The sequence below is a fragment of the Peromyscus maniculatus genome, chromosome 1 (assembly GCF_049852395.1).
Source record: "Peromyscus maniculatus bairdii isolate BWxNUB_F1_BW_parent chromosome 1, HU_Pman_BW_mat_3.1, whole genome shotgun sequence".
In the NCBI taxonomy this organism is placed as follows: Eukaryota; Metazoa; Chordata; class Mammalia; order Rodentia; family Cricetidae; genus Peromyscus; species Peromyscus maniculatus.
The window spans coordinates 94669042-94741130 of record NC_134852.1 but is presented as its reverse complement, the minus strand read 5'-3'; the positions used below and the strand labels follow the sequence as shown (position 1 = coordinate 94741130).

The following is a 72089-nucleotide window of genomic DNA, read 5'->3' as shown; positions in this document are numbered from 1 at the left end:
AAGGCCACCAAGGGAAGCAGTGACAGAAAAGCTAAATTTTCATCTCTACTATTTCCAGGATGAAATGGGGTCATAATAGGATGGCTGGGTTTTGCATTGCATGCTGGGTACTCGTTATAATTAGGTATTAGTAGCTTTCTTCAAAATTAAACGAAGTAGTGTTGTCAAGGGAGACCTGGAAACCGTACATTTTGTCCTATTTGTCTCTATTATACTAATGACTAGTCGTTCTACATAATCCAATGAAAGTACTGTTGGCAAATGAGGACCTAGTACATCACCAGTTTAAAATGTGGCTTTCTTTTCATTAAAACAAAATGTGCATGCTGCCAGCTTTAGGAAAGAAGATGTTCTGAATTAAAACAGTTCAAATTCCATCACAAAAGGATTCACTACGTACACAAGAAGGAGGTCAATTCTCATACCCTCTCTATTGAATTAGTCTTGATCAAGTTGATGAATAATTTGTGGAGTTTCAAAAAGCATATGGCCACTTGGCCAATTATCAAGCCCTAATTAAGATACTTTCATACAGGTCCACACCATCTATTTTTATCTATTAGTTTAGGCTGGGAAAAGACACCCATTAAGAAATACATCCTTATAAAAAAAGATAAAGCAAAAGTCTAATTTACCAAGGTAGTGTTTAGCTCTCTTGCCTTGCCTGGGCATATATGTGAACAAGTGATCCTGGCTTTCGAAATGATAAAAGAAGTCATGGTTTGGATCGAAAGGTCAGCGGCCTCACTGTCATTCTCCTGCAGTAGCATGAAACAGTCTCCAAAGGACAGAGATTTGTTTGAGGTGCTTTGAGAGTGTCTGAGTCCTTCACTAGGGTGACAGTCACCTGCGATCCTGCGGGATTCATCTCCCACCCTCCAGCACGTATGTATGTTGTTAGGGCATCTGACACACTGTCTTATTACAGTTTATCAGGGACAGTTCAAGTGATACCATCAAAAGGGTGAGCCAGTGGGGTGCCTGTTGAAACACAAGACAATTAAGTTCTTGGAAAGCCATTTTGTGGCAGATATAGGCCATCATCTGACTTGAGGCAAGACTGTGAATTCATGCTGTTGTCCCCACCGTGTGAAAGCAACATTCTTTTAGAAGACTTTACAAATTGGTACTGGAGGTAAAGACATAACAATAACACTCACAAACAAGGGCCCTATCTTTGAAGGTCTGTCTCCTGGGTCACTATGACATTAGAATTGCATAGGGTTTAGTCATGAAAATATAAATCATGACTGAGGCCATTAAATATCAGTAATAGAGCTACATAGGAGTTGGAGTATTGGAATATATGAAACCCAGCAAATGCAGAAGCACACGTACATACACAATAAGAAGCAGTTCCCACCCCATAGGACTGGGGACAGGAAGGCCCCTAGAGCCATCAGCATGGGGAACATAGAGGCTGGACTCTAGTGTCCTGGAAGAAGCTGGTGAGAACTAAGTGCTGCCATGGAGGATGAGAGCTCCGATTGTGATAAGAGCAGCAAGAAAAACTCACAGAAAAGGAAAAGCTTCTCTTTGTCCTCTTGCCTCCCAGGAATTCCTCCTGGAAGAACCCAACTTGAAGTCATCTGCAGAGAAGTGAGAAGACAGGATTGGAGTGAAGGGCCACAGTTCAATAACTGCTGGTGTGTTTGTTACCGTCCTCCTATGACAGACTCCCCGAGGGAAGCTACTTAAAGAAGGCAGAGGTTTGGGCTCACGGTTTAAGGGGGTATCTGCCTATTGTGGCAGAGAAAGCATGTCTGTCGAGGGAGCAGAATCCATGGAGCTTGGGGCAAGACTTCCTTCCTTCCAGGTGGCTCAGACAGCTCTGGCCGAAGTGAGGCAGGGCTATAACCTGTACTACCTGCCCCTATAAACCTCCCATCTCCCGCTGCTAGAATCCACCTCCCAGAGGTTAACTCATTCCCCCCCAAAACAGCACCAGCAGTCAAGACCAAGTGGAAGAATATGAGCCCATGGGAGAGGGGGGGTGTTTCATATTCAGACTAATTCATGGCAAAGTTACTGTTTGAAAATCTTGGATAATTTAGTTTTTACATCCAAGAAGGAAGAGCAAAATTTTGAATCAGCTTACTATAATGAATTAACATTTCGGTTTTTCTGAATCAGAATCTGAGTGAGGGTTGCGGTTCGAAGGTAGCCTTGACTAGGTGCAATTTATTAGCCTGAATGATTTGTGATCTGAGCTTACAGCCCTGCTGTGAAAACTTGCAGGGTTAGATGGAGATTTTCATTGACCAGGAGACAGGAAGAGCATGTGTGCACAGAGCCTGGAGAACAACAACATGGGCTGCAGATTAACCAACAGAAATTCACATTAACTTGAAAACCAGAGTTCCCCCCATATTCATTTCACTCAAGACTCTCCAATTTCCAAATTCACTTTAGAATTATGAGGCTGTCCAGTCATATTTATACTTTTGTTATGTCCTTCCTGGTTCTCAGCCCCTAAAAATGTAGTAATTTGGCCCGTTCTGCTTAGATAAACACCTGGAAGCTCTCCTGGGAAAGATCCCAAGTCTAGACATAGTTTTTTTTTTTTTTTAAAAAAAAAAAAAAACTCCACACATGTGTTTCTTGTTATGAGGCGCTTTAACTCTGCAGACAAGAGAAAATTCCCATGCCTTCAAGGAGTTACCAATTATGTCACATTCTGTGAAGAAGCACTCGTGACTAATATATAAATAATTGTCTCCAAAAAAAACATAATAAAAGGGAAGATAGAGAAGAACAATGGTTGTACTTGAGCGGCCGAGAGTCTTTTTGAACGCAGGTCTTAGGTAACAGGAAGGGGGAGTGTGACTTATGTACCTGGTAAGCTGCGTTGTTCCATTTATAACTTGGGCAAGACGACTGATAATACATCTGATGATAGCACTTTGGGTTTAGGGCAGCGATCTGAGCACATCCTTTGAGCTGTTATTGCTTAAAATTTTTCTTTGCCCTATTCTTTCTCCTCCTCCCCCTTCTTTTCTTCACTTTCTTCTTCTCCTTCATCTATGAACAAAATAATAGGTAAGCATCTACTCTGTCCTAGTAAACATATAATTCACTAAAAGCAAGAAGTGTCTTCAGAATGCAGTGTGATTAAGAGAGGACTCAAGGAGTACTATCTGCGGCATTTACAACTGCAGCCATGGGCGGGGGGTGCTAAGAGGTGGCAGTTCCTGGTAGGTGTGTGCCATCACCCCTTCTTAGAACATCCAGAATTGACTGAAGCAATAACTTCTGAACAGGCAAAGAGAATGTATATGCATGATACATGGTGAGAAAGGCCACTCAAATAGGGATAGTGGTCACTTTTGTATAGAAAACACACTAAGCAAAGTGAAGCTCAAAAAATAGAGGAATGGGTCAGGTGATTGGCTTCTGTGTTAAAAACATTAAAATAAAAAACTCAGCAAACAAAAGCAACTTCTCTGGTTCTAGTTGTAAGTGCTTTTTTTTTTTTAATGATGCCAGTTATTGGATCCTTAATTCTACAAATCTTACATCTAACTGGACTATCCCTACCATTTCTGTCACTCATGTCTAAAAGATCAAAATAATAACAGATACATATTGGGGCTGAGATGGATCAACAGTTAAGAGCACATACTGCTACTGTGGAGGACCTGAGTTGAGTTTCCAGCACCCATGTGTGGTGGCTGGCCACTGCCTTTAATTCCAGCTCCAGGGGACCTGACGCCCTCTTCTGGCCACTGTGGGCATATGCACACACACATGAACATACCCACACACAGATGCACACAATTAAAAATCAAATACATCTTTAAAAAAATAAGAACATGTGTGTATAATCTGTCAGGGGTCTATATGAACACTGCCATAGGGGAATTACTGATTTTTAAGTCGATTACACTGACAACTATGAAGAGTATCCACGACAGACACTTCAAATGATTCAATAATGAGAGAAAAATAATGGACTATCTTGGAGAAATATTTTTGAAGAGAATAAGCTATAAGAAAATGTCCCAAAAGCTTTCATTTCATTTACGAACATTCAGTTACAAAATTGCAGCATAGAATCATAGAAAATGAAGAGCATAGGATCATTATTGTCTACATACAGAAATAAAAGGAAAGTACCACATAACAGCTGGATGCAACAAGCAGCATGGCATAATGGATGCGATAATCAGTGTTCTTGGCTTCATTGGAAAGAACAGAGACACCTGAAGAATTTACTGGCTCCTGTAGCAGGGCATTTCTGAGGAATGAATTTAGCTTCAGGCATGGCTTGATTCTGGAGCTTAAATGATGCCATCAGCTTTATTGATTCTGAGACTTCATTTATATTTGCTTTGGCTTTGATCTTTCTCAGCTTACACAGACTTTCAAAGGACCCAACAAAACATTCACCAGAAGCTGAGTCTCTATGATTTTTAGCTCATAACCTCCAAGGAAAAGAACTACTTCAAGTTCTCCCCAAGCCAGGGAAAACTCAATTGGTCTGAGAAAAGTCACATACCCATATCTGAAAGCATCGCTGTGTCCACTGTGATGTATCAATATAATTGTCAGATGCTTGCTTCTGCCCCTGCAGTTAGAGTGTGGTACCATGATTAACAGGCATACCAGTGCTCTGGGAATTCTGAATGAACACATTATGGTCTAATAGTTGCCTTAACTGTAATCTACTAGTGTAAACCTTTTCAAAAGACTTAAAAAAAAGATTGTTATTAATTTCTCCAAAAACTCAAGGGAAAACATGAAGAGATGATAATAGTCCAACAGGAAAAAATACACAGAAAAGAAATGAGAGGTACAGGGGTGGAAGATGTCTCAGTGAGTAGAATACTTGACATGCAGACATGACGACCTGACTGTAACCCCTAGAATTTAGATAGATATATAGAATCTAGATAGGTATACATGCAATGCCAGATGTGGTAGCACATGATTATCATCCCAGCACTGGGGAGGTAGAGGCAGGTAGACCCCTGAGGCTTGCTAGCCAATCAGCCTTGCCTACTTAGCAGTCTACAGAGCAGCAAGAGATCGTGTTTCAAAGACATGGTAGCTGGGGTGAGGGGAAAACTCAATGGTAAAGCACTCATCATGCAAACAAGAGGACCTGAGTTCGGATCCCAGAATAACGTAAAACCGAACTCCCTAACGTGGAATCCCTGGGCTCCTCCAGCAGCATGGGAGGCAGAGACAGGAGAGTTCCTGGAAGGTTGTGGGCTAGCTATCCTTACGTGAGCAGCAGTGAACAAGAGACTGCCTCAAACAGGGTGGGAAGCAAGGGCTGACACCTAGTGTGTTGTCCTCTAACCTCCCTAAACATGGCTGTGGCACACACACACACACACACACACACACACACACACACACACACACACACACACGCCTTTGATGTTTCTCTGTACCACCCTGACTCCCCACCACAGCTAAGCATAAAAGTAGACTGCTTAATTCTCTGCAACAGGGGAGAAAACAAAGGGAAACAAAGGTGCCATTCTGTTGATTTTTCTTTCAATGTGATAGGAAAGGAATGAACACGGCACCAGGAAATATACCGGATGACAGCAGCGGAGTCCCTAAAGAGCTGCTGTTTTCATAATGAAGTCTTTCAAGTAAACACTTTTTCTCTTCTTCTTCCTATGGCTCCTTTGTAAAAACTGTCCAAGACTTTTGCATAAATGATACGTCATAATTATTTAAAAACCAACTGCATAGTCTGGGCAGATGTCTCAGTGGGTAAAGTTCTTGCCACATGAGCACGGGGAGCTGAGTTTGGATCCCTATAAGCCATCTAAAGCTGGATGGATGCAGTAGCACACATCTGTGATTCCAATGCTCATACCACGAGGCTGGAGGCGGAGACAGGCGAGCTGACAGCTCGAGGCCCAGTTAGCTGGGCTGTGCACAGAAGCAAACAACAAGAGACCCTGACTCAAAGAAGGTAGAAGATGAGAACCGACACCAGAGATCGCCAAGCAACCCCCAAGATCGCCTCTACACACGCACTCACACATATGCACACACATACACGCAGTCTACACCAAAGAAACTGAGCGATAGAGAATGCTGAGATGAGATCCGGTGTTTATATACCAAGAATCCAGAAAGGGAGTCGGGGCAAAGGCACAGAGAGGCAGCAGGTATCCAGGACACTGAGTGAGCTCTGGCGGCGACACCTGGTGTGACCCTTTGGGGCTTCCTGCTGAGTGTCAGAGACAATTGAACCCTGATAGTAAACCATACAGGACTGTGCTGAGTGACTTCTTGATTTTTTTAACATTCTAAAATTTATTTTTATTTCTTAAAATGGAAACCATGCATATATATATATATATATATATATATATATATATAAAATAGATATATAAAAAGATAGACCCAGTTTGCTTTCCAAAGTCAACAATGAGGTGAGCAGTGCACTCTTGTATAGCACCTGATTGACTTTTTTAAATATTCATGTTTTAATTTTATGTATGTTTTTGCTGTTTGAGGGTATGTGTATACAAGTGCAGGTGCCCATGCCTAATATGAGGATTGGGAACAGAATTCAGGTCCTTTGAAAGGGCAGCAAATGCTCTTAACTACTGGGCCTGCTTTAACCCCAGGCTCTGCTTTCTTACAGTGTCAGTCTCCAGCCTCTTAGAAACCAGTCAGGCATGAGGCCAATCAGCTCTCCATTTGCTGGAAGGACTGCTGCTTTCAGATACAGTGTCCTTGGAGAGCTTCGACAATGGGAAATCATGAACAGATGTTCCCATTAGGAATCCTAGCCTTTTATGGTTGCAGCGGCTCCTAGCCATCTCTCTATCCCATCCCCAGCTGCACAGCCATGGATGGTCTCCTAAAAATTAGAGGTCAGAATGCTTGTAAACCAGAAAGTATAGTGTGTCCAAGCAGACGAGGGACTAATGGAAACATAGCGTGGTCTATGAACAGACTTGGAGTCCAAGTCTGAAAACAAAATTATCTTAATTATCTGTGGACCAAAGGGAAGGATGAAATCATCAAGGGGATGGTGAGAATGGGCATCAGTAAAGGGACAGGCTCTGCTTCAAGAAGCAGAGGAAGAGGCTGATCTGAAAACACACCGGCCTTCTAGAAACCAGTTGTGTGCAAAGCAAACAGACAGATTCTTGGAAACTCTGTCATTGCAAGGAAAAGGTAGAAATATGTGAAAGAGAAAATGAATGGATACCAGGACAGGTGAAAGGGAAGGAACACATGAAGATGTAATAGAGAAACTTTACTCCAAATGAAGGAAAACCAGGAAGAACCCGACATGGAAACAGTAGGAAAGATAATAGAGCAATACCCAAGGACAGCAGAAAACGAACACTCAAGTGACGTCACACAAGTCAGGTGGCCCACCACTTCAATAGTGTAGTGATAATTCTAGAAAAAAACGGAGCAGTTGTGGGTGTTTTGGAGGGGAAAGAAGAATGTAACATTTCAACCTTTCCATCCAGCGTCTTCCAGATGTCTGCTTCTTGAGAGAATGACAGATATTCCCACTATACAAAGGATGGTCACCCACTATCTGCTTCTGCAATTGAAAATATTTGTTGGAAGCAATAGGAGACCAAGAAAACACAGGAAGTAGTTAAGTGAACCAAATAGAAGAAAACATTGGCACTCTCTCATTCAGAGCACTCAGCTAAAATGGGAATCCATGAGAAGAAGCTAGAAAGTAAATTCTAAATGAGAGCTGAGAAGGGGTGGTGGAGATGGAGCACACAAAGTCGTAACAGGAGGGGAAAGTTGTCCAAGCTAAAGAAAAGAAATATAAATCCAAGGCACAGAAACAGAAAATAAATTAAGGGAAATAACTAGAGAAAGCATACAAGAAATAACCAGTACAAAAAGAGAGTTGTTGGGACCAGTGAGACGGCTTAGTGTCTAAAATTGCTTGCCATGCAGAACTGACAAGCTGAATTCAATCCCCAGGACCCCCAGTGGAAAAGAGAGTCAACCCCCATGAAGTTGTCTTCTGACCTCCCTGTGTACAAGATGGTGTGTACTAATGCATTCACGTACACATGTGCACACATACTAATAACAAATTTAAAAATTTGATATTTGCTGTCACGTGAAGAGTAATTGAAACATTAACACTGTGGCTTAGAATGGAAAATGCACAATTAGTGATTTACAAGTAAGAAGAGAGACATACAAAATATACAAGAAATTTTGGAAAGAAAAGGCATTGTGCATTTAAAAAACACATTTATTTACTGGGGTGTGCATCTACCATAGCACACATGGGAAGGTCAGGAGGCAAATAAGAGGAGTCAGCTCTCTCTTTCTGTCATGTTGGTCTTTGGGATCCAGCCCAGGTCATCAGGCTTGGCAGCAAGCATCTTTGCCATTGAGCTCTCCTGCTGCCTAACCCCCCTAAAAGATTTATTTTGCTTATTTATGTAAGGGTTACCCATACCTTTGGATGAAGAGGCTACAAGAGGGGGTCAGATCCCTCAGAGCTGGAGTTGTAGGTGCTTTGCAGGGTCCCTGGAATGTTAGGTGGGTGCTGGGATCCAAATCCCGATCCTCATGATTGAGCAGCCGGTGCTCTTAACCTGTGTGCCAATTCTCCAGCCCCTCCCTGTTTTTAGACAATCTGACGGAAGGCAGACCTCTCTTGATCCCAGGTGAGATGGCAACTTTAACGTGCAAACTATTTGAGAGTACTAGTAAAAACCCAACAAGTGTGCAAGCAGAATAATAAAACAAACTGTCACTTACACAGGCACACAAGTCAGGTTGTGTGTGTCTCTCTCCCACACCCTCACTGCCCACCCCCCCCAGCACACACACATGCCTTCTGTAATGAGTTTGTATTTAGAGGGAAAATGAGTCAGTTACAGGTGTCCTGGAGAAAAGAAAGGGCTGTGATAATTTCAACCTTTCCATCTAACATCCTTCAGGTGTTTATTTCTGGTGAGAGGAGAGAGCTACCTCGTCTGTATATAATGGTCAAAATACTGATCATACCTTCCAGCTGAGAAATATTTCAAGACATAACATTTCTAAAAGTAGGAGCAAGTCCCGGAATTGAGAATCAAACTACCATGCTATCAAAGCCGATATTCACTTGAACCATTCAGCCCAGGAGCAACTGTTGACCTTTCTCCCCCCATCAACTATAGAGACCCCCGTCAATGCTTCTCTACCACTCGTTCAGCCTTTAAACTATGCCTGTTTATCTCACATCTATCAACCATCTATCCATCCATTTATCTTCTGTCAATCCATCTCCAGGTACTGTTTTCTTCTAAGTTGTATCTTATGTTACAATGCTACCTATAAAGTCCCAATAGACAGCCAGGTGGAAGTACTGTTTCTCTAGAAGGAACAAAATGAGAACAGCCGGTGGACAGAGGGAAGCTGCCCAGGGATACGGCCTGCTTGGTAGAGTGGGTGGCAAGAGGCAGGAACCTAAAGGAACAGCGTAGGCTTGAACTGTTGCTCAAGGTTTAGGGGTGGGTGAGTGTGAGTTCATCGAGGAGGAGCAAAGCTGGGAAGAGACATTCAAAGACTTGTGCAGAGAAGATGGCAAAGAGCCAGAGCCAGGGCTGACATGGCCCATAGGGGATTACAGGAACTGAAGTGGCGGGCAGTGGAGACTATGCCAGATCTGGATGGAAATGGGAAGCAGGGCAGACACTTCAGAGCATAAGCAAGGAACAGAATGAGCCAATTGTTTGTATGGCTGCTTTGATGACCTCTGGCTGGTTCTTCCTCCTCTTTAATCATTTACGCCCTCTGCAGATTTCCAGCGGAGAGGGAAGGGTGGAGTATAGGTGCAAGATTCTCAACCTAGTTCTTGGTAGATAAGCCCAGTGCTTATCCCCAGCATTTCTACAAACAGCTTTCAAGGACTGGATGGAGAAAATATGTCTTCGTATCAGCAAAGGAAGACTGAAAACAGCTGACTAATCTGAACTTGAAGAACATCAGCAGTCCATGGGGACATGGAGCATTATGAAGGGCAGAATCAGACTGAGCAATTATGACCATCAGAAAAAGAAAAATGGTCCAAATATCAGTGAAAACAAGATTTTCTTTGGATGGAAAACTAAAGAAATTGATGGTACAAATGAGTTCACTGCCTAAGAGGAGTCCAACATAATGAGACCCGGGGAAGTTTCTGGAAGGTACATCATTTTAAGAGGAGAAGCTGGAGGTTTCTTGGAGACTGTATATGCCACTAATGACGGTATGACTCATGCATGTCTAAGAATTCTGATAAACAGTATGTTTGTAGAAAGATAAGCTCCAGAATGTAAGACAGCTTGGTGACAAGTTACAGAGGAGCACCTAGAGTTCAAACAGCAGAAGTTGGTCATCTGTGAGATTTATAACACGTTCTTGGAGACAAGAGAGGTCCTGCAGGGTTCAGGAACGCTGGAAGGTCTTAGGAAAGCGGACACAGGTTTAGCTAACTAAGAATAGAAGGACCTACGTGAAAGACAACATTTATCCTGCTATTTGGGGAAAAGTTACAAGCTTGCTATGGAATGAGCTAATGAGCCAGATGTCGAGGCATGAATGAGAGAGATACGAACAGCTCCACGTGTGTCAAGTTCATTATGCAAAGAAGATTGATTTTGTTTCCAAGGCTATACGTTGGAAAAGTGAAGGGAGGGACATAGACAATGTCATTGTGTTTCAGGAGCAGCCTGTCTCACTTGACATGTCTCATCAGAAACACTGCTGTGTGGAGAACTAAGTTTTATCTAGTCCCCGCTCACTGAATGGCATTCCAAGCATCTTTAGTTTGGAATAAAAGTAAATGTTATTGTGGTGGTCTGAATGGGAATGGCCCCCATAGACTCATGTGTTTCAATGCTTGGCCCATAGGGAGTGGCACTTTTAGGAGGTGTGGCCTTGTTGGAGTAGGTGTGGCCTTGTTGGGGGGAGGAGTGGCCTTGTTGGAGAAAGTGTGTCACTGTAGAGGCGGGCTTTGAAGTCTTATATGCTCAAGATAGGCTTCTGTGGCCTGTGGATCAAGATGTGGAACTCTCAGCTCCTTCTCCAGCACCATGTCTGCCTGTGTGCCACCATGCTTCCTGCCATGATGATAATGCACTAAACCTCTGAAACTGTAAGAGAGCCAGCCTCAATTAAATGTTTCTTTTTATAAGAGTTGCCATGATCATGGTGTTTCTTCACAGCAGCAAAGCCCTCACTGAGACAGTTATATAATGTTAGATATCCTGGAGCTGGAGCCACAGGCAGTTGTGAGTCACCTGACATGCGTGCTGGGAACCAAATGCAGATTCTCTGCAAGAGCAGGACATGCTTTTGACCACTGAGCCATCTTTCCAGCCTTAAGGAGGAAATTCACGTAGGTGCTCACACTTTCACGTGAGTGTGAAAAGAGGGTTGGGAGACTTCCTACACCTGATTGAGAGGCATGAGACAGGCAGCTACAGACGGGTTGCAGATCAGGGCACTATCTGTACAGCCAAGGCTGCCGAGGCTGCAGTGCAAACAAAGGAGGTCACGAACGGTATGAGGAGTAGAGGGACTCCTGTGTGGCACATTGCTGGGAATGAAGGCTCAAGAGAGCTGAGATGCTGGGAGCTGATGATTTAAGGAGAGGATATTGGAGTGTGAGACTTCAAAGATGGACCAGGCTTGGGGATAAATCACTGAAATGGCTGTAGGTGTGAGCTTTGGGCCCCTAAGCAAATCCCTAGGACAACCAGCTTATGAAGAGCAAACGTTTGTTTCGCCTCCTGACTTCAGAGCCTTCAGTCAATCATTGTCTGCCCTCTGTCACAGAATGGAGTGGGTGAGCATAGTAGAAAAAAAGTGCTCACCTCATGGCCAGGGTGTGACAGAGACAGGTAGAGAGCAAGTCCCACTGTCCCCTTCAAGAGAACATCCCCAGTGACTCCTTCCATGGAGGCTCAGCTTTGAGGTTTCCAGCACTTGCGCACAGTGCCCACTGGGGACTAAACCTTTATCTCATGAGTCTCTGGGGATGTAGCAGATCCAAATTACAGTGACAGCTAAATCTATTCTTAAATGTGGGGATAATTAGGAAGCTCATAAAGAAAAAAGTGGGTTTTTTTTAATGCTAATAAAAATGGGAAGAGATGTTGGACTGCTTGGTGGGAAATAAGGTTACCAGCTCAAGCAGCAGTCTACAGTATCAGGAAGTTCTGAAGGCTGTTTCTGTGACTCCCCAAGGTGGACAGTTAGGAAATGAAGAGAGAAAGGCATGCTTCAGGATGAGTTTTCCACACACCATCATTAAGGGTTGCATGACCACAGCAAAGCGCTGCGTTTCTAGAAACCCTAGGACTGGTACAGAGTTTGGAGTCTCTCTGGAGCACATATTTGTGGAACCTATTAAATGAATCACATAATTTCATATCTCTCACTAGCAGCTCATGCTGGGAATATTGATGTACATTCAACTTCATTGCCAGCCTGTGTTAGCCCTGTACTGGCCTGAGTGGATGGAGGGACAAAAAGGCAAAAAATAATAGTCCTTTCTCATGGGACAAACTTGGGAACCTCTTTTGTAAGTCTTCTGTCACTTGCAGAAAGGAACATGGAGGCATCCTGGCCTTAGTAAAGAACAGGGCTGTGAGAATTTGCATATCTTTTCTTTTCAGATAATACACTGATAGAAAAACCAGGCTCTTCATCTTTGCCTGGCTGGCTTTGGCACTGAGCAGCAGAATCATTATCAGTGGGCCCCTTTCCCTATGGCACCCGGCCCAAGGCTGAAGGCACCCATTAAACAAGGGAGCTGCTCTCCCTTCACTCTGGAGTGGCCCAGGATGGGAAGTGCAGTGACGTCCTTTGTGTGTGTGTGTGTGTGTGTGTGTGTGTGTGTGTGTGTGTGTGTGTTCATTCCATCTAGTGAATAATATTTTTTTGTTTATTTGTTTGAGTGTATCTGGCAGGCACAAAGCGCAGTTTTGCCAGAACCTCCTAACAGGTTTATAAGAGATGGATTGGGTAATTACATTGCCATTTTTGCTATTATTGTTTATTTGTTTTCTGAAACAGTCTTATTCTGTAGCCCAAGCTGACTTGGAACTCACTACGCAGCTCAAGCTGGGCTCAAATTCACGCTTCTTTTGACTCTGTGTTCTGAGTATTGGGATTACAGGTGTGAGCCACCATACCTGGCTTTTTTCCATTACAAACAGACAGACAGACAGACAGACAGACAGACAGACACACACACACACACACACACACACACACACACACACACACACACACACACTAACTAATGCTCGCACATGCAAATTGCTCATAGCAATTTTCCTGACTCAGCTTTCTTCAAGATATAATTACAGACATGAGTCACTACATCAGGCTAAGCCATTGTCTAACTGGAAAATTCACCACCTTTAGATGAAAAAGATATATATATATACATATATACATATATATACATATGTATATATGTGTATATATATCTTATATATATGTATATGTATATATATATATATATAACTAAAAATCATATTCTGAACAATGAGTTGGGTAAGAGTCAGGGAATGTTTAATTTCTGATGAGTTTGTTTAGTTTCTGAGGTAAAAAAATATGTGTGTTTATATGAGAGAGTCTATCAGCTGGCATAAAATGGCCAATGTGTTAACCACTTCTTCCATTTTTCCTTTTGGAAATTCATTAATTTATTATTAGAAATTAAATAAAGATTCTCTTTTGCCTTTGTTTAACTTATTATATTGTCCTTTCTCATAACTTCCTATTCCTATTTAACTTCCTGTTAAATTCCTAAATAATTTGTCATTTTAAACTACTTGATATTAAAATGATCCGTGCTATGAGTTTTCCTTCAAGAATAACTTGGCTTTTACCATTAGGTTCAAACTATTAACTATGATGTTTCCATTAATATCCAAATTCTGCTCATTTTTATTTCACATTATTTGGGAAACAATGTTGATTTAATCTTTGATGGGAGATTGGGAGTTGTGAACTTCACATTTAATTTTCAGGCAGTTTAATTACATACTATTATCTTGCTCACTCTTTTCATTAAATATATCACTAAACGTATTTTCTTGTCATACCATGATTGTTGACTATGACTGGTACAGTTTTTAATATTGGGGTTTTCCTTCTGCCCTAGCAAGGAATTGATCATGTACTGGGATTTTAAGACTATGCATTTAGTTCTGTGCAAGAATTAAAGGCTATATGAATGTAGTAATTGTGAAAATGTAGATGTAGCAAATGTAGAATGTTGTAGAATATTATTTTAAGATGTGTTACTTGTGTTTATGTTACATTTGCTTAACTCTGTGAAGCTGTGTTACTTTGCCTATCTAAAACACCTGATTGGTCCAATAAGGAGCTGATCGGTCAATAGAGAGGCAGGAGATAGGATAGACAGGGCTGGCAGGGTAGAGAGAAAATAAACAGAAGGTGAAATCTTGGAGAAAAAGAAGAAAGAGCAAGAGAACAAGAAGACGGTGCTAGGGGCCAGCTATCCAGCTACACAACCAGCCATAGAGTAAGAGTGAAAGTAAGATATACAGAAGTAACAAAAGGTGAAATCCCAGAGGCAAAAGGTGTATGGGTTAATTTAGGTTAAAAAAAAGCTGGCAAGAAACAAGCCAAGCTAAGGCTGGGCATTCATAAGTAAGAATAAGCCTTTGTGTATTTATTTATTTAGGAGCTGGGTCGCAGGCCCCCCAAAAGAGCAAAAACAACCAACAACAGTAGAATATAGCCTACCTGAATTGAGTAATTATATTTTGAAATATTAAGGAGATTTTTTTTTGTCAATTCTTGCTTTTCTCCTGTCACTGTGACAGAATATCCCTGCTTTAAAAAAGTTGAGTTGTAATTAATAGATGAGAAAAATATCTTGATTTTAAATATTCAGTTGGATGGATTTTGACATCTGTATATATCTGCAAACCATCTGAAAACCCAATGTCCTCAAAACTGTGCATTCAAGTCTCATACAACCACTAGAGATAAGAATGTGGTTTCACTTTGGGATTCACTGTGTCCTCCCTCTGTAACTTCCTGGAATAGAAACTCGGATCACAGTGGCTCTCATGAGAGAGGTTTACTGGGTGATTAGCACAGCTCAAGCAATATAAAGACACGGACTACGGAGCCCAGCTTTTTGCTCAGTGTTGTAAGCAAGTCCCCACCTCCACGATCACCTCCACAGTTCAAGATGATGGCCCTGTGGCTGAGGCTAACACAGTTGTGAACACATGACTGTGGAAGGACATTGGCAACTGTGTCCCTCCCAGTGGAGCCAGGCAGATGAAGACAGTCTTCCCGCAAAGTCCACCCCTGTACTCCCACTCAGAACTGGTGGACCACACTGTAAAGAAGGCTGAGAAATAGCCAAGTTTTGTTCTGTGTTGTTTGTTCAAGCTGGGCCAATGGCACATGGTTTCTACTCTTCAGAAAGAAGAAAGAAAGGCTGTTGTTTAGGCCCTCAGTTCCCCTGTCACATCTGCTTGGTCTCAATGAAACGTACAAACTCTGACCTAGACGATCAGTGTTTCCACCCCACTGGATAGAGAGAAACTTTTCAGACTGGGAGAGTCAGAACCAGTGAGTCCCAACTCCTTGAGATTTGCTTTTCAGAGAAGCCTCTCCTTGGAGCAAAGATTGGGCAGCTTGTCCAGCCTGAGACACACCAGCAGAGGCTGTCTGTAATGGAAGTTTATGTGGGGAAGAATGGCCAAGGAGTTAGGGACCAAAGTTTTGTTGATCATCTAGGCCCTGACCTCAGGCCTCACCCTGAAGCATTCCTTATATGATCCAGTATTACTCTTTGTCTTAAGCATATTTTTGGTTGTAGGGGGAGGTCTTAGGAAGTTGATTCTTCACCATGTTTTACCTGCTTGAGAGCAAGATTAACAGTTATGCTGCATTTTTTCCAAATATGATTTATTGTTTCTGTGAATTGTTACTCTATTTTTTGTCTGTTTGACTTGTAAAGCTTTGTGACATTTTACCTGTGTTTATGACTATTGTACTTTTAAAACAGAAACTCATTTTTCTGTTCTGTTTCCTTCTTTTTGTCTCAGTTGCCAGTGTTACTAATCCGGTCCTGCACGATCCATTTGGTTTAATCTGTCATCTTTCACTGTCCATCATTTCAACTCCTAGCTCTTATTGGCCACTGTATCTCTGAGATCTATAGTGATAAACACACAGATGATGCCCCAGGAGTATTTTGGAAATCACTGTGGCTAGTTTGCTTTCTGTTGCTGTGATAAACACCATGGCCAAAAGTAATTCGGGGAGGAAAGGGTTTGAAGTCCATCGATGAAAGAAGCCAGGGCTGGAACTCAAGGCGAGAACTTGGAAGCAGGAACTGACGCCGAGACCATGGGGAAATGCTGTTTACTGGCTTGCTTCCTCACGACCTGATCAACCTGCCTTCTTGCTCTTTCTGTCCAGGGGAAGCACCACCCACGGTGAGCTGGACCCTTCATATCAACCATTAATCAAGAAAATGCCCCCCCCCAAATATTTGCTTACAGGCCAATCTGATGGGACAATCCACAAGTTGAAGTTCCTTTTTCCTAAGTGACTCTCGTTTGTGTCGGACTGACAGAAACTAATCATCACATATTGCGTGTATTTTATTTGCTTGTTTTCAAAGACAAATGTGAGATAGAATAATGCTCTAACTGTAATATTCCTGAGTAGACTCAGTGTCTTTGTCTTTGCTGATTCATTTTCTGTTCCCCCTTTCTTGATATATTTTTGTATTTCTAGTCACTTATTTTGTGCCGTTATTTGGGAATGATCCTTGTAAGTAGCATTGCAAAATAAATCTTTAATTTTTCATTACTTTATTTTATTTTGTATTCTTTGACAGTTTCACACATGTGTACACTGAATTTTGATCATTTTCATGTCCTTTCTCCTTCTCACACCCTCTTCTCTTTCCCTCTGGAATGCTTCTTTTCCCCAGAAAGCCCCCTCTTACTTTAAAATCTTAAAACAAAACAAAATAAAACTCCAAAAACACTCACTGAGAGAGCTTAATTAGGGTTGCCTACATGAGTCGGGAGTTATTTATAGGAGCAGAGGTCACTGATCAGTGGCTATCTCACGGAAGAAAGTGATGCTTCTTTGCCCAGCACTGATTGACTGTTTCACAAGCTCCTCCCCATCCATGATGAAATGGCCACAAGTCTGGTCTTATACAGGGCTTACATAAGTAACCACAGCTGTAGTTAGTTCATGAGTGTGATGGACAGGTCATATTCAGTAGACTTTGTTCTACAGCATTCCTCCCCACCTCTGGCTTTTAATGTTTCTTATCCCCCTTTTCCATGGTGTTCTCTGAGCCTTGGAGGGGATTAGACAGATGTCCATCATAGGGCTGAGCACTTCCCAGTCACTTAATCTCCATATTTTGACTAGTTAGAGTTTCCGTCTTAACCATTGCCCACTTCAAGATGAAGCTTCTGTGTTGAAGGCTGAGAGCAGAACAGAGTAGGCTCTACCCCAGGGCCTTTGCTCTCCCCAGCCACCAGGTCTTGACCAGGTTTATAGTTTCAGGGAAGAGTTCCTTCCTGGGGAGTTGTCTTAGGATTTCTATTGCTACAAAGAGACATTATGAGCACAGCAACTCTTACAAAGGAAAACATTCAACTGGGGCTGGCTTATGGTTTCAGAGGTTTACTCCATTATCTTCATGGTGGCATGCAGGCAGACACGGTGTTGGAGATGGAGCTGAGAGTTCTACATCTTGACACTTGGTCAACAGGAAGTGAGCTGTCCCACTGGGCATGGCTTGATCATATATGAGACCTCAAAATACTCTTCCACAGTGACACACTTTCTCCAACAAGGCCGCCCCTACTCCAACAAAGCCACCTCTCCTGTATACCCTTCCCTATGGCTAAGCACACCTACTCAAACCACCACAGGAGTGGACCTTAAGTTTACTCAGAAAGCTGCTGACCGGAGCATACCTCACCAGGCAGGTTGCTATTGCAGACTGTAGTGTCCATAGCTTGGTGGGACCTTTGATAACTTCTCTCCGAGAATCCTGAACCTTACCCTCAGACTCCATGAAAGCTGGCCAGCAGCTTCCAGTTCAGTCCCAGATTGATTTCTCAGTGGCTTGCAGCCCAGGTGTGTGGTGTCTTCAGTGATAAGGTTTTTCTGCTCTAATTTTGGTGGGAAACCAGGGGCAGTGACAATAGTCTGCAGTGTTTTGGGGTTCCTAAGTGATCGCTCAGAGAGAGGTATCCCATGCCTGGCATTGGGATTCTCTTTTTTATAATCTTTGACTTCTATGAGAAGCTTTATCCATCATGCAGGTAGCCATCACTTCAACTTTTAAAAGTTATTCTTTTTCCTTTTATTTTATTTTACAATACCATTCAGTTCTACATATCAGCCACGGATTCCCTTGTTCTCCCCCCTCCTGCCCCTCCCCTTCCCCCCAGCCCACCCTCCATTCCCACCTCCTCCAGGGCAAAGCCTCCCCTGAGGACTGAGATCAACCTGGTAGACTCAGTCCAGGTAGGTCCAGTCCCCTCCTCCCAGACTGAGCCAAGTGTCCCTGCTTAAGCCCCAGGTTTCAGACAGCCACCTCATGTTATGAGCACAGGACCCGGTCCCACTGCCTGGATGCCTCCCAAACAGATCAAGCCAATCAACTGTCTCACCCATTCAGAGGGCCTGATCCAGTTGGGGGCCCCTCAGCCTTTGGTTCATAGTTCATGTGTTTCCATTCGTTTGGCTATTTGTCCCTGTGCTTTATCCAACCTTGGTTTCAACAATTCTCGCTCATATAAACCCTCTTCTTTCTCACTAATTAGACTCCTGGAGCTCCACCTGGGGCCTAGCCATGGATCTCTGCATCCAGATCCCTCAGTCATTGGATGGGGTTTCTAGCACCACTATTAGGGTGTTTGGCCATCCCATCACCAGAGTAGGTCAGTTCCGGCTGTCTCTCGACCATAGCCTGCAGTCTATTGTGGGGGTATCTTTGTGGATTTCTGTGGGACTCTCTAGCACTTTGTTTCTTCCTTTTCTCATGTGGTCTTCATTTACCATGGTCTCCTATTCCTTGTTCTCCCTCTCTGTTCTTGATCCAGCTGGGATCTCCCACTCCTACAGGCTCTCTTTCCCTTGACCCTTGCCCTTCATTACTCCCACTCATGTCCAGGCTGTTCATGTAGATCTCAGCCATTTCTTCATCATTGGGTGATCCCTGTGTCTTTCTCGGGGTCTTGTTTTCCAGGTAGCTTCCCTGGTGATGTGAGTAGCAGTCCACTCATCCTTGTTCCACATCTAGTATCCTCCTATGAGTGAGTAAATACCATATTTGTCTTTCTGAGTCTGGGTTACCTCACTCAGGATGATTTTTTCTAGATTCATCCATTTGCCTGCAAACCTCATGATGTCATTGTTTTTCTCTACTCTCTCTCTCTGTATTCCATTGTGTATATATGTCACATTTTATTTATCCATTCTTCAGTTGAAGGGCATCTAGCCCTCTAAAATTATGATTTTTATGGACTTTCAAAATGGAACATTTCCATGTGATTTTTTCATAAATCCCTAATTTGACTAACTCTTACCTTGACTCCTTCCTCTCTTATTCCTCCATCTCTGCTTAAGCCCTCCCACCCCGGTATTCCTCCCCTCCACTTTCAGATCACATGTGTTCTGATATCCCCCATCCCTTAAGACCTCTTTTCACCCGTCCCCTCTCTAGGGATCCTGTTATCTCTTCCTGGCCTTTATTGACACTCCTCTTTGAACACACCACCTTGAGAAGTCCAAGATAAATCTGCAATGAGCATGGACATCTCTCTGGGTCTGGGTCACACCACTCAATACAATTTTCAGTTCCATTTTCTTGCAAATGTCAGTTTTATTTACAGCGAAGTAAGATCTCATCCCGTATAAGTGGCGTGATTTCTTTATCTAGTCATCAACTGGTGCACATCTAGGCTGGCTCCTTGTCCTTACTTTGGTGACTAGAGCAACAGTGAACATGTCTGTACAAGCATCGCAGGAGGAGGCTGTGCAGTGCTCTTGGCATATGCCCAGGAGTCAGGAAGCTGGGTTGTATGGAAGATTTCCTTTGAGCTTCATAATCAATGCCACACAGACCTCCATCGTGGAGGTACCAGTCTACACTTCAAACAACAGCAAAGGACTACTCTCCTCTTCCCACATCCTCACCAGTATTTGTTGTCACTTACTTTAGCCATGCTGACTGGGATGAGAGCAAATCAAAGTAGTTTTCATTTACATTTATTTGATGGCTAAGGGTGTTGGACACCTTTATAAATATTTATTAGCCAGAGTATTTCTTCTTTGGAGGATTCTCTATTCAGTCCCATAAACCATTTTTGATTGGGCTGTTTGTTTTCTTGATGTTCAATTTTTAAAATTCTTTTTATATTCTGAATATTAATCTTCTGTTCCATTTGTTAATTTTTTGGTCTTATTTCCTAAGCAACTGGGGTACTGTTTAGAAAGTCTGAACCTACTCAAGGGCCATATTTTACTTTCTTTCTATCAACACTATAATCTATCCATTAACAGATTTTATCCACTTGTTCTCACGGCATCAAAAATATTTGGAAAAATTATACAGACTTAAAAATCTTTTCACAGAATATACTTTTAATTGTTGAAGTTTGGCATATTGCTCTAACAACTATTAATTTGACTGTATACTCTGACACTCTTGTGGGTGGGTCTTAGAGGTGGGACAATCCTGAGCGTCTATGTATATGTAGGAATTCAATTGCTTCTAAAAAGATGAAATCAGTCCTAAAGCTAATTCCAATAGAGAAATTGACGATATTAACTTTGGAAACCAAGGTGAAAATGGATTAAAATGGTGGGGCTCAAATGGAGAAAATTTATTTATTTATTTATTTATTTAATAAAGACATAGGGAGTATTTTAGGAAAATTTCAAACAGCAGTCTGCACCTGCTAGAGCCTTTTCTTTAGTTTTATTCCCCGCGAAGCAGTAGATTTTTAATTTTTTTGACATTGGGACTCAGCTTTTTGTGTTTTCCTCCCCACTTTACAGGCAGCCAATGTGCTGATTCAAGGGAATTTCATTTTTTCCCAATCAGACAAATGGAACCAAGTCTAGAATACTTACAGCAAGAATTGAAGATAAATACATAACAAAACCTACAGAGAATAAAGCTCAAAGAAAGTAAGCACATGAGTGTGGTTCTGTGCAGAGGTACTGTGTGTGGCTCCCTGAGCATCCTAAATACAGAAGATGACACTCTTTGTCTGCAAAGCCAAACACATGGATGAAGGGTGACTAATGACTGTGAATAGGTGGTCTGCTGCAACACACCTCTGTTATCCCAGCCCATCCGTGAATCTGCTGTTGTGAGAAAGGATACATATCTCCAAATGTTCAGACAGACCTCCACAAGGAGCAGTAACATGCTGTGAGGGTGGGGTATCCTTACCATCTCTCTTTCCTGGTGGTTAGGGGCCAGTGGAATGCATCCCTATGTTCTGGGATCATGATGACATTCTCACAAATCATTCAAAGTTAAAAGATAATTTTATTTGTTCTCAGAGATGATGACATATTTCTTCCAATGTATTGCAACCTCTGAAATTATCTTGTAAGTTACTTCTTTTCAAACAATTAAGATTTTGTTTTTTACTCAATAACACACAAATATTTGATCTCACCCAAAGTTTAAATAGTATGAGGTGCATGGAATATAATGGAGTTCTATAATCACTCCCCTATTTTCCTCAACAAACGAGCGTGCACTATGTAGACCCTTTTCATCACTTAGTGGTCATGTGACCCTGACTATATTACTTCTATCTCTGCTATATTTTGCTCTCCTATAAAGCAAGGATAGGGCTGCATGGAATATTCAGTGGGAAAAGCATTTGCTGCCTATCTTGAAGACTGGGGTTCAAATCCAAACATCCAATGCTAAGTATGGCTGTAAGCATAGTGCCTATAAGCATAATGCCCTGAAAGAAGAGACCAAAAGAGGGTGTTGGATGCCATGGAGCTGGAGTTACAGACAATTTTGAGCTACCTGGAATGGGTGCTGGGAACCAAATGCAATCTTCTGCAAGAGCTCTATAGTCCCTTGTTATGTCTTGAAGAGCTCTGGTCATAGGCAATAACACAATATAGGATTTAGAGATGGAATGCTGGAATCAAAACTAGACTTGCTCTAAACTTTCATGATAAGGCACAGTCAATCAACAGGTGTTCTATAATTTTTAGTTCAATAATTAGCTTCCCACAGAAGCGAATATGAGATGTGGAAGTGTGACCTGCCTAAGATAGCTAGCTCCTTTATGTTTGTACATGGGGTTAATATTCTGCCATTTCATGGGACTCTCCCCTGAAAGATTGGCTTCCTCCAACAAGCCCAAGCTGTAGCACAAACCATGTAAGTTAATGATCGTAGCTCAAGTGACATCTTTAACACATAGGGTGGGAGATGACTGTCTTCAGTGACATTAAAACTACAGTCAAATATACAACATGTTACAAAGAAACCAGAAGTGGGGGAGTCCCAAATTAGCATAATACAATCAATCAAGATGAAGAAAGTAATTGTCTTATAATAATAATACATAACGATTTGATAAAGCAAGAGTAAAAAATTCACCAAGAGCATTGCATGGGAGGAAAGCTGGGAAGGGAGATGGCGACTTTAGTTTCATAACCTTGCTGAAATGGTGCTCGAAAAAAGAGACAAAGATTTCTTCTTAGAACTGAGCATTGCTCTGCAGTGTCCCCTGATCTGTCCTCAGCCACAGAACAATGGCTGGAGTCATTCTTTCAAAAGTACACATCATAATTCTAGAGGTTAACTGACTCCCAGCATGAGAGATATGATTATCATTATGAATCTTCCCCAGACCCTCTACTCTGTTGGTCTTTTCAATATTGTTGCATTTTGTAGGTTTATATTTTTCCATTTCAATGGACTTTTTTGAAGTGTAAAATATATTGGAAGTACTGAGACAATACTATAAGGAGGGCAATCCAGGGTTTTCTTTTATGTACTTATTTTTACTGTGTGTTGCTTACACAAAATGACAGATTTCACATGGCATTCTGTTCAAGTATACTGTGAACTGTGTGACTGTAATTCAGTGTCCATCAGCCTCTTATGGCCTTCATTGCCCATTTTTCTTTATTTATGTGCATGCATAGAAAGATGTCTGGAATAACGATTTAAAAGTAGGAAATGCTTTCCTAAAATATCGTGCACAGGAGGACCATGGTTCTTGGGGGTTATTCTGGAGCCTGTGGAGTGTGTCATTTTCCTTCCCACGGTGCAAATAAGCTGTCTCCAGAGCCCCCAGAACATGGATTCTGGCTTATGTTTTCTTCTTCTCATTGACTTAAGGCCTCAAAACATTTCTAGAAAAGGGCTTTGCAACTTCAGGTCAAGTACACGAACGAGGAGCTCAGGTGAAAGTGAGGGCAGCCTCACTATGGCTGACCTGGAAGATGATTTGTTTAAAACGTTAATTACAGTACACACAGCACTTACAGCAAACCGCAGATGCCACTCCATTCAACTCGGCAAACTCCGGAGCCGCTCTCCAGTAGAATTGGCAAAGTTCCCATCCAGATGTGGTCAAGAGAATTTTTTTTTTTCTGGCTCAGACTGAGTCCCATCTTCTTAGGTTCCCTCTCTGCATAATCCGTGGAATGTTCTTTTTCTTTCTCTATGAGTTCGTTTGCCTATGGCTATTGGAATGGTTGCCACCTGGTGTTCCAAAACAAACAAATGAACAAACAAACAAACAAACAAACAAACAAACGCACGCCTCCGTTCCCCTGTGGTCAGTAGCACCAAATGTATCTTGCAAACTCCTTCTATCTTTAAGCACCCCATGTTGTTGCCAGACACTCGAAAGATCTCTGCATAGTTTCCCATAGACCATGGGCACAGTCCGTGATGATGGGCAGGAACACATTTAGCATAGACAGGGCTTCCCTACTGCAGTACCTCCTGCTTCTGCCTGCACGCTTTGCCTCCATCTGTCTTGTGCTCCGGTGACAGCAAGGATTTAATGTGGCTATGAAACCACTCCGTCTTTTGTGAGAAGACAGCAGATTTGGTTACAGTTCAATGTGAAACCCATGCTCTGAGCAGAAGCCATTTATTTAAGACATTCCCCATCCCTCCTCCTCCTTCTCCCCTCCAGCTCTGTCTCTCTTAATCATTTCTCCGGTGTTAACACATCACTATTCTACTCTGGCTTTTCTGAGTTCATCTTTCCTCTCAATCTGCCCACAAGCTTAAGGAACCTAAAACAAAGACAGTTTGAGATTTATCAGATAGCTTACTTCTGATGTTTCACAAAACTTGATTCTGCCAGGAGTTTTTACCCATAGTTTCACAGCATTGTTTATGATCCCCAAACGATGACTCCATCGCCTTCTAATCTTATCAGATATACTGGACATCCAAGTTCAATGCAGGTCTGATTCTGTGTAGGAGGAGAGAAGAGAGCATGTGCCAGGCACACATTTGAGTCTCTTAACAAAAACATGCATTAACAAAAATATGCATTTTTTCCTATAAAGAAAGAGAGGCCAGAACAGTTTACAGAACTTGTCTCAAGTCTTCATCCACTAATGGGGGAGATGGACTAAGACAGCCTGAGTGTACAGCTCATACTTTTTAACTCTTAGCCTAATGTTCTTACCAGAACTGGAGGTGTGATGGAGGCCGGGACCAGCTCCGAAAAGACTTCCAAATGTTTACAACATTCTTTATTGCAGACAGCCCAAGGTTGTTTTTCAAGGCTGGTGGAGCTGCTTTACAGCTAGGGTTAGTTAAGACAAGTTCAGCTCCAAGTACCACAAAGAAATTCTTAGGAAGATCTCTGGGGTATCCAGGACCCACGTGGTACTTATTAGGAAGGTTTGTTCTAATGAATCGCTTTGAGGATTTCAGCTGAGAAGTCAGACTCCGAGACCCTCCTGCCCATATGGGCTGCATTTCACTCAATGGGGGCTTTGTTGCAGCCCAGCTCTGAAGAGAGGTCAGCTGGTGGTCAGCAGAGGAAACCACCACTGAGAAGGCTGGCCCTGAGCTGTGTCCTTCTCCTGCTTTCCTTTGGACAAGCTACAAGAAATCTTTTATGGGCTGGTGTGGGGAAAGCCGATGGGAGCCAGCTCTGTTCTATTTTTATACTGTATTGCTGGTGGAGTTAATTCTGTGGAAAAAAATCGTCAGTGGGTTTGTGTGTTTATGTAGGCCCCTTCGTCTTGCTGCCTGGTGCCAAGTTCCCTGAGTCTGCAAGGAAGCGCAGCCAGACATGTTCAGCGTCCAGGGTCCTCACCCCGTGACCCCTTAATCTTTCCAAGTTTACCCAGCTCTCTCACACCAGCGTCTGCATGGAAACTGATCCCTCAGCCCTTGGCTCTTGGCAGGAGGATACTTCCTTCATATGGAAAAGTGTTTAATACCAATTTAATGGTCTGTCTAGCCACTGTATGCCCGGAGCCCGCCCTCCTTCCTTAATGCCCATTGGCACAGAGCACGGAAAGCTAATTTTTAATCACCCATTTCAAATGCCCCCTACTTACTTTTCAGTATGTCCACTGCTCTTCTAATGAGGGTTCCCCCCAGTTTATTTTTAATCTTGAGAGGCCCAACAGCCACCCTAAGTTACAATGGTGTTCTTAATTAATTTTCATTAAACGTAATTGAGGCAGGGAGGATGAATCTCTGTTTTCATTTTCTTGTTTGCGTCTTTTTTCTTTTATTTATTTCTGTCCCCTCTTGCATTTCTTTTTGTCAACATCCAAGAAGCAAACACGTAGAAATAATTTTGTTATTGACTCATGAAGTGGCTGCTAGTGTTTGAATTTAAAGAGCAAAACTAGGTTTGAGATGAAGCCTGATGGGAGGGGTCCTGCTCAGCCCTGCACAAGTCCCAAGTTCACGCTCATAATAAAATTAATTAATAATAAAGCCAGTAAAAGATAACAGGAGGAAGAAAGACTATGCAAGGAAACACTGTTTTGAAGTTGAATCAGTCACTAACTAAGTTAAAAACTGGAGCAAATCTTGTAGCATTATTTTATCAAAGGTCCTTAAACAATATGCATGCTGTATACATAGTGGGAAATTATTGAAAATGCCAAGAATGCAGGAAGTCCTAATATAAACACAGTACAGTCAGTCATGAAATAGGTGTGCTTTGTTGTGCATTACTCACTTGCTTTATTGAAAGATGAATTGTGAAGGTCATATGTTATTCTTGGCCAAGCTTTTCTTTTGTTGACAGTTTTGCTTTGTTTTTATTGTTAAATATTGGTATTGTTTAAACATCAAATTAATTTGTAAAACCTTATTAATACTATTATTTATTATTTATCATTTTGGTTTTTTGTGTCAGGGTTTCTCTGTGTAACAGTCCTGGCTGTCCTGGAACTCACTTTGCAGACCAGCCAGGCCTGCAACTCACAGAAATCCACCTGCCTTTACCTCTCGGGTGCAGGGATTAAAGGTATGAGCTGCCACCACCCAGCATTGTAAAAAACTTATTAGTGGAGATGGGAGTGTGTACAGGGGTCAGGAGACAACTTCATGGAGTCAGTTCTCTCTTTCCATCTTTACGTAGATTCCAGGACTTTAACTCATATCTCTCTCAGTTGACCCAGCAAACACCTTTAACCGTGGAGTCATCTTCATGATCCCTGAACTGTTCAATTATTAAATTCATTTACCTGAAGTCAAAATAGCAATGTGCCTGTGTGGACCCCTAGTGACCCACTACCTAGTCTTGAGAGGAAGAGCCACTTGTCTTCCTGGTTTTCCAGTGAGTCTTTCATTTCATATAGAACATTTATAAATCCACTATCTTTACTATGCTGCCATTAGTCTAAAAGGCCTGAAAAAGAGTGTCTTACCCCTGGTGACACGAGGCACCTTCCTGCTTGCCACTCATGTTCTTCTTTTTATATTTTAATAAACTGCACAAATACTGCTTTATAACAATAGATGACAAAGAAAAAATACTGAGAAAACTTCCTATCGATCCTGTCTCCTCCTTTGTCTTTACGTCACCTTTCTTCATGCCTGGGAATTTCTGCATCATATTTCACAAATCCACACATAACTTTTAAACAGTTGTAGTCTTAGGAATTTTGTTTTTGTTTTTAAGACAAAACCTGACCATGTAGTCTTGGCTGGCTTGGAACTTGCTATGAAGACTAGGCTGGCCTCAAACTCACACCTGTTTCTGCCTCCTGGGTGCTGGAATTTAAAGGTGTCCACCACCACCCCCCGGACCATAGGCTCAGGAAATCCTGTCTTTCACTTAATATTATATTCTTAGCATATATTCTGTTTCTGGAAAAACCACTCATTCAACAATATCCTCTTCTATGGGCTTCTATGAGCCAACTAGTATAAAACATTCAATTGTCTTTTTAGCAAGCTACATTATATCTACATAATACACCATTAAGATGATCACTTATTACAATATATACTATTCTAGGGGGTAGATTTTTTGCATTAGAAATAAAGCATATATCTGGTACCCACGTCCTATTCCATAGCAGCAGCGCCCACTCCCACATCCTCCTGGACAAGTGTCATCATCAACTCCAGCTCCTTTATCTTTAGGGTCAGCAGTCATGGATGAGGATTCCAGCTCTTGCTTGCCACTCCCATAATCTTTGAGCTTTTGGGTTGATACTAGTATCTGTAGCAGGAATCTTAAAAGTTCCTTATTAATAAAATCAAACCTGAGCCAGGTATTGGGGTGAACTGGAAGATCAGAGAACAAGAACAAACCACAGCTACCTCACCTCACCGGATCCTCAGCTGGTCTTGTTTACTCAGACTGTAGGCCTCTGAGTCCTCATCCAGAATGGGTCTCAGCTGAATTGCTGCTCAAAAGCCTGAATGCTTAATCAGGCCAAATGCTTAACCAGGTCAAATGCTTCTTGTTCCTGGTCCTCACACCTTATACATCTTTCTGCCTTCTGCCATCACTCCCTGGGATTAAAGGCTCGCTTTCTGAGATTAAAGGCGTAAGTCCCCATGCTTGGCTGTATCCTTGAACACATGGATTTCTGCCTAGCTCTGTCTCCCAAGTGCTGGGATCAAAGGCATGTGCTACCACTGCCTATCCTCTATGTTATATTGTGGCTGTTCTGTCTCTGACCCCAGATAAGTTTATTAGGGTACACAATATTTTGGGGAACACAATACCACCACAAGTATCTACATTCTATTCTGGTATCCATATGAAATATGAATGCACACAACTAAAGAATTAGATGCTGTGGAAACTGCATCTTTACTATAAAACTGAATTTCAAAAATCATGGACAGATACACTGCTGCTAGCAGTAATTGAGATTATCAATGCCACCAACATCTCACAAAGAGCGTTTATATCTCTTACATTTTGACATTTTGATATGGCTTCCACTGGTATCCAGTATTGTGAGGTTTTGCTATTGTTATTGAATTATACCTTACACACAGATGTGCAAAAATCAAAATGTAGCCCAGTGGATTTTCATGTGAATGCATCATGAAGCTCAGTAGGGTCCTTTCACACTCTCAGTACCTAAGTTGGTTCATTTCATCAGCTTGACACAAACTAATCACTTGGGAAGAGGGAACCTCAAGCATTTGTCTCCGTCTTATTGGCCTGTGATCAGGTCTGTGGTCATTTTATTGATTAATGATTGGTATTGAAGGGTTCATCTCACTGTGGGTGATGCCACCCTGAGCAGGTGGCCCTGGATTTTATAAGAAAGCAGACTGAGTAAGCCATAACAGGTAAGCCAGTGAGCAGTACCCCTCCAGGTCCTGCATCTGCTTCTGTTTGAGTTCCTGCCCTGCCCTCCCTCAATGATCAACTGTGATGGAGACATGGGAGCCAAAAGAATCATTTCCTCCCCCAGGTTGCTTTTGGTCATGATGTTTATCATAGCAACAGAAAGGCAACACTGCCTAGAGACCTCCTTGTGTCTCTCCCCATTTACTTCATGCCCCAAGGTAACTAACATTTTAATCGACAACACTGTGGATTCAATTAGACAATTTTTTTGACATTTTTATGAGTGACTTGAGCAGTAGGTTCTTCACTTAAAAAGCACCCACTATGTTTACCAAGCCACATTCCTATAGCAGAACCCATTTATCTAGCCAGCAGTGAATATATAGTCCATCTTACTTATCCATTCTGCCTCTCTTGAGCACTGACTTCTCCAGCTCTTTGCCTCCAAATAACGCAGATGTGAACATCCTCATACATGGCTTTAGGTTGATGGACAGTGGGAGTTTCTGTCGGGTTAGCTCCTAGGAGTGAGATGTCTGGGTCAGAATTGCTCAGCTTCTCTAGCCCTCGTCAAATGGCTGCAATTCATGTTCCCACTAGAGACACAAGAACTCCAGCTGGCCCCACTCATCTCCAGCACTGAGGGTTTCCACCCTGCTATGGCAGCGATAGTCCCAGCAGATGTGGGGCTCTGTCTTACAGGGATTTGCATTCAGGTTTCCCTGGTGCTTGCCTGATGGGGTGTGGTTTCTCACATGCTAGCTGCCCATTTCCCTGGGAGTGTCTGTTCAAACATTTATCCCCTGTCCTTCCGCCCCCAGATTGGCTGCTTCTCTGCTGTTCTGTTATCTATATTTCTGCCCACACCACATTTTTATGTAGTTCATACATCTTTTTTTATTTTATTTTGCTTTTTTAGAGACAGGGTTTCGCTGTGTAGCTTTGTGCCTTTCCTGGAACTCACTCTGTAGCCCAGGCTGGCCTCCAACTCACAGAGATCCACCTGCCTCTGCCTTCCTAGTGCTGGGATTAAAGGCATGTGTCACCACCACCAAGGTGGGAGGAGGTCTTAAATACAAGCTTACAGCACAATGGGAGAACCCTGGAGGGCAGAAGTTCGCTATTGATGTTTTACAATCTTGCATCTAAGCTGTTAACACCCATTGTGCAGGATACACAGACAAGGAACTTCCCTTAAGCATTCAGGAGGTTGAAACCTGGAGGGAATTAGCATAGGGAGGATATCAAGGTCACGGTCAGCAAGCAAGGCAACAGTTACCCAAAACGGGGGCCAGGACCCTACAGGTCCTCCTTTTACTAATAAATGAGCTTCTGACTTATGTTGCATGGGATGTCAGCAGGTCACCTTACCCGTCATGGAGACACATGTACAGGCCACACAGGCGCTCTGTCTTAGGTTGGTGAGCGCCCCCCAGGAATTACCCGTCTTTGAACACTCATTATCATACAGGCTTAATAGTGTGTGAGTTGCAGAGTTAACTGCTACCAAAGATATCAAAGTGGCACTGGGCTTGCAATCTGTGTGTTCGACACAGAAAAGACCAACAGAAGTCCTAACCCACCCATAGTCAGTAGGCTAAAGGCAACTGAGCCATTTCCTTCCTTAATGAGCCTTACTGCAAATTGGAGTCCTTGTAAGATGGTATCCCAAAAGCAAATGGTACTTGAGTTTATAAATTTATAATTTTCAAAGCCAATTGAAATGTATATAACTATTGAATTAAATTTATCATGCCCAATAGAATGAAAAATTGATTAAGGGTGGTAGCTACTTTTGCTGCCAAGGTCTCCACTGTGCTAGCTGTAGTAACCAATTATGAAATGGTAATCCCAGAAACAGTAGCAGCAGTGGCCGCCACTGCTATAACAGCAACAACAGCAGCAGCGATGTCAAATTCTCTTCTGGAGTGTGTGGGCATTCACTGGCATGGATACAACTCCAGGAACATGAACTGCCAAGGCCCATTTTTCTTGATCCCAGCACGACTTAAGCTGGTAGCTCTGCAAAAGAACAACTAAGAGCCATAAAGGAAAAAACAGGCAGCTCACAAGGAGCATAACTAGTGGTCTCATAATGGCTACATTAAGTCTTAATGTGTCACAGCAATGTGTATTTTCTACCTTGGTTATTCTGTTGGAACTATCATTGTCACGTACAAGTCTTTATACACCCTAATAAACCATTTTCACTTTTTTTTTTTTTTTTCGAGACAGGGCTTTTCTGTCCTGGAACTCGCTCTGGAGACCAGGCTGGCCTCAAACTCACAGAGATCTTCCTGGCTCTGCTTCCGAGTGCTGGGATTAAAGGTGTGTGCCACTACCCAGCCACTTTCACTATTTTCTATTTTTTGATTGCTGCTATCTTAAATCTAATCAACTGGTACCTTTATAATATTGACTCTTTTAATCAGTGGTACATTATAGTTTTTTAATGTATATGTTTTGTTCATTTTATATATTTGATTAGCATTTACTAACTTTTTATTGCTTGATACCATCATACATTTATATAATGAATTTTAGTCTTTTTTTCACATAAAATTCCTCACATTTACTTCCCTTTCTCTCCCACTGGGAACTTTCTTAGCAGTCAACATCCTGTTTCCTCTTCTCAAGCCTTCTTCTTGCATGTAGCTGACTGAGTGTGGGTGGGACGTCATTTACAGGAGCAAGCACAACTTCTCAGTGGTGACATCACTAAAGAAAATGACACCCCTGCCTCCATCTACAGTAGTTGGGGATGCCAAACCATTCTGTGTCTTTGGAATTATATTCATTTGATTATGATATAGTAGCTGCTCATTAAAATGTGGGTTTAATTTGCTACTATTTTTCCTATGTACATAAAATATATTGGCCAGTAATTTTGGATTACATACTGATTGTTATGACAGATTATACTAACCGTGATGAAAGCAAATCACACACACACACACACACACACACACACACACACACACTTTCGGTGCTCATATTTATTTATTAAGACTGAAGATGCTAAAATATCATATGTATATGAAAGCCATAATTTAAATCCATAATGGCAAGAAAAGTCCTAGCAAATAAAAAATGGAAAGGAAATTCCTTTACATGATAAAGAGTGTATATCAGAAGATTCCCCCAATATTCTACTTAAGGGTCAAATATGAAATTGAGAAAAAAAGAGGAATGCCCCCAGGTCAACCTTTACTCAATACTCTACCAGTGCAAGAAAAAAGACAGCATGGATATGTTGAAGAAAATCCACAATAAAGGCCGCTAGAATTAATAACTTAATTTAAGTTTGCTGGTAACGAGGTCAAAATAAAATCACTCATACCTCTGGATGGCCCCTTATTAGTGCTTAAAAGGATTATTGGCTTAACTACAGTTTATTTGAATTTAATTATTGGGAAGGAAAGCAGGGTCAAGTTTCAATATAAATAATTGGAAAATTAAATGCGGAGTGATGCATTTTGCAATCATATAAAACACCCAAAATTTATAACACAACAGGCAGGCTTCCTCAAGGGAATTCAGATGTTCGGCAAGGAAAGAATAAACACTGTAAATGCTAGGCACTTCTTCCTTAGATTTCTTTTTATTTATGTGTGAATACATCACATGTGTTCAGGTACCCCTGGGTGACAAAAGAGTTGTTTGGATTCCCTGGAGCCGGAGTTATAAGAAGTTGTGTGCCACAGGACTCCTGTGCTGGAACTGGGTCCTCTGCAAGAGCAGCCAGTGATCTAAACCACTGAGCCACCTCCTCAACCTCTGTTTTCCCTTTCTTAAACCCCTTGAAATTGGTTGTTCAAATAAAAACTAACTTGTGGATATTTTTTTGAGTTCTTTAATGAACACTTAATGGCCATGTCAGTTTATGTCATTTATAGTTTAATGCAATTAACTCTTAGAATGGTCAAAATGAAATAGTACAAGGTCCTGCCCACTTTGATCCCACAAACTCTGCAGGATTTGGTTGTTTTCTGATGCCTTTGATGAGCTATCTAGTTTGTTTTGAATTTCTGAAATTTTATTCCTTTTCCAGTAAGGGATGAGGTGGGATCTTAATGTCCATCAAACTGTGAGTTCTGTAGTTAACTTCTTTCAGAAAAATGACACTATTCATGCCTGGAGAATGAGGTAAGGGGGAGATAACTAACTTATCCCAAGGTCACACTGCCTCTAAGCCGAGTGTTGGGAGCAGCACTCGGCTGGTCTTTTGCTGATCTTGTGGTTGTGCTGATTATGTTGGGGAGCAGGCTGCAGGTCTGATGGATAAACTTGGACAGGGACTGTGCATTTCTAGATGTTTTCTTTGCTGTGTGGATTACAGCAGGGGAGGAAGTCAGGGTTTTCCGAAGGTAAGACCATTTCTGCTGCTGCTGTGCCTGAAGAATGTTCTGTTCTGCAGTGGCCTTACAGTGTTCTTTAGGAAAGGGGTGTCCAGGAACAGCCACTGTCTTCTGCTTGAAGCTAATTGAAACCCTATTCCAAGCCAAGTGGAATTATGGAGAAAAATCTGCTGCCCCAAATGGAAAATACATTCCAGATAAAAGATACTGGGGTTATCTGAGAAGAGATAATCGAGTGCTGAGTGTATTATGTCATTTTGTTCTAAAATTTGATTCAGTTTTGTGAACTTAACCTTAAAAATAACTGCCAGACGCTTTCCTATTGCTTAAAGAATGCTACAGTTAAACAAGAAGCTGGAATGCCCTCTACCAGGAAGCTTTTCCCTCTTCGTTCTGGAGCATGAGACAATCCCCTACCCTGGCCTGAGTCTTCAGTGAACTGTTAGGTTTATTTTCTGTACTGAATGTAGCTCCTGAAGGTTATGTCGGGAAAATTCTGTGCTTGCCAGAGTAATAGACTATCTACCATAAAAGTATACCAGAAGACCCTGTAGCACAGACCAAGGACATTCCCATCTAAGGCTGAGAGCGATCAGCTCCATTTCCTGGACTGTTGACATTGTATGCTAATATGGTGCACCTGTGATCAAATGAACTGGTTAGTTAGCCAGACTAAGGTCCATGTTTCCGACACCCTCCATTTTTCATCTAAATTTTGTCTCTCCATGTTACAACCAGTCACTGAGTCTCTGTAGAGTCCTTAGGGAAATGGCAGCCTCCTCACTTCCTTGTTTGGGAGTGACCTTCCTGATTTGAAGGAGCAGCACTCTGAAGTTTTAAGTTCCTCCTGTTAGACTGCAGTTGTGAATTATTTGGAGAAAGCCTGTAGAGATAATTGCCATTCCCACCTCAGGTCAGTGGTAGCTGCTCTCAACAGAACTTCCCAAGGATGCTGTTGACCTTGGGCTCCTGGCTGGGCTACTGATTGTTCATTATCTCCTGCTACACTGCTCCTTTATCCTCTTTTCACGTTGTGCTTTCAGATGAAGTTTCTGTGTGTGGCTCACACAAAGGAGGAGACTTTGGGCTCCGTTTCTTTGAGGGTAGACTATCTACTCAAAGTATGTGGACTCATCTGTATGGGAGCTTTGCCTTTTGCTTCCCATTTGTTATTTATTCCATCAGACCCATGAACATCTATCTTTTTGCTGTGGGTTTTGGTGCACGTTGCTTATATTGTTATTTTGACAGGTCATTACATCTTCAGTAGTTTTCTTGAAAATCAAACATTTTAAATTTTAAACAATTTTCTTATTTTTTTTTAAATCACTGTTCTGATTTCTCTGGATATATGTGTTATAATCCATTATCTGAGTTATCTCCTCACTTCCTTTACTGTCTGCTTCCTTCACTGTAGCTCCTGCTATGTGAAGGCATTCTTCCCCTTGACTGGTTCACCATGCCATCTTTAGGATTCATTATACTACCTGGTACATGTAGGTGAAGAAGACAGGCAATATCGCATAGACACCTGAAACCTGCTAGCTCAAGAGTGGATTGCTTTCAGACTTGCTTTTACTCGTGACTAGACCAAACTAGAAAATGAACTCATCTTCCCTGTCTCCCTCTTTCGATCAATTTTTGAACTGGTTAGCTTTAATGTCAACCTGACACAACCCATAGTCACCTGGGAAGAGAGAATCTCAGTGGAAGAATCGCCACCATCAGACTGGCCCCAGGGCGCTTCTGTGGGGGCATTTTCTTGCTTGCTAATTGATAAGGAGAGCTCAGCCCATGTCAGGTGGTGCCAATCCTGGGCTGTACAAAAATTCAAACAAACAAACAAACAAACAAACAAATCTGAATAAGCTCTAGAGGGAGTACACAAGCAGAATTCCTTCATGGTTCCTGCCTGACTTCCCTCAGAGATGGACTATGACCTGAAGGTGTAAGCTGAAATAAACCATTTCTTCCTCCAGTTGCTTTTGGTCAGTATTGTGTCACAGCAACGGAAAGAAAACTAAGACAGCGTCCAAAGCACCATCTCATCACAAACATCTGATGAATGACTCCCCCGTCTTGCCCCAACTCTTTACCCGTGGTGCCTCTGCCGGCGTCTGGCTCTCACATCCCTCTGGCCAAGCCTGAGTGTTCTCATCACCTCTAGTGTTCACACTCCAGCGCTTCTAACCCGGATTCTGGATTTATTGCCCTGGAAAGCAGCCCTGGCAGCACCCGGGCTGTGCTTCCAGACCTCTGCTGGCTTCAGCTACTGTGGACTAAGTCCAAATTCTTCACATGGAATTTGAAGCCATTCAGAATTTAGACCCTCTTGTCTTCCTGGTCCTGTTCTCTGTCATGTCCTGAAGGCCTCTCCCAGCATTTAAATCTCAAATATTCTATACTTTCTCAAAATTCAAGGACATCCTTCCCTGGCCTTTGCAAAAGGTACTGTCTCAGCAGAGGTACCACCTTATTCATTTTACCACCGAGGACATCAAGGCCCACAGACTAACATGGGACCCAGAGCCACCTCTCTGATCTTACAAGGAGCACTCGGGTGGCCTCCTGGGGGACTGAGGCAGTGAGTCTTGCAGCTACTTGATGTTTATGAGTTGAGATCTTGGGCCCTTCCTACCGAGTTCAGTGTTGTTTGAAGCACTGTGAACAGATTTTGGGGGAAGACTAAAATTCAACCAAGAACGAGAAACTTACAAGAAACCAGGATGGAAATCATAAAGGAAGCCAATTGTGTGACCTGTGGAGTCTACCAAGCTAGGGTCAAGCTTTTATGTCTCAAAGTCCTACAAGGGAAACATGGATATTCAAGTCAGAGAGCACATGGGACCCACGCACTTCCTATCTCCCAAGAACCCTGTTGGAGGGCAGAGCTTCTCTGCAAATACAGTGTGTCATTGTCTGTGGTTATTTAGGTGTGCTTATTTTCATCCTTACACTAGAACCATTTAGGTTTCAAAATTGCAGAGTGTTTACCCAGATAGGATGTGTCTTCCAGCTCTTTCCTGGGATAGCAGGCCACAGGAGGAGAGACTTCCCATTGCAGAAGAGGAGCCGCTAGAAAGGATGAGGATCCTCCTTTCTGTTCACAGGACTAGAGTCATGTGAGGCTCAGACTGGCTGGTAAATATGACTACTTCTGCTTGGAAGATGACAATATCTAAAGATAGTATTTAATTAAAAAATTTAGAGTTAATGATACCTTTAATTGTGTAGGTATATTATTATTGTTATTGAGATAAGAGTTCATGTAGCCTGGGCTGGCCTTGAACTTGATATGTAATCTAAGATGACCTTGAACTTCTGGTCCCCCTACCCCCAGGGCTAGAGTTGTAGCTGTCTGTCACACCTGGTTTATGCAGTGCTGGGGCTTGAACGTATGGCTTTGGGCTTGATACACACAAGCCCTCACCAACTGAGCTTGCTGGAAAACACACTCTTGTGCACAATCACATTTGATTCTTACACTAAACAAGACGTACCTTAAATCTCTCTCTCTCTCTCTCTCTCTCTCTCTCTCTCTCTCTCTCTCTCTCTCTGTGTGTGTGTGTGTGTGTGTGTGTGTGTGTGTGTGTGTGTGTACAGCTGTGTTTCTTGTGTATGTTTCCTCTCTTTGATCCCTTTTCCTACCACCTATCACTGAACCTGGAGCAAAGGTCAATCTCAGAACCAGTGTCCTTAAACTACCTAAGCCTGGCTGAGTTTGAGTTTAACCAGGTCCACCTCAATGTCCATGGGTTTAGGACTATCCACTGGAGTTTGGTGGGCTTACAAGTGGGAAGGCAACTGAAGACAGTGTCTTCCCTTCCACCACCAGAATCCATCAATATCAGTGGGTCAGCAGACAGGGGTAGGGCCCTCTGAGCTACGGCTGCCTGCCGACAGATGCGGTCTTGTACAGGCTCATTGCAAGTAGATGCAGCTGCCTGCCATGAAATCGTGATGTCATTGGCTATCTCATGACCAGAAGGTAGAGGAAAGGGACTTGTAGGGGAGGAAGGGAGTACAAAAATGGTTAAGGAGTTTACCCAAAGTGTGTGGAGTGTGTATGACAGTATTCAGAATGTACCGTTTACATGTATGAGGCTGTCAAAGAGCAAAATTAAAAGTTATAAAAATAAATAACTAACCCACTGGCTAAGACTGGATTCTTTTTTAAGAGATGAGCAGTAGACGGTGATTTGATGGGAGAGAAGGAATCAGAAGAGGCAGGTGAGGTCTCTTTGCAGGAAGTACAACAGGTAGTGCGTGCGTGCGTGCGTGCTTAGGACAACGCCCTTTGCTGAACTGTGCTTGTGAAGACACGTCAATTAACAGTTGCCAGAAAGTCAAAAGCGTCACAATAGCAGAGGGGAAACTCAGATCATTCCTGCAGAAGTTGTGATGAGATGGAGAAAGTTCACTGGAGTGAGAAAGAACAAAGCAGTTGGAATTTTACTGCCTGCTGGGGTAGCAGAAAACACACTTCAACATTCAGGGGAAAGATTTACATGATTAGATATAATAATTAGATATTAGATAGATATAATTCTTAATAAATGATCCTGCAGCCAAACTCACAAAAGGCCAGGAAGTGGGACGCTGGTACAACTGTGTGCTCGCTCACAGCTTCTCACTCCTCCTCTAGGGACCTTCCCTTACAGAGGCCGCTACAGAGGAGTGGCCAGGAAGGATGGGCTGGACCTCAACAGTCTGGCCCCATGCCTTGCTGCAGGATGAAAAGCCAAATGCCAGCTACTCCCAAAGTTCTTGTTTTCTGCTTCCACGGTGTCTGGGCTAGCCAGCTGGTGGTTACCAACCTGAGTCTGACGGGAGTTAAGTTGGCTGAGGCAGAGCAAGAAGGGAGGGAGGGCTGAAATGGTAAAGGGCCAAAAATCTAGGCTCAACCTCCACTGGTAATCAGGGAAATGCAACAGAAAGCAGTAATGCAATATCTGTGTTTTAAAAAGACTGATTCATTTTATTATTTATGTGAGAGGGTGCTGAACCCCTAGAGGCCAGAACAAGGCACCTGATCCCCTGAGCTGCAGTTACAGGCCTGGCGTGGGTCTAGAAACCAAACCTGGGTGCTCTGGAGGAGCAGTTAAGTGCTCTTAAATGACGAGCCATCTCACCCGTCCCATTAATGCAGTAGTTCTTCATCCGATAGAATGAGGTTGATAACACCTAGTGATTTTGAGTGCTCTTCCACGACTGCTAATGATGAGACTTCCTGGGGAGGCATTAGAGGGTGATATATTTTAAATTAAAAATACATATGCCTTATGCTCCGTTAGTCCTCAGGCTCTCCACTAGGAACATGTAAAATATGCATGGGAAGCACGCTCATTGCCAGTTTCTTTACAGCAATGAAAGCAGGCAGGCGTTGTAGAATGCTTAAATTAAAAAAAAAAATTTTTATCACCCCCCCAGGAAGTTCATATCTCTGTACACATACCAAATAAAAATGCAGCATTAAATGGTGGTTAATGAAAGTTCCCCATGAGATGACATTGTCTGGAAAATGGTAGAGTTTGAAATACCACTAGGGATGTAAACATTAATAAAGTAAACATAAATCAAAATTATAAAATTTTATAGAAGTTAATATGTTTATAATTGTAGAAAAATCTGAGTGAGTTGGGATTTCACCATCAGCTACAATAAGGGCAAATTCATTCTATCACATATAACTAATCAAGACTGAAAACAAGGATTGGAGGCCAGGCCTTGGTGGTGCTCACCATTATTCCCAGCACTCAGGAGGCAGAGACAGGCAGATTTCTGAGTTTGAGGCCAGCCTGGTCTACAGAGCAAGTTCCAGGTCAGCCAGGGATACACAGAGAAACCCTGTCTTGAAAAATTATTGTAGAAAAGAGAAGAAAAGAAAAAACTGACACCATGACCACCACCAGAAACAACAATAACAACAACAAAAAACCCAAATCAAAAAACAAACAAATTTAAAAAAACTCAAGGATTGGGGCTAGAGAAAAGGTGAGAATTTAGCTTTAGTTAACAATGTCTGAGTTTTCACAAAGATGATGCCCAAATATATTAGTATATAGATTATGAATCAATACATTCACATACGTAGAAGGCATCCCAGGAGGAATTCTGGGGACCTGTTCTTGTTAGAGACCAGGAAGAGTCAATGCAGCGTGCTTCCAGAAGCTCTCTGAGAACTCCCCCTAGCCTCAGATCCAGAGAACCGCCCTGCTCAGTCCTACCTGGCTGGCCCAGGTCCTGTGGATTTATTTGGCTTTATTGCCACCTGATTTTTCACTACAAAAATAACACGTTACAGAACATGTGGGAAATGCAGAAAGAAACAAGGGGGAGATCACAAAATCTCCGCAGTGCTGCAGCAATCTGTAACTGCTCATTAAATGTACTTACCTTCAGGACCATTCCTAGTATATGTCATACCTGAATCTAACCCTATGACATGTATTACATTGCATATACTGACTTTAATATCATTGTCATAACCACCAATACAGTATTTGTTCATCATAATATTCATTGGTTAAGGGTGGAAAATTTGGAGGTGGAGATGAAAATCAAAATGGAAGAACAAATCACCCAGGTTCCTATCACATGGCAAACATGTCCTAACATTGCTTCTGTTCATTTTTTATTCAAGTTTATAGAGTTGAAAACAAAACACACACTCTTCATTGTTCACCCTAACTAGATGGTAAGACCCTATTGGTGAATACACCATGAACTTTGGTTGCAGGACAGAGAGAGATCAAACTGGAACTGACCTGAAAATTTTCTCCCTTTTGGCTTGCCTTCATAGCACCAGAAGGTGTTATGAAAACTGCTGAAGAAGAAAATTTATCAATGACTATTACTGAGTAGTGAACTTTTTGAATGTTACTGTTCTGATCTGCTAGGCAAGGGGTGCCCATTGATGCAATAGTGGCATGAACTTTGGGGAGGTAACCAACCACTTTCTGGCCTGTTCTACAGGAAGAAATTCTTGTTGGGTATTATAAACCTGGGCAGAAGCCCATGGCTCAGGGGATCATAGGCTAGTGGGGAACCTGCTATTGTTGTTTTGTTAAATGGACATGTTGTCAAACTCTTCTAAATATTGATGTTTACACTGGTTGATTAGTGCTGTCCTCAGACTTGGCCAGATAAGCCTCTTTTTGCAGTGGGCAATAGTTTAGACAGAGACTGGTCAAAATGCTGAAGATCTGTGATGATTGGATGCTCAGCCTTAAATGGGACATCTATGTCAACCCTCTCAAGGCTTGGGAAACATGGTGGAAGAAGTGGAGGAAATTATCTAAGAACCAAAGGGTCGTGGGGAGTGCAGTGAAAAGCCGTCTTCACAACATGTCATAGCCATTGCACTCATGAGCTCTAGCTGTGGTTAGCTGCCCAAGACCTGAATAAGATCAAGCCAGCCGGTTCAGTTGGCCTTCCAGTAGTGAACACTGATTGGATTCAGTGGGTTATAAACAAAGAAGACAGGAAGGTGGGAAGGAGAGTTATGGGGGTGGGCTATGAGAAAAGGGGTGAGAGGAGAAGTTTGGAGTGGATTGATCAAGACCCATTGTGTGCATTATAATATTGCCAAAGAATAAATAAAATATATTTAAAAGAAAAAATGCACAGACTGAAGTATAGTCACAAGGAACATTAGTAAGCACTGGGTGAAAGAGGAGAGAGAGGTTTACTTAAAGTGGGTCTTCCATATTCAAGATGTGAGGATCCCAGTGGCTCTGTGTACTATTGCATTTTATTATTAAAAAGCAGTTTTCCTTGAGTGGCATTTTACTAATATTTGCTGCATGGACTATTGTTTATAGGAAATTTAATGGCTCCAAATAACAAACAAGAAAACGTGGTACCCTGTAACAAAGAAACCCTGCAGGTCAGTGTAGTCTGCCTTGCTCTTGCTTTGCGTTTTTAATCTGAGTATCATTTTATCTGTGTATCATTTCAAGGAAATTTCTCACTAAGGGAACAAGGACAATGAATGTTCCAAGCTTTTGTTGAGGTGCGAATACTGTTTCTTTGGACTAGTGAACGACACGCAGGCCTGCTTTGTTTCTCCCCTCTCCGGTCCTAAAATCTGACCTCTCTGTTCTCGGGCACCAGTCTCACCAGATGCTAAAACCAGTGTTTTTGTTCTTCTCGTTGAAACATTTTTTTCCTTTACAGGAAACTGGCCAAATGTTCTGATAACCTGTTTTTCTTTTTCTTCTTCTCCCCTCCCCCCTTTTTTTAAAACTTGAGCCAAGGTCTTGGGTAGCCCAAGGTGTCCTTGAACCGCTGATCTTCCTGTCATCATATTGTAAGTACTGGATTTACAGGCATGTGCCACTTTGCTCTGCATATACAGTACTAAGCAGGTACTCTGCCCATTGGGCTATATCCCCACCTAAATTTCTTCAGCCATGTTTTCAGGATGGTCTTTGTGAGACTATCATGAGTTTTTTCCCCAACACTGATTTTCATCTCAATTCTGTAAACAGCAGACTTTTCCCTTCAATTTCAAGGTCATGTAATCTATTTAGTGCACTCACTCTATATTCTCTTAGCCCTGTGCTGACGCCCCTGGTCCTCTGCTATTTGTAACCATTGTGTGCATGAGAGGCTGTGCTCTCTCAGCCCAGCCTGGCTTCCACTTTCCTTTTGCAGCCTTGGGATACCTTGCTCTGAGCAATCCCAGCCTATGACCTGGTAACAGTTAATCCTGCCTTCCTGGATGCTGCCAGGCCACGAAGAACTCCTCTTCCTATTCTAATAATTTTTCCTTTAATTTCATAAAAACTAGACCATGCAGGCAAATAGTTATATTGTTAGGAACAGGGAAAACAGTGGTAAAATGAGAATGGTCGCAGGAATGAAAAGACACCTGGACACTGTCAGGGCAGAAGGTGGAAGGGCAGGAATCGAAAGCATTGGACATGGATGCAGATGCTCTCCTCCCTTCACACTCAACTCTAATGCCAGCTGGTAGGCACCTAGTACTCGAAACTGAACCCTTGGATGGAGAGACTCACCCACATCTCACACGATTCTGCAGCGTGGACACATCATAACTGCCCCCATTTTACAGGTGAAGAGATTGTATTTTGTTCAAGCAGATTAAGGCAGGCACAGAATAAGAATTTAAGTGTAGGTGGTTATGTTTGGTGGTAGGCTATGATCTCCTACCCTGTGCTACCTATACAAAACTAACCCAGAGAAGACCAACATTCCTGGTCAACTGAGGTGGGGAGGGAGGGAGGGAGGGAGGGAGGGAGAGAATGAGGCCCTCCTCCCGAGTCTTTTACCTGTTGCTTATGGAGCATTTCCTCTTCTTCCACATGCAGGAAACACCTGCTAATCCTCACTCTGCTTCCTGCTTAGGTGTCTCCTAGAACACACTTTCTTGGGATGGATGCAGAAGAAGGCCTGGGATGGTAAGAAATGGATGACAACAGGACAGATGAGAGAGGTGAACTGATCCGTGTCTTCTATGCAAGCAGAGAGCCCTGGATTCAGATCACCAGCACTCTTGTGAAAAGCCAAGCATGGCAGTGTGCCTATAGCCACAGTGGTAGGGGCTGGAGATGGATCCCTGGTGCTTGCTGGCTAATACAGGAAGGAAGGGCTTATTTCACCCCACAGTCTGAGGGTATAGTGCTTCAAGGTGGCGAAAGGCACGGTGGGAAGAGTGTGAGGTAGTATTACATTGCGTCTGTAATCAGGAAGCAGAGGGAGGGAAATGCTAGAAAGTCCCTAGTTCACTTTCTCCTTTTTGACAAGAACCCTAACTCACGAAATGGTGCTACTCACATTCAGAGTTGTCTTTCAGCTCCAATCAGCCCAATCTAGAGAGATCCAGAGGATTGTGCGGGATAATTCTAGATTCCATCTGGTAGAACACGATCCAGGAATAGAGTCATGTGAAGAGAATTCTCCATTCTTGTGAGAAATCTCAAAGAAGACAGGACAAGAGTCTTGTGACCTCAGGTTTTTCAAAACACAGAATGGTTCTTAGAATGTGTTTTGTGCTCCATCAGCTGCAACAGACGGGGTGGGTTTACTTCAGATTATCTCTTACCACTTGCTTTTGTTATTCAGTTGATATTTAACTGTTCTTTGTGTGCTTCTGTGGAAAAAAACATGTCTGTGCCCTGCACGGTTTGTCCTTGGGACTATATACAGCTTGAACTCATGTGAACTTTACTCATATGACCTTTCTTAATTCTCCAAGTATAAATTGTCTAATGCTCTGAATAAAGCTGGCTATTGCATGAGACTTTAGTCTGCCTCAATCATCGGCTCTATTCTCCCAGGTCCTACAGACTCTGGAGCAGTGACACTATGAAGCGGGAAACTAATATTAACCACATCGTCTATATTTCTTTTATTTGTTTTGCTGTGGTAGGATCCTTCTTGAGTGAAAACAGTGATAGATGCTTGACTTTCCTGTGATCGAAAACATATTCTCAAGCTTCTTTGCTAAAGGTGATGTTATACTCCTTATCAACGTTTTACTGTTTTGTTGTCGCTGCTGTTACATGCTTTCTGTCATGGTAAAGAGGTTTCCTTCCATTTCTAATTTGCTAAGAGTGTTTTTGTTTTGCACTATCGTCTTTCAATCAGAATTTCATGTTTAATTTCTGTATCAGTTATGTTTTTATTGCTGTGATCAATTAAAGGGAAGATTTATTTTGTCTTAGGGGGTGAAAGTACAAACCATCATGGTGGAGATGGCATGGAGTGGGAGGCATCACATTGCCTCCCCAGCCAGGAAGCAGGGAGCAGACAGGAAGCAGGGCCAGGCTTAAAACCTCCAAGTTCACAGCCCCTGCCCAGTGACTCACTCCCTGCAAGAAGGGTTCCTCCTCCTCAAGCTTCCACAACCTTACAAAACAGAGCCATCAGCTGGGGATGTCGAAATGCAGGAGCCTGTGGCGGGCAATTCACTTTCAGACCACAACAATATCGTTGACCGTCTTCTCTTTCGAATGTTCATACGTTTTTTCTTCTTTCCTTTAAGGAGTGAATTATATTTTACAAAATAGTGAATCACATCACTTTCTTGAAATAGATCATTTTTATGTTAATCCAACGTTTTCCTTCTGAAGTAAATGGAAAGTGTCGGTGTTCTGTTTATTCTAACACATTGGTGGATCAAGTTTGCTAATATGGAGCTTTTGTGTGTGTGTGTTTATGAGTGAGGCAGGCTTGTGATTTTCCTTTGCTGCTGTCTCATTTTTCTCAGCTTTGGCTATTCTAGCTTCTCAAATAATTGAGAAAATTTTTATTTTCTGGGATAGTTTATGTAAGCCTTGAAAAACAATTTCTCTTTGTATATAGGTATGAGGTGTCCCCCCCCCTCTCTCTCTCTCTCTCTCACACACACACACACACACACACACACACACACACGCATCAGGGATGGAATCGAAGCTCCAGAAAGTAAACCAGTGCCACCTAATAGTAATCATGTGCCTGACCTACTCAGGTCTCCTCTCCCTCTCCAAAACTGGGTGAGTTATTGATTGTTCTTTCTACTTTACAGATCAGGAAACAAAATCATGCATTTGTAAGACCAAATCTGGATTGAAAGCTCATTGTTATTTTGCCTCATTTCTCAAAAATCCTCCTGTCACTCTCCAGGGTCACACAATTTGGTGACAAGTTATACCACCAAGACTAAAGTTCTGTCCTTTGACATCTGGTCCTGTGATCTGTCACCCTATTACTCTCCCTGAATAGCAAGCACATTTCACAAATAAGTTTTATTAGCAAGTGAAAGCATCACGAGACACTACGAGGTGCCCTCATAAGATAGTTTCCTTTTCCTAAGCAATGTTTTTATCTGGGCTGAGGCCATGTGGATGAATTCAAGACTCCCCAGCCTCCCTGACAGCCATATGAGTGCATACTGCCTATGGACATGGAGTTGGTATTCCGACTCTGGGTATATTCTGAAGCCAGCAGATCTATGACATTCCCAAGTCTCCTCCTTGTAGCCTACAATAGAGATGTGATAGGTGAAGGTGGAGTTATACTGGGTATTTCTGGCCTCAAGGAAACTCTGGGCCTGGAGACAATAGCTGGCAGGGCAAGAAGAGAAGAACCTGGGATCTTGTAGGATTTGAGATATAAATAAAATGTTGTGAGTCGGGTGGTGGTGGCACATGCTTTTAATCCCAGCACTCGGGAGGCAGAGGCAGGTGGATCTCTGTGAGTTTGAGGCCAGCCTGGTCTACAGAGCAAAATCCAGGACCAGGAGCCAAAAACTACATGAGAAATCCTGTCTTGAAAAAAAAAACAAATAAAATATTGCCTAATATAAGCATTTGGAGGGTGAAGTGTATCACACTTGTTAGCCCAGCATGGGGGAGATGGACTGGGAAGGATTAAAATTTGACCACAGATTTGGGCTTCATGGTGAAACCTCATCTTAAAAAAAAAAAAAATCCTGGTTTTGCTTATTATTTTCTTTACCACAACCAAACTTAATCCTAACTAAAGCAAACTCTTACAAAAGAAAATTTTGAAATAGTTATCCTAAATTCATTTCTTTCTGAAAGTGAAAGAAAAAAAACCCAAACATTTGCTAAAGTATAGCTATTTCTCCATTATTGTTTTTCTTTGGAAGTGGGGAAGTTGGAACGGGTCCTGGAAATGATGTCTTGGGGTTTTAATGTTTTTTGATGGTTTATGTAATGAAAAGCAGAGCTCCCGGGGAGCTTTTTCAGAAGACCAGGACGAATGACTGAAAACCAAAGCATGATGCAGTATCCTAAGCACAAAAGACCCGTCCTTGGTCCTCTTCCTGCCGCTGCGAGAATGGGAAGCATTTATCCTCTTCAAACCCACTTCCAGCTCTCTGCTGCTTGCTGCAGCCAAACTGACGAGCAGCTCATGCCCCTGTCCACTGACGACAGAAAAGGCTTTTAAGAACCATGTCTGTCCTTTCTCCTGTCACTGAAAGCTTGCCCGATACAACCATCCTTGTTTAGCTGAGCAATATATATGTTCTGCTGACGGGAGGGCGAATTCTCTAACATATTTCATGAAGATTTGGTAAGCTCAGATTCATGCCAGAGGTTTCGGGGACTATACAGTTCCCTATTTCCAGCGACTTAGCTCTTCTGCAGAGATAATAGAGCCAGGAGAACACATCATTGTCTCAATTGGACCACACAGCAGTTTCCACCCCCAAAGGACATAGAATCCTTTAAGAAGGACATCAGAGCTGGGGAGATAGCTCAGTGGGTAAGAGTATGTGTGCAAAAGAGTCGGGGATGTTGTGCATGCACCGGCAACCTTACTGTGTTAGTGGGGGTTAGTGGGGGAGACAGGAGACTCCCTGGAGCTTACTGGCTACCAGCCTAGCTCCAGGCTCAGTGAGAGACCCTGTCGAGGGAATAAAGCAAAGAGTGATAGCAAAGGACACCCAGAAGAGCTGACTTCTGTACTGTGTGTGTGTGTCTCTGTACCCACAGGGTACATATCTCACACACACACACACACACACACACACACACACACACACACACACACAAAAGTAAATAAGTAAAATAAAGGAATGATGAAGATTTTAGAGATAACATGGATTCACTGAAACACATACACACACACATAAACACACTAAATGTATCATATCTGAGAAGCAAAGAGACAAACATAAGTTCAATATTCCTAGAAACAACTGAGTAAAATTTTGGGACATGATTTTCAAACTTGAGTGTGCATGGAAGTCACCCTGCTGTTAAATGGGTCCCTGCAGAGGTTCTGATGCAATCATCTGGAGTGAGCACAAAAAGCTACATTTCTAATAAAATGCTCAGTGACCAGTGTCATGAGTCCTAGGACAAGCTGTGAGCACCAGGGACTTAGCATCACTGTTCTAACTCTGATGATGATCTTGGAGAGACTCTCATTAGCGACACCCCAACTTTTAGCAAGGTCTTCAGTGTCTTTCACAAGACCTCATGAAAGGGCCTCTTTAGCCTTTTCTTTTTGCAACTTCCCATCAGAGGTGAGTGGAATGAGTCATTTTTGTTCCCGAGTCCCTGTCATCACACTGATTTTGGAGTACTAACTCGTTTCCCATGCGCTCTGGCCTTTCTTTCCTTTGGTCCTTCTGTCGCCATTTTCTCCACCTACACTCGCTTTTCTGATGGCTTCTTCCAGTTTCCAGCTGGAATACCATGCTGTGCTGAACAGGCCCACAGGTCATAACAGACTCACAGCACCCCCTCCCTGTCAACATTGCCTTAACCCACTCAGCACTAAATACCCAATCCACTTCATGCCTCCCCTGTATGCTTCCCTTCCCGATGAATGACAGCAGTGTCAGGCCTTCAAGTGCCAAGTTGAAATGCATTCGAAGGTTTCTCTGTAAACAATGTCAAGTATTCTTTCAAGGTGGTCCCAGAGTCCTCCCTCATCTGGCGACTGTTCTGGCTTCTCTCTCCTATCTGGAAGTGACCTGGCCTCCTCAGCAGCCTCATCTTCATCCAGCTCTTTCCTACAGGCATCCTTCAGAACTGTGTGCTGTATCACACATTTTCTCAAGAGCTTATTTTACTCAGAGGGGGAACAATAAATCAAAACTGAACAGCTACAGGATTCTAAGTGTGTTAGTTTCTGTTACCCTACACATTTCCCTCCCCCTTCTCCCTTCTATCTTCCTCTTCCTCCTCTTCTTCCTTCTCCTTCCCTTTCCTGCTTCCCAGTCCTCTTCCTCCTCCTCCTCCCCCCCCCCCCTCCTCCTCCTCCACCTTCCTGTCAACTCCACCTCACAGGCCTTGCTCTTCTTAGAAAACATTACGCACATTTGCCTTCGGTCTCCCTGTGTGGAAGTGTTTGACTTTCAGATGTTCTAAGCAACAGAGTTTCTGTACTGCTTCCTGGCATTGGCCTCAGAGGTCCTTCACAAAGTCCCCAAACCTCACAGTGGACAAACTGGATGATGTGGACTCCATAGAGTTGCAATGCCTGGAGGTGACTAAACATTGGAAGGCACAGTCCACATACAGGACATTTCTTCACGGAGCCATGCCGGGGTGAAATTTGGAAAAGCCAGGTCACCTAGACTCTAGACTCTGGATGAAAATTGTCCCTCCAGGGATGTGAAACACGTGACTGACACTATTCTGGCCATCATCAGTGGGGTCGCCCAGACCACACAGGAAGGAGGGCAAGGGACTGTCCTTGGAGACTGGCAGAACTTGTTAACAAGAAGATCTAAAGACAGCAGGGATGGTCAACCCAATGCCAGGTGAGCTTCACACAGTTACCAAGTCTGTCAGTGCTAATATTCGGCAGATCTACCCAAAAAGTGAAATTTATAATTTATAATAAATACATCTGAAATTCCAGATTGGCACATCCCAGCTTCTCAATAAATGTGACTACCCCTTCAAACAACAACAAACAAAGAAGCAAAGCTCCACTGCACATGTTACCACAAAGTCACACTTGATCGTAGTCCTATTATTTGGTCCACGTCTTTTACCCACTGGAGAGAGACTTATTTATTGTGTGAGTTGAGATCTGGGACTAACTTCAAGTTCACTTTGTGACATGGACAGGGCAGATTGAGATGTTCTCATGAGTTTCTGTCTGATGAATTTCCTCCTCTTCCTCTGAGCTAGTCCAGTTTGCTTTGCAGAGTGATGACCTTTTTCTTTTAATTTCACTTGGATGACTCACATATTTGCAAGTTAATCATTTCCACTCATGGTGGTGGGACTTCTCCTCACATAGTTTTACCTTCCGATGGAAAGCTGGCAAGTTTCCTTCATGTAGACCAATAAATATTTCTGATCGATTACCAGTTACTTCACGGTTTCAGTTGCCATCAAGAATGGATTTCTTTCTTTCTTTTTTTTTTTTTTTTGATGTTCAGTTTTTTGTTTGATATTCAGTTTTTTTTTAAAATTTTATTTTACAATATAATTTAGTTCTATATATCAGATCTTGCCTTAATGAGTTTTGCTAGTGGCAAGGGGCACAGTTGGTTTGAAATACCTTTTCTGGGGCTTGATTCTTTTCTGAACTGTCCTGCGGAAAGGCTTGAATGTTTATTAACTGGTCACTTTGGCTTTTTTTTCAGGCACATATTCCTTGAGTAATGGTGTCTTTATTTTTTATTCTTCTCCATGATGAGGATTTGAAGCCATAACAGGAGGACTAGGAAGAGAAAAGACCACTAGGATTTGTTCCAGGAGTATAAGATCAATTTAGTGTCCTAAACTACATTAACACATGTGTTGATCACAGATCATGAAAACAATTCAATTGGCAGGTGTGTTTAATCAATTCACATGTCTTCCTAAATTTGAAGCCAAGATTATAAATATATATATTACATTTTTTAAAATATATAACATAATTCTTTATTGGTTCTTTGGGAAATTTACATCATGTACCCCAATCCCACTTACCTCCAAGTCCCTCCATATCTGCCTCTCACCCCTGCATTGCCCCCTCAAAAGAAATTCCTCCAAAATTAATTAAAAACAAATGACAAAGCCACCTCACTCCTCTGTCCATCCCATCTCTACAGCATCTTCCATTTGTCCTGGTGACACTGGGAGCTGATGTGTGTCACAAAGCATATCCTTTTGTCCAATCAGCCCCACCTGCAAATGTTCACTGCAATGACTCGTTGGTCTGGCTCAAGGCTTCTGACCTCTGACACACCATCATCACTGGGCCCTCACCGAAACTTTTCTTGGATGTCCTGCTGTTGCCCCAAGTCATGCGGATACTGTGGCTACCATTCTGTTGGATCAGTACCTTCATGATCTCCAGCAGGTCATAGAAGGGGTAGATGTGGGTCAACCCAAGACCCCGGATGTGTGCCTGGTTGGTAGATGAGCTGATCAAACTGGGACATTGAGACTGTCCACCTCAGGCGAGGGGTGGAGCTAGCTCTCCTAGACCCATGCCATTGGGGTCAGCTCTCCCATGCTCATGATGTGGGGTAGGGCCATCTCTTCCATGAGGGGCAGGGCCAGCTCTCCTGCTGCAGTGACTATGGAGACGCATGGCCCCGGTGGCATGTCCCCACAACATCAACATGATCTCAGATAGCTGACCAGACCCTGGACATTCACAACAGCAGCCACAGACATCAACTCAGACCATGGCTGCATGGACCCAGACATGGCCCTCAGCAGCAACCTGGGCCCAGATGACACCATGGCCCCATGTGGCAGCACAGGCTACTCAGATTTGCATGGTCCTGGCAGCAGCCTGGCCCTTGGACACCAGCATGGCCACAGGTTGGAGCCTAGACCATGGGCATCCATGTGGCCTTTGGTGGCAACATGGGCCACAGACAGCAACACAAACCATGGCTGTGGTAGGACCATGGACCCAGACATGGTCCTCAGCAGCAGCCCAGGCCTGGATGTCATATATTACATTTTTATTTATTAATTTTCTGTGTATGTATGTATAAGAATGGGCATACATGTACCACAGCATGTATGTGGAGGCCAGAGGACAGCCTAAAAGAGTTGGTTCTCTCCTTCCACCGTGTGGGTCCCGGGAATCAAACTCAAATTTTCAGTCTTGGCATTATGGGTCTTTACCCACTGAACCATCTTGCTTATCTAAGAGATATATTTCTAGATTTATTTTTATTTTATATTTATTTATATTACTTATATTTTTATTTTATGAGTGTTTTGTCTGCATGTATATGTGTACTCCATGTGCATGCTGGGACACTAGGAAGCCAGAAGAAGTTCCAATTGGAGTCCCTGGAGCTGGAGTCACAGATAGCTGTGAGCTGACACATGGGCACTGGGAATGGAATCTGGGTATTCTTCGAGAGCACCAAGTGTTCTTCACCTCTGAGTCATCTCTCCAGGCCCAGAAATAAATTTCTATTGTATTTAATGTTAAGGTGTCAATGTATTTCATAGAAGATGTGTCTTTGCCTGTGTCTCTATTCTTACTAAGTCAAGAAAAGGAAGTCTGGCTTGGCCTCCTGCTTGCTTTCATAGAGTTTTGTTCGTCAATTCCTTTTTCTTTCTAGAACTGAAAATTATATATTTTATTACTGTTGCAAAGTACACATGATCTGCAATGAACATTTTAACATTACTGTAGTTTAATTACTGTAAAGATGAATTGATATCCAAAAATGTCCTTTTGAAAGCGAGACCCCAAGCGGACTTTACTTTTTTACCGACCTCCTGATTTACACAGCGTTTTCCATAGACACAGTATGTAAATCTAGGCCTCTGTAGTTAACACTGATTTCTTTTCTTTTCTTCCATTTATTGATCACTATTACTGCACGTGTGTGGTGCACAAAGGCCAAGGCACTCTAGTGGAAGACGGACAACTTCCGGGAGTCAGTCCTTTTTATTCTACTCTGGCTTCTAGGGATCAAATGCAGTTGCAGTGTCCTGAGGAACATGTCTGATCCACGGATTCTAAGCTGTTTGTTTGAAGGCCTCGTGTCTCAGGCTCGCCTCCGCATCTGGGTTGTTTGTCCTAGCACTCAGTCTGCACCACACAGCACAGCCCACTGAGGTTCCACAGGGTTGCCATCTGCCCACAGTCTTCCTCAGAGCGGGCATTCACTCCCTTTCTTTCAGTCAATTTTCATTCCTTTTTTTATAAGTCAAATCAAGCTGCAGTTCTGCAACATATCCTGATAGGAACTGTGTACTCATTTCTCACTTACGTCTCTTACTATAATTTACAATTCTATGTCAATTTTTGTGCAATGCACCATCTTTCATTCACTGATCTCTAAGTTCTGTGTGGGTGGGGACTGTGCTTTGATGACCATCGTGTCCCCAAAATGACATGTGTTTAACGTGAGTGGTTGAGTGAAGCAGATCTTAAATACTAACTAACATAACCATACTCATGTGGGTTTGAACTGACATCTGTGAGGTACCAAGTCCACAGCCCGTGCACTGAAGAGCTTCTTTTGCATGTGTTTTCATGAGAATGAGGAGACTAGGAAGGGCAGTGGGGGAATGCCTTCTCCACATCACTTCTGTCCAGCTCTGCAGGGCTATCTTCCACGGAAGACAAAGGTCTTTGTCCCCCAAACTAGGAGTGCTGGTGACACAGGCTTGCAAACTATGGGGCAGATCAGAACATTTGTATGGGATTTCCCAATTTCTGTCAGAGATTCAAAGTAATTCTCAACGGACACTGGGATTCTAGAGAAAATCATTGTCTGTGTTTTCCAATGTTTATAATGAGGATGTTATTATTTTACTAACTACAAACAATGTGTTGATCAGAATAGACTGGCTTTTCAAGCCATTGGGCCATTGTGGCATCCAGGTTGAACATAGGTTGTTTGATTGCAAGTCTCAGTCTAAGGCAGTAATTCTCAACCTGTGGGTCCTGACCCCTTCAGAAGTGGACCGATTCTTTCACAGGGTCACCTAACACCATCGGAAAAAATGCACATATTTACATTATGATTACAGTAGCAAAATAATAGATATGAAGTAGCAATGAAAATAATTTTATTGTTTGGGGTCATCACAACATGAGGAACTGTGTTAAAGAGTCCCAATATTAGGAAGGTTGAAAACCACTACTCTAAGGGGATGTTTATGTCTTATGCAGATTGGCTTATCTGCGATTAGAATATACTACCATTAATTCACTTGTCACTTGGAAATTTATTTGTGGCACTATATTAGAACTAGCTCATACTGGTTGGAATGTCAAATTTTCCGAAATTTTATAAGCCATGTGTGAAACCCTCAGTAGCTTGGAATCAGCCACAGTGGGAGTTTTACACCATGGAAATTGGCAAATGCTGAAACCCAAGTGTTCTTCCCTTTCAGGGAGAGAGGGGACTGTCAAGTATTTACCAGCATACCAACGGAGCAGGCTTGCATTATGCAAATTCTTCTGGAGGGTCTAAAGACATGGCGTTGGATCTGAGTGGCCTAATCCTTCATATGTGCAGTTAACCAAGAGAGATTCTGGAATAATGCCCCACTCTATGAACGGTTATTGTATTAGGGGACTTCCCTCTTTGGCTAGACAGATTTGAATATTACACAACTGCTCAGCTCTTACACACACACACACACACACACACACACACACACACGAGAGAGAGAGAGAGAGAGAGAGAGAGAGAGAGAGAGAGAGAGAGAGAGAGAGAGAGAGAGAGAGAATAGTTTGATACTTTGCTTGAGTATTCATTCTTTCTGTGAGGCTAATTCTTCCTGTATTTGAATAGAGTAAAAACCCCTGTTTGTGTGTATGGGACAGATATCACAGACTTAGGTCATCTCGTGCATATGGGAGATTGTAACTTTTCTCTTACAAAATTATCCCTTCTGTAGCAAAAGTGATTGGCTATGATTGACCATGACACCATTTTGTCAGAGCTTTATTTTTTATTTTTTAATTTTGGGTTTTCGAGACAGGGTTTCTCTGTGTAGCTTTGGAACCTGTCCTGGAACTTACTCTGTAGCCCAGGCTGGCCTCGAACTCACAAAGATCCACCTGGCTCTGCCTCTCGTGTGCTGGGATTAAAGGCGTGCACCACCACTGCTGGGCCCTTCTTTTCTGTGAGAAAAACAAAACAAAACAAAATACACACCAAAGCATTTGCTACACTGTGACCACCTGTACAGCTCCAGCTCCAGGCCTGCGGAGAGGAATTTGACCACAGATGTAGTGAAATATCTGCACACTCACATCTGCCCAAACCTTAGTTCCAGATGTAGATGGGTGTGCCCCCGCCCCCACCTCCCGCCAATGTAGGTTGCCAGCATTGCATTCATCTGATCGCTGCTCGGTTCTCCTGGACTTCCAGCACACAGACCCCCAAATTCTGCCACTATTAAATGTCACACATCGAGTCTCCTTTCTTTCTAAATAGAGTTTTCCTTGTTCTTCATTATTTCAATATGCCCCCTAGCTATTTTAGGATTTGTTACTCATGGCAAATTCCCCACTGTGCTCCAGTTCCAAACCTAGCTGCCCTCGGAGAGCTATCTTTGGCTTGCCCATGACCCTTCCTATATCACATGCCTGACTGGACCTCTCTCATCCTGCTGTCAGCATCCCGCCCTCCTCGGCTTTCCCAGCTCATCCCTCTCTTTCCTCTTTGCTTGCCCCGTTTTGGTATGTGCCATCTCTATTCCTCTGGGAACTCAAGCCATCTGGTAGCCATTTTCCTTCCTCATCACTGGCATTCACTTTGTCATGAAATCCTCTTCATTCTGCTTCCTCAAAATGCCCCACATCATTCTCTTTCATCTACACCAATATGAGCCCTCCTGGTCTGTCAACTCACCTGCCACAGTAGTGCCCTAAAGGGTCTCCCTTCCTTTGTTCATGCCCCTCCTGAAATCTCACACATCCCAAGAGCCATCTTACTGAAACAAGATCACTTTTGCTCAACATGCAGATAACATAGTTAAGATTGGAAATCTGAGTTCTTTGTGCAAACGAGGCCTTGTGGTTCAGCCTGTGACTCACTGTGCCTCATACCACGAACATCATTAATTAAACCAAGCTACTCCCCAGTTCACATCTTCCAGCCAGCTACTTCATTAAGCAGGATTATTCCTTTCCTTGCTCTCTACCTGAATGGCTTTGAATCATCATGCAGCCCTCAGCCCAGATAACTTGTTTTCTGGGCTCTGTCTACAAAAGAAGCACACCATCATTGCTCCCATAGTATCTTGGTTTTTCTCATCATATGCATTAGTTCTGGTACTACTACACTCATCTCCATGAGTGTGTTGAATGCCCTTCTACTTCGCACAGTAGAGTCCATTGGAATGGCCAGTGTTCAGTCCACAGTACTGACAGTACTTGGTCAGTAATTGCTGTGATCATGAATCTCTTTATAGTCTCATAGACTTCCTTCCAGGTTCACAGAACTGGATTTTGCCTAAACTTTTTCTAGAACAGTTCTGTGCTCTGGACACACTTTCTGAGAAATCTGCTTAGTTCCCTTGGTGGCCCTTGCTCATGCAGTCAGTGATTCATATCCCCTGAGTCCTGTATGCTTTGCACTCAAGTGCTTAGAAGTCATTTCTAGGCTTGTTCATTCAACTCTGCTGCCTCCTCTCACCAACCTTCATTCCCATAAGCCATCCACGAAGGAGAAGTGAGGAAAGCCCTCAGACTGCAATGCAAGCCTCACCCCTGTGGAGGACAAAGCGACGGGGGAGGGGTAACTAGCATAGTGTTTAATTTTAAAGAAAACTGTAGTCAGACCTATGGGGGCAAAATCACCTACAAGAGAAATCCCATAACGCCAGGAAAAGCTTCTCTCATTTGGTGTATTAACACAGTGAATGGTGATGAGAGTGTTTTTTTCAGCTATTAAAGGATCTTTGTGTTTTGGAGACATATTCCTGTCAGCACTCCCTTCTTCTTTTGGGATGGTGTCCCCTTATGCTTTCTCTTCATTTACTTTGACAGATAGTTCATTAGTTTTCTTCTTTCTTCCCTTTCTTTGTGTATGGATATATTGTACCTAGGCATGTACGGACGTGCACATGTATGTGTGGATGTGTGCACCAATGTGTGTCTGTGGGTGTAGAAGCCAGAGGTCAAAGAGGTCAACGTTGAGTGACTTTCTCGGTTGTTCTCCACCTCAGTTTTTAAATGATTTTATCATCATTATTTACTATGATTGTGTGTGTATGTATATGATGTGGGAGGACACATATACACATGTGTGGGGGTTGGGGGACAGTTTTGCGGAGTCAGTTCTCTCTTCCACCTTTACCTGGCTTCCAGAGATGGATGCTGGGTCATCAGGCTTGCACAGCAAAGCGCCTTTACCTGCAGAGCCATCTTGCTGACCCTCGGCCTTAATTCTTGAGCTGATTTTTTTCCACTGGACCCAGAACTCACCAATTCAGCTAGGCCAGCAAACCCCAGGAATCCTATTTCTAGCTCCCTCGTGCTAGAATTACACCCCCACACCCAGCTTTTTACATGGGTCCTGGGGATTTGAACTCAGGTCATTGTGTTTACGGAGCAAGCACTTGGGAGAGAAATTCCTTTCCCCGGCCCCTACTTTTCATTTTTTTCCAATACAATACAACCTCACTCAACCAAAGACAGCTGGATAGATGTGCCCAATGGCTCTAGTTAGTTGTCCAGTCTGAGCACTGAAACAGCAAAAGAACGACAGGACAGCCTCAAACCACATCAGAGAGCAGCATCAGTGGTGTCTGGATGTTGGGCGGCTTTTGCTAAAGCCTTGTGGACTAATGCTCCATCCCTCTGTGGGGTAGCCACTTCCTCGGAGATTGAGACACTGGCTCCTATGAGTATGAGGGAAACTCTGGGCTCAGAAAGCTCTGGAAACTCTCAGCCCCTCTTCAAGGCAATGTTAGCAATCAACTGTCACTAGGGCTTGAGGAGAGAGGTTATTCCAAGGAGCTGACTGTGAGTGAGTTGTGCAGCACACCTCAGTGAAGCAGCTTTTGTGAGTAGTCACGCATCCTTGAGTGGGCTTTTCAGAGATGCAGCTACCCAGTAGCTGCCCTCCCCACACACACACACACACACACACACACACACACACACACACACACACACCCCGCCGCCCCGCAGCCAAACCACCTGCTTTCTATAAGGAGATCACAGAATCTGCTACATGCCAGGATTGCCAGAACTCCTGGCTAAGTAGCAGGACTAGCCTGCATTGCCCTGGGTCCCCGCTAGACCAGTAAGGAGAGAGGTGCACTGTTCTGCAATTTGGAATGTGCTGGAAAGGTGTGGTGGGGACTGTGCTTCTCTAGCTGATGAGAGCTTGGAGTGAGGGAAGAAATGATGACGTGGTCAGATTCTCACCACATGACACTTGCTGTATGTAGCCCGACTCTCCAAACCCTTCACTGCCAGGACAGCTCCAGCTTCCAGGGGACCTTCCTCTCCCTCTGCATCACAGGGCTCTACCCACCTGTCAGCGAGTTTTCTTCTCACCCACAGTTCCTATTAACACGAGGTCATCCATTACTGTAGTAGACTAACGGGAAATGTCCCCAGGCAATCCAGGTGCCTTCAGACGGAGTTCTGACGGAGTTGGTGATTAAATAGCCATGGGGCAAGGCTATCAGAGAACATTGTTTCTGAGAGGTGATCATGAACTGATCCTTAGCTTTCTCTGGGAAGGGAGTTGTATTTTTTTTTTCCCTTGGGGAGACATGAACAAATTTCTGGTTCACCCCGACAGGACACTACTGACAGACCAAAGAAGTAATTCCAACCACTTCTAGGTGTGTGTGTGTGTGTGTGTGTGTGTGTGTGTGTGTGTGTGTGTGTGGTTGTTGTTGTTGTTGTTGGCACAACTCTGTATGCTAGTGCACGCATGAGAAAGTCAGAGGGCACATTTTCAGGAGTCATTTCTCTCCTTCCACCGTGTTTTGAGGCAGGGGCTCTCATCTTTCTCCTGCTATGTAGCATAGTCCAGGCCAGCTTCTCTGTATCCACCTCCCTCCCATCTCACTGTAGGAACATTAGAATTAGAGATATAGAACACAGCATCTGTTTTGCTTTGTTTTTAAGTGGTCTTGGGGATGGAACTCAGGCTGTTTGTTAGGCTTTTTACAGCACATATCCTCACTTGTAAGCCATCTCTCCCACCCAGGATTCCGAACTTCGGAAAAGCAGCTTTATTAATGTGTATTTTCTGAGCAACTTAGGTTGCCCGTGTTCAGTATAAAACCCAATGAGGTTAGAGAAATGTCCACACAACCAGATGACCATCGACACAGGCATAATGTGGAAGACTCCCATCACCCAATGCCTTCTTCTTGGGTTCTGGTGCTATAGCTAAGGTCCATACCACCTAACACATAGGAAAAAAACCAAATACCAAAAATAGGAACTGAATCTTTATACGGTTCTCTACTCAGAGATCTGGCAATCTGAGAAGACAATTGATTAACATCCTAAACACCCGTCTCCCACCTCACCTCCGTGGGCAGACTACAGAGTGGCAGCATGGGGCTTCGCACCCCCCCACACCCCCGGTTGGGGTCAGGCGTGGTTTTGAGACCAATGATGCTTGCGCTTCTCTCGTTCTTCTGTGGATGTCTAGCATCAGGCATTTGTTGAAAGGTTCAGTCAAGTTAGTTGCTGCTGCTGTTAACCTTGCTCTCCTCCTCCAACCTTGTTTTTCCCCTCTTTACACCAACTATCTCTAGTTCCTTTTGGTGATGATCACTTATTCGGAATTTTTGTATAAATGAAACCAGACACCTCAGCAGCTAGCCTTTTGTCCCTGTTCTTCCCATTTGGCATAATGCTGTTGAACCCACCCCTGGTGTTCCACACAGCATCTGTGTGGTCCTTTTCGTCGCTGCATATGGGTTCATCACAACTCAGGCATGGAGCTTTTGCTGTTTCCTTCTCCACAAAAGAGAAGCGATCCATCTACATTCACAACAGCCTGCTCCAGTCTTAAGTGTCAGTCTCCTGGTTCTTAATGTAGAAATTTCCAGTTCAGTCTTTAATATTCTTCCATCGTGACTGTGAAAGTCCCTGAAGCCATCCTTCCTTTCATTTATATCAGAATATAGTAAGAGCAAGCTGAACTTCAGTTGTAATGCTAGGCCGAGCTCACACACAGCACCTGCTTCATCAGAGGCTAATTTTTCAAAATACAAACTATACTAACACACAGCTCTCCATGGGTATGAAGAAGGGAGGTTCCGGTGTTGGTGCACATTAGCTGTTACTATACAAACTGAAGAAGTTACATAAAGTGAAAACCAGAAAATGAGACATAAGAATGAAAAGTGTAAGAACTAGACTGAGTTATAAGCATTGATAGCAAGAGAACAATGGTGGGTTTTATTTAATACGCTGGCTGTGCGTTTCTCTTTCGTATTATTTGAAAAATCCTTATGTAATTGGTCAATGGCAACTCTAAGGTGACCTCCACCACACATTAGTGGCACAGCTTTATCATTAAGTTTGATCTCACTGAGATTAAGGCCAAAAAAGAGCTTCATTTGTAGGACCCTCAACATCAGTGTGTGTACCGCACGATCTGTGGAAACGGAGCTCACACCCATTTACTGTGTGATTCGCGTGTCTGACACAATCTGTCTCCATGCAAAGATTGTGTCATTGTTCTTTCCTGGACCCCATTCCAATGTACTTCCTGCACTGGCTTCGAGCCAATCCACAGTATCTCCAAGGAAACCTAGGGCCGGTTGCCATGGACACTCCTTTGCTGGTAAGTCACAGAGCACCTCTCCACCTCTCAACGTGCCTGGGAAGCAAGTCCTTTGGGCGGACAGACAATTGTATGCATTGACATTTCCAAGCCCTACTAGCTCGCATCCCTTCCATGTGTACGGAATAGACATACAAAGGGGCCTTTCAAATATTTGTACCTGTCCAAACTAGCATGGAGCGAAACTATCCTATCCTTCTGTAATTTGGTTTCAAGCCATGGGGGATAAGTAAGCTTCAGCAAATATCAAGCCCGAATTGGAATGATTGCGCTGGAGCGATCAGAGCAGCAGGAGGGGAAATTGGCTTGAAATATTATTCTTGGTTCTGCAGCCCTCAAGGCCATGCCGGTCTGCATTTGAGCGACCGCGGAGAGCCCAGGATGCCCTGCGGCAGCTGTTCCTAGGTGGTCAAATGGTGGCCATTGTTTTTTGGCCACATGAATATTTTGCTTAGGACTTAATATTCCCTGGAAACCATGTATTAACTTATTGCTAGCCCACAGGCAGTTTTTCTCTTATTATCTTTGATATTGTAGCATTTTCTGAAAAAAAAATTTTTTTTTCTCAGACTCTCTTAGTAGTCCAAAAGTAGATCGTACCCAGAGTCTTCTAACATGATCTGCCTCTAGCTGTTACAATTTAAATCTGCTAAGTCTTCCAGAGGCTTAAGTTTTCAGTTCTGTTCCCAGGCTCCTTTAGGAGACAGGGCCCAGCTGATTGGTGGAAAAGGGTTGGTCACTAGGGGTCCACCTTTGAACGTGACGCCTGTCCCTGCTGCGGGCTTGTGTGCTCTGCTTCTTGGCTGGTGTGGTGGCTTGAATGTGAAATGTCCCTCCTTGGCTCAGGCTTTTGAACACTTGGTCCCCAGTCAGTAGTGCTGTTTCAGGAGATTCCGGGGAGGGGGAAGGTACAGCCTTGCTGGAGAAAGCACGCTACAGGGAATGGGCTCTGAGAGGCTGGAGCCTCCATCCACTTCTAGCTCGCTCTCTCTCCTTGCTGTTTTAGGCTGCAGAGGTGATCTCTCAGCTTTTTACTCCAGCTATCCGCTGCAGTGTCTCCCCACAGTATGGATTCTTCCTCTGCAACTGTAGGCCCAAATGAACGATTTCTTCTTTAAATTACCCTTGGTCTCGCGGTACTTAATCATAGCAACAGAGAAGCAGTTAACACAGCTACTGTCGTGCCAAGAAGCCCCAACCTCATTTCCTAACTCTATACACAGAGCCTTCTCATCCCCGCCTTCACAGCTGTGATGCACTAAAATCCCCTCTCCCCCAGACCGTGAACTAGACGAAGCCTTTCCTCCTTTGAGGTGTTTCTACCAGGTGCCTTGGACACAGCAGCACAACAACAACCAATACACTGGCAACACATATTTTGTCGCCAGCCTTGGCGATTAAACGTTTGACATCAAACCTGAATGATGGCTCTTTGTGGACGAGTTTGGCTACATGGCCACGCCTTCTTTTGGGAGGTCTCCCCTCCATTGCCCCCAAATTAACTGCATAACAAAGGAAGTCCAGATAGGAAGCTGATTTACAGTCAACACAAAAATATGAAGAATAATGTTTTTAAATGTTTAACATAAATCGTGTGAGCAGAGAGGGAGCTATGGAAACATACACAACAGATTGTTAGCATGAGTCAGCATGTGGAGGAGGCTGGGTAAAATTAGTGCGCATGGAGGAAAGTTATTAACTCTCCTCTTTGTGTATGTCTGTATTGCTGGTGTTTTTTTTTTTTTTAATGAAAATAGTTTTGAAGTGAAATTGGCAAGTTGTTATTTTTAGGAAAATAAGTGGCAGTTAAAAAAAATCTTCCATATGTGATTATGGGCTATTAATATGAGAAAATGCTAATATAATCTAGAAGGAAGATTCATATTTTCAGCTTGCTCAGGAACAAGGACTGATGCCTGACTTCTAGATGAGAGAGAAGGTGACTTACCCTGATGACCTTCCCAAGACAGTGTTGGAATGACCAACATGGAGGGAACCCTACACAGCTCCTCAAACCAAGGAAGGTTGTCCGCTGCATGCAAAGGGACAAAAGGGTTCAGCCAGGCTTATCCCTGGACCACACTTCTTCCTGCGCAAGGGGGCTCTTGTCACAGGCAATGATGAGCGTGTCCTGGCACAGCAGGACTCCCAGGCCAGCACATACTAGTGCGTGTATGTCATGATAATCACTCTGCTTTGTGGTAATTATGCAGAGAATTTCCAACAGGAGAGGGACAACCAAGCCATCCTGCACGTGAGACTGTCTTCACCCAGGGCAGGACACCACAAGTAGGGACTTGGAACAGTGGAAGCGGGACAGAGGGAGCCTGCCTCGCTGGTGTCAGGCCGGAGTGTGAGTGGACAGAGGAATCATGGGTGGGTCTGAGCTGATTTCCCACAGGGCGTCTGGTGAACCCCGACCCTTTGTAATGCCATTCTGCCGCCCAGAATGCCATCCTGAGGAAGAAACTTCCACCCAGGCTCTTGGCCTGAACAGCTCAGGTGAGGATTTTCTGACCGCTTTTTTTCACTTCTTTTTCTTAATTTCCAAAGAACACGTTCGTTCTCTGTTTTCAGGTGCTTTAATATTGAATTCTTCAACTTACCTCCTTGCCTCCAAGTTTCCTTGGATTTATTTTGAAGTTATTTTCCCAATATTTTGAGGTGACTGCTTAGATCAAATATTTATATTCCTTCTTGTTTAATAGCACAGGCAGTAGAGGTCTTATGAATTTTATATTAAATAAAACTTTGAGTACATCTAATAAGTTTTTGATGCAAAATTGCCTTTGTCCTTGTTGCTAGTATAGTGTGTGATTACTTTTTTTTTTTTCTCTCTGGTCCAGGAACAACCTCAGTGCTTTTCATTTAAGAGCTCAAAGGACTTCAGTTTAACCTATTTTTTTCTTAACGTTTGTGAAATAATTATTGTAAGTTCTTATTTTTAAAATATATACAGGTTTTCTTCCTAATATACTGCATCCTCAAATGCTTTATTAATGCTTAATGATCACTTGAAAAGAATAACATCCTCCATAGAAGAAGAGGTTCAGGAAAATATTTGTTTTTATTTATTTACTTACTTTATGTGTACAGGTGTTTTGCTTGCATGTATGTCTGTGTACCCTGTATGTGCATGGTACCCACAGAGGTCAGAAAAGGGTGTCAGATCCCCTGGGACTGGACTTAACAGACAGTTGTGAACTGCCATGTGGGTGCTGGGGATTGAACCTGGGACCTCTGGAAGAGCAGGCAGTGCTCCCAACCACTGAACTATCTCTCCAGCCCTGGTTATTTGTTTTTTACATCAGTGCCAAGGAGCTGAGTTAATAAGATTCTTTGTCTCATGAGATGATGTTATTATTGGTACAAGCCAGGCTCTCCTCTTCTTTAAGCTAATTTGCATTAATCTAGTTTATTCCCCACACACTCATTCATTCTGCTCTTCTTTGGAGATGTTATAATCTCGTAAAATATGTTGCTGCATTGTGTGTGTGTGTGTGCGCGCGCGCGCGTGCGCGCGCGTTACATTTACATCTTACTGAGTTATTGGCTAAATTCCATTTCTTACCTTTTCTGACTCAACAGTTCTTTAAGATCTGTCTGTTTTGTTTTCTTCTTCTTCCTCTCCCCCCCCCCCTCTCTCTCACAAGATCTGACAGGCTTCCACTCACTCTGTAGCTAAAGACAATCTTGATATTCTGACTTTCCTGCCTGTACCCCTTAAGCCCCTGGGATTACTGTTGTATACCACCACATCTGGTTTAAGATCTGTCTGTATTATTGTGTGTTCTTTTTCCATGACTACACCACACAATTTAATGTGTATCTATCACATGGCACATGTTATTTACTTCACATTAGACCCTCTGTGTGCCAACTCTGCACGTCCACAAACGATTTTGTGATAAACTACCACATTCAAGTCCACTTCCACACCTTTACTAAAGACTTCTTAGAGACAGGATTCTGAAGCTACATGTAATTAACATTAGGTCTGGACAGTTCCTGTTTATTCAGGCCTCTTCTGGACATGGCAGACATTTAACAGCATCTTCAGGTTCCACCAAGCAGCAGCCAACAACATCCTAATTGTGACAACCAAAAAAAAAAAAATGTCTCCAAATACAATTAAATGTCCTATGGGGTAAAACTTCTACAGCTGAAAATCACCCTTCTCCAGTACACCTTCTTCAAAGAGACTGGTGGGTCGTTGTGCATCTGTAATTTCAATACATGTAACCACATCCCCGATGCCCTCAGGGGGGCGCTGTTCTGTAATTTCAACACATGTAACCACATCCCCGATGCCCTTTGGGGGGCGCTGTTGCTTTCAGTGTCTTTGCCAACAAACTATATCACTTCACTTTTTGTTTAACTGACTTGCTGAGTGTAAAGTGAAATCTCATACCATGGCCTGGAAAAGGTGTGGGTGAGGGGATGCAGAGAGAAATCTGTGGGTCACACGGTGCAGTTGAACAAGGAAACAATTTCTTTTTTCCCTTTATCCTTTTTCATTAATTGAGAATTTTACACATGCATAAGATATGTTTTGATCTAATCTACCTCCTCTCTTTCCCCACCAATTCCTCCCTATTTCTCTTCACTGTTTTCCCCTCCCAATTTCTTGTGTTCTTTTTTCTTTAAAAACCCACAGAGTCCACTCAGTACTACCTGTACTGAATGGGTGTAGGGCTACCCTCCAGAGCATGGGTAGCATCTCAAGGGTGACGTCTCTGGAGAAAACTGAGTCTCCCTCCCCTGGCAGAAATCAGTTGCCCATAGTTCCTTAGGCAGAAGTGAGACTCATCATGGTTCCTCCTGCATCCATGCTGGGACATTGGCCGGCTTGATGTTCTGCAGATCATATGCAGATGAAGTCCCAGCTGCTATGAGTTCAAGTATGTAACTGCTGTTGTGTCTGGCAAATACTGCTTCACTGCAGACCTCCACTGTTTCTGGCTTTTACAATCTTCCTGTTCTCTCCTTTGCTGTGAGTCCTGAGCCTTGTGGAGAAGAGGAGAGATATAGAAGTACCATTGTTCCATTTCAAGTGGAGTTCTCCATAGGCATTATCTGCACCCTGACTAGTTGTGGGCCTCTGTATTAACTGCCATTTACTATAAAAATCAGCTTATCTAATGAGTATTGAAAGATGAATTAATCATCTTTTCTTTGATGTGATTTTTTTGGCCTCATTATTAAAACTCAGGTGGCTGTTGGATCATACCCTTATACGTGAGTCCTCAAATCTATCTCAATAATCACTGTGTCTGTTTTTATGCCAGCACCATGATGTGTTTATTTATTTATTTATTTTTTCTGGAGCTGAGGACCGAACCCAGGGTCTTGCACTTGCTAGGCAAGCGCTCTACCACTGAGCTAAATCCCCAACCCTGATGTGTTTATTTTTATAGCTCTAGAGTATGACTTGACATCAGGGATGGTGATATCTCCAGCAATGTTTTTGTTGTTTAAGATCATTTTGGGCTCTTCTGAGCATTCTGTGGTTCCATATGAACTTTAAAAATCTCTTTTCAATTTCCATGAAGAACTGTGTTGGGATTCTTGAAGGGGTTGCATTGAATCTGTTGATTGCTTTTGGAAGGATGGGATTTTCACAGTATTAATCCTGAGGCATGGCAGGGGGGTTACATTAGTTAGGTTTACTTGCTGTAATAAACCAGGCAACTTGTAGAAGGAAGAGTTCATTTGGGCTTATAGTTTCAGAGCATTTCCTCCCTATGCTAAGGAGGCATGGACCAGGAAGCTGAGAGCGTTGTCTTTTACCACAAGCATGAAGCAGAGTGAACTGAAAGGGATAAGACTTTCAAGAAACCCCATTGACATACCTCTTCCAGCTGTGCAAGGCTGCACCACATCGACCTTCCCAAACACTGCCACCAACTCTGGAGACCAAGTGATTGAATGGCCAGTACTATGGGGGACACTTCTTAGTCATATCACTACAGAGGTCTTCAGTCTCCTGTTGTCCTCCTCAGTTTTGAGTGTGCTATGTCGAGTAAGGTAAGTGTAGCTGACAGCAGGTAATTGTGTGTTTCAAAATAAATGGTAGAGAGGGTTTGGGGTGTTTATGACGGAAAGAAATGGTAATGCTTGAGGTGATGGCTGTGGTGAAATGTTACACTGTGCTCCCTAATGTGAACAATTATGTCCACTAAAAGAAAAAAAATATATTATGAGAGAAGTAAAATTACCAGTGGCATGAGACATCTCTTAAAGTCTCATTCTATGATGTTTCTTCTGTTTCTTCCCATCTCCCTATGGTGTGTCCTGTGTTTTCACTCTGGGAGTAAATGTGTTCTTCCAGTCTCTGCTAGGTGCCTGGTCACTTTATCTGTGGTATTTCTTCCTAAGCAGAAACACAAATTTTATATAAGTCATAGCTAACATTTGACTTATAAAGTTTATGCTTTGGAAAGTTTTAAAAGATCTTCTAAAGGTAAAAATAAATCACTTTTGGATTGATCTATTTAGAGTTGAAACGTGCTTAAATCACATAAGAGGGGCCCAAAATAACCCTCGAGCTTTGTGAGGTGATGGGAATATTTGCTCAGGGATGTGTCTGAGAGAGAAAAGATCCCTGGATCGTTTTCTATTGGGTTTCTCTGCACTTCAACTCTGGTCCATGTCTCAGCTTCCTTCTGCCCTACTTGGGTCTCCCTGCCGTTCCTCAGTTTACCAATCCCTCTGTGTCTTTCTTCCTCTTAGGAGAATAAACAAACCTACATGAATTTGGATTTTTGTGACCATCTTTGTCTTGCAATGAGATGTGTGTCTTAAATCCTATATTGCTTCAGTGGTAAGTCTAATTCCCACACATTTATTTCTTTAACAAATCTTTACTTATCTTCTTATATTCTGTTTTGGGGTTTATATTTCATATGTTTTTCTCCTAAACCACAGAAAAGTATGTTTTCCATGACATTGGAAAGAGACTTCAGTGGGCAGGAAGCTGTACCCCTTTCATGTAGTGCATGACTGAGACATGCCACTTCCGAGATGCGCATTTGTCCCTACGTAAACTTCTATCCTGTGGGTCTATGTTGCTTCTTACCTTTCCTGCTCATGAGATTTCAAAAATATGTTTCCATATTCTTCCAAATAATCTTCCTTCCCTGTGTCAGGATTTTAGAAGTTGTACATCCTATTTTTACCTTTTCTAATTACATAAATGTTCAAAAGCCATCTTTAACTGATTTGATTGTTCTGCATTTCTCTAATTCAGATTTAAAATTTTCATGTGCCTCTCTCTTCCCCTGACTGTCTCTGATAATATGACCAGGAGTTTCAAACTTCTATCATTATTAATGAATTGCAGTACAGTGGGGTTAGGTTCTCTATTTACCCAACGTTTTCATGTTTGGCTGCCATTTTGAATTGTGTTTACTTAGGGACCCTCCATCAATGCTGCTATCAGAAGGACAGGCGCAGTCACGCCCAACCTCGAAGCTGAATTGGAAGTCATCTACTACTCTCCTCATGTCCTCTTTATGTCACTTTAATTTTCTCTTTCCATTGATTTGTCCTTAAATTATTAATCAGTAATTTCTGATTCATCTCTGACCAAGTCTTCATCCTCATCTTACTTTGTACCTTAATTTCTGTCTCTCATTGTAGATTTGTGTCTATAATGGTCAGTTTTCTCCAGAGAAACAGAATCAATAGGATACACACATAAACAGAGAGAGAGAGATGTTTTAGGAAATTGGTTTTCGCAACTGTGGAAACTACCAAGCCCCTACAGGGTGCGTAGGCAGGCTGGAGACAAGAGCAGAGTCTAAGCTAAAGTTCAAGTTCAGAGGCGATCTACTGCACATCCTCTCACATCCAATAGCCTTCCGTGCTATTGGATTGACTAGTTGTGACTCATTCATGTAAGGCAGCAAAATGCTAAACAACTCCCATCTGTTCAAATGTGAATTTCATCTGTTAACACCCTCCGAGACATTTTAAATAATGTTTGACCCAATCACTGGGACCCAGACACTGTCATGGTTAACACACCAAATTCACCACCTAAATAGCCTTATCCTGGGATTATTCAGGCAAAACCACACAAATGCTGATTTTGAACTCCTGATTCTTTGAGAATGGTCTTCAGGTGGCATCATCCTTTAAACTTGACTTTCATGGGAATAGTTTTGGGGTCCCACCCTTTTCTTCATAAAATTCTTTAGCTATTGCTTTGTTGACTCAGTGTTCTGGGGGTGGGGGACAAATCTGTAATGTAAGTTCAATCACAGTTGACACACTTTTGCCTTAAAACAAAAATTCTAGTATCTGTGCTGACAAAAGGATATAAAGAAGAGTATGGACATACTTTCATTCTTTTAAAATAAAATGTGTGAAGGAGATAGACTTGACAATTCAGTCATCAAAACAACTCCAGCAATCAAAAGCACACTTGGCTAAGAACAAACACACAGTCCATTGAAATACATGAAAGCCGAGATCTCCTTTAAAATGCTGGGGGTAAAATATAAAATATTTGACATGTGGAATTTTGAGATTTTTATCAAGGTTACAAGAAAAATTTGGTTTTTGTTTTCAAATTATAAAAACAGTATCATCTTGGTAAAATGATCTGTATTTGAAAGGCTTAATTTGATACGGAAATAGCTAGGTATACATATAATTGTAAAATGCATGTTTTTGCAAGGGGGGTGGTCTAACTTTTATAATTACTAATTTTTATTTATTGATTTATTTAGAGATAGGTTTCACTCTGTAACTCTGGGTGGCCTGGACCTCACCATGCAGTCCTCCCTAGTCTCAAACTTACTGAGACCTCTCCCTCCTCAGTGAATCTACCATCAATCCTGATGGTGTGCAAAACAGTATCTCAGAAGCAGGGAGTGTACAGCGAGCCCTGCTCTGTTCCAGTTTACATTTATTATACATCTAGCCAGGCGGTGGTGTGCATGCCTTTAATCCCAGCACTCGGGAGCCAGGTGGATCTTTGTGAGTTCGAGGACAGCCTGGTCTACAGAGCGAGATCTAGGAAAGGTGCAAAGCTACACAGAGAAACCCGATCTCGAAAAACAAACAACAAACAAACAAACAAACAAATAAAAAATCTAAGAATAATCCAATGGAATAAAGCCCTCATGTTTTATAAAACTGCTCAATGGTTAAGAATAAGGAAAGGGTGTGTAATTGGCATGAGTATTTACTTATGCAAATCAGGTCCAGGATATTGACTTATTGTAGGAAGCAGAAAAATAGATTTTTTTTTAAAAGAATTTCAACGAAATTAAAAGATGTTATCTATGAAAAGGTGAAATCTGAAATTAAACAAATTCTAAATACTTTGAATAAATATATAAGCATGAGCAGCAGACTGAAAGAAAATAGAAAACTAAGCCAATCAATCAGAAAATCACTTTTAAAATCTTCCCAGAATTCAAGAGAAAGATTTAAAAAATAGGTGTCTAGGAAAAACAAAGATGGGGAAAAAAAGAGCAGAAGACCCTAGAGGGACCCTGATCTCCTGGTGGCTTCTATGCCAGTCTGTTCCTCCCTTGGATCCACCCTGAAGACTTGACCTGTTCCCATGCGGATCTGGCACTGGACATCGGTGTTTCCACCATCCATATCTCTCTTGCCTCTGACTGTTGAGAAGTTCCAAATCAGCTCAGCCCACAAGTCCAGATTTGCTTGAATTGACTTGGAACTATTCCATCACAAATTTTACAGGAACCGCAACGGAAGAAACAGAGAAGGTGGAGAAAGAAATGATTTTTTTTAAGTAGTTAGAGTCTGAGTGTGAAATGTCCCCCACAGGCTCACGTGCCTGGGCACTTGGTCCCCAGCTGGTGGCACCATTTTGAGGCTGCAGTATCTTTAAGAGGCAGGGTCTTGCTGGAGGAAGTGGTCACTGAGGTACAGGATGTCAGGTTTGGAGTGCGGCTCCACTTCCTGTCAGCAAACCACCTTACACTACTGCCACCACAGCCCTGAGTGGCTTCCATGACTCAAACCCTCCTCCCTCAAATTCTTTCTTCGTGTTTGGTCACTGCAACAAGTAGCTCACATAGAAGCAAAGATGGAACAACATTCTCCACTTGAAAAGTCCCCTCATGCAGGGGTGGGGTGGGTGAAGCTTTATAAAAGTGTATGAAGTCACCAGGGAGTGCCCCGCTGACATATAAGGGTTCGGTACTCTCCTGACCTGTGCTGTTCTTCATCAGCCATGCTGGGAAGTAGATCAACCTAATGAGCCATAAACAAAAGTGAGAAACTCAGCTATAGGAGGAGTGGGGAGAAAAGAGAGGTGGGAGAGAGAGTGTGCATAAAGAGATTTTAAAGGGGATTTATTAATTCCTGTTTCTGTGAGGACAGCCAGTCTTCCATCCTGAGGGCAGGTAAGCATGATAGAAACTCAAACAGACTTCTCTGCTGAAGTCTTGAGGCAGAACTATTTCCTCCCTAAGACATTTCTGTTACTGCTCATAGGGCATTCAACTGATTGAATGCAATTATTAAGAATAGTGTCCTGATTGGATTTTTTTCCAGCTTGACACCAGCTACGGTCATCTGGGAAGAAGGAACTTCAATTAAGAAAATATCTTCATCAGATTGACGCATAAACAAGTCTGTAGGGCATTTTCTTGATTAATGACTGATAAGAAGGGACCCAGCCCATTGTGGGTGTTGCCACCCCTGGGCAGTATAAGTATTCCTGGGTTGTATAAGAAAGTAAGCTGGACAAGCCATGAGTAGCAAACTATTGAGCAGCATTCCTCTATGGTTTCTGTTCCAGTTCCTGTCTCTAGGTTCCTTCCTTGAGTTCCTGTTTTGGCTTTCTCTGATGATGGATTATATAACCTGTAAGCCAATACAAAACAAAACACCTTTCCTCCCCAACTTGCCTTTGGTTATGATGTTTTATCACAGCAACAGAAACCTAACTAATACATATCCTCTATTTAAAATCAGCACACCTACACAATACACAGTACACTCATGCATACCTCCTTCTTCCAGCACTTAAGAGTTGAGATGCTTGATCCTAGCATGTTGATGCCTCAGAATGAATGTCGTCACTGGCAGCACCTTCAGTGAGCCCTGGGTGTTCTCTCCATATGTGGGTTCCTCTTCCCAGAAACCTTCTGAAGAAGATACTGCCATATCTCCACTTTAGAGACAGGGAAACTGAGGCACAGAGAGATTACATAGGTAACAGACTCATGCAGTTATATAGAATGAAGATTCAAATCTGGAAAGTCAGTCTTTAGAGCCCTCACCTAACCACTGCACTACACTGCTAAGAGTTGCCCAATCTTCAATAATTCTAACCTAGAAAATAAGAGAGAAAGAGTGAACGATGAACAGAGAGAGAGACAGACAGAAGAGAGAGAACCAGAGGGCAATGAGATATTTTGCAAAAAAAAAAATTGTTGTCATTAGAAATGCATGTTTTATTTTATCGTTGTAATGTTAAAAATGTAATATTAACTTTTAATAAAATTAAAACATTTGGTTACTAACATATTAGAAGAAAAATAGGTATCTGTAACATAAAAAATTAATGTATGAAATGAGACCAAATATGATAATATTACAAAAAAATGAATGAGTTTAGTTTTCCTACTATAAACTTTGGAGGAAAAAAAGTAAAATATAGTTATGTTACAATATTGTTTTACATATTTTAAAGTAATTTATTATACTTATAATAGTGTACATAATAAAATACCAAAGCATATATTTTACATATTAAACCTCTAGATTTAAGGAAAGAAAGAACTAGAGATTAGTGAGATATTATTTCACATTTCTGTTTCTGAAAATCACTTTTAAAATAAGATAGATTTGCATAATGTAAAGATTTAAAAGCATTTAAATTTTAATTACTATATATGTATACTTGTAATTATATGACAAGGTAGTAATCTCACATAATAATGTCATAGATTAATAAAGAAAATATGGATCTCCAAAGGCCAAGAAGCTAGTGAGAGGGAGCAGATAATTAAAACTGTTCAAAACATTAACAAAAGTTCATTTTATCAGAAAATGAAATACAAATTCAGCTCCCCAATGATTAAATCACTAAATATAATATGTATATGATAAAACAATCGCCTATAAACTACTTTTGACACTGCAAACTGATACATATTATTTAGAGGCCTCATCCATGTTCAGCCCTGCAAATGCCTCTGTCCTCAGGCCTGCAGATATATCTAAGGGGCAAAGCGGTTTCTTAGCTCAGGTGAGGCTCTGGGCTTGACCCATAGCACTAGAGCAATCTCAAACAAGAAACTCTCCCTGTTTTCTGAACCAAGATTTCCATGCCTAAGGTTTTTCCTCAAAGAGATAAAATATACAGTTTTTAAGATATTTGAACAAACATTTGTGGGGGCAACACTAAACATTTTTATCCAAGGACCAATTCATATACAACATCAAAGTCCTGCTTTTGGATATTATTTAATAATACAGCAAAACATAGAAAACAAAGAGAAAAAAGTACTAAAATGTATTTGCAGTGCATGTATATTTTGTGAAAATTTATGGCATATATCACAATCAAGCTTTTATAAGGTTTTAAATATGAGGTTTTATGTGTTGAGAAGGAGAAGCAAATGGTATGTGTACTGTTCCCAGGGCTCACCTGGGGATGTGGGGTTCAGGATGAGTTCTGGTTTCTTGTTAATGCTTTCTTTTCTAAACAGTCTCCCATGGACATGTTCTATCTAACGACCA

General features: G+C 42.5%; 2 long non-coding RNA genes across 2 annotated transcripts; both read right to left on the bottom strand.

Annotated features, from left to right (window-relative positions):
- Window positions 1–23016: 23016 nt before the first annotated feature.
- On the bottom strand, window positions 23017–24468 carry LOC121826160 (uncharacterized). Its single transcript, XR_006068470.2, has 2 exons — window positions 24328–24468; window positions 23017–23743 (listed from the first exon to the last, which is right to left on the bottom strand). It is a non-coding gene; the product is annotated as an uncharacterized LOC121826160 (long non-coding RNA).
- Window positions 24469–28469: 4001 nt separating this feature from the next.
- Window positions 28470–43039, bottom strand: LOC143272071 (uncharacterized). The gene is made up of 3 exons (XR_013049483.1): window positions 42956–43039; window positions 42451–42571; window positions 28470–29317 (listed from the first exon to the last, which is right to left on the bottom strand). It is a non-coding gene; the product is annotated as an uncharacterized LOC143272071 (long non-coding RNA).
- Window positions 43040–72089: the final 29050 nt, after the last annotated feature.